Raw genomic sequence first — 72,089 nt, 5'->3', positions numbered from 1 at the left:
TTACATTATCAGCATAATCCGGGATGTAGAAACAACAACTGACCCCGAGCATTTTGCACACACCCCGCTTTTCTCTACGGTGAGCATCTCTAAAACTAACCTACTCTGCAATCCTACTTTCCTACTTCCAAACTGTTCAATTTTGTACTTTACTTACCACCTGGTTCTCTGCCCTTTGTTTTTTCTTCGGCCTTGTTGGTGCTGTTTGCAACTGTCAACAGGGTTGTGACTTTGCAGGGTGACCCTTTAGCCTTTTCCGGTCCTCTAATCTCAGAGGACTGACCTTCCATGCCTGCTCGAGTCGCATACACCACCAACAACTGTCATTCACTCCAACCTCTTTCTTTTCTATTAGTGCCAATGTACATGCCTTATTGCCTTTGCATTGAGATGTTGCCATTCTCGTATCTACCTTCTAGCTCTGCTTCTCGTGACTTTTCCTGCCTGCTCCGGCCTGAAAATTCCATGGCTTTAATTATATCTGAAGCTTCTGACCTGTGTCTTTCCCCTTCGTCCACCACATCCACCAATACTGACCTGCTTAAACCTTCATCACCTGCTCAACCTTCGTCACTTTCCATATTCTTACTCTCATTTGTGGAATTGCTCCCGTTCCCTCATAATTAAAATTTTCTGAGTTAGAGCTAGTCTAAAACCTTTTATTTGGCCGTCCCAGGGGACCTAATGGCCCACATTTTCAAATTTTGTTGCCTTATCCACAACATCACCTGAGGTACACGTACCTCTACACAAATACATATTTGTTCCCCAGTACCTAGCAGAATTAGGGTAACACTATCCCTCCCCATACCATTTTATCAAACTTGAAATATAGTGTTGCACAGAAACAAAATTCTATAATCTCTAATTTCTCGGGGTTCGATGTGTCCCGACTCAAACTGTGGATTCCCTTTGTGAGCACCAGCAGTGTCGCTCCTCCTGTCGCTTGCACGACCATTGCGAAGAGCCATTGTGGATGCCATTTTGATGGCCTACGGTTGGAGTTGCCACTCCTTGGACACCTTTTTGCAGTGGGAGGCAAGTCTTTCCTACGACTTCCTGGAAGCTGTGTAATGATTTGTCAGCTCCATTTGCTACTGCTCTTTTGACCTGCACAGACATTTTGAGAGCAAAAACACATTGCCTTGTAACATCCCCCCTTTTGACGCGTGGTCTAGGCCATGCGTCAAAATTGCAAAAGCAGGGAAAAAATGTTCTGGCAAACGGGTGAAGCACATTTCGGCCCCCCCAAACATTGTCTGTGTATTTACATGAGCACTCCTTCCAGAGTGCACGCTCAGCTGGTTCTGCAAAATGTTTGCATCTCTGCAAGAGAAAGAGTTTTGTTAGTGATTTCTGGAAAAAAATCTGTCTGTCTCTGATGTTGCTTGCTTTGCTGCAAGGTCAGCTTGTCGGCTTCCTGTAGAAATTGTTTCTGATAAAAAAGTGTGTGTGTCACAGTCACACACAACAATGGCCAGAGGCGGACAGAGTACACAGGTTCATTACTTGAGTAAAAGTACAGATACCCCTTGCTAAATTTTACTCAAGTACAAGTAAAAGTACTACAGTCAGATGTGTACTTAAGTAAAAGTACTGAAGTACATGTTTTTAAAAGTACTTGAGTATCAAGAGTACAAGAGTACATTTTCTAAATATTGCATTACTACTGCCACAGTGCTTACATTTATGTACAGAAACGTCCTACATGGAGTTATGAAAAATGTTAATGTTAATACCTTGGAGAATGTTAAAGGAATTTAAAGTAAAATAAAGTAATTTAAATCTTTTTACCATGCTTTATTCTTTTCACCTCTGCTAGAGTTTTAATGGATTTTTTGCACCCACATTTGAACCGAACAGTTTTAAACAACACACTGCATACTCAAGAACATCAAAGCAAATACTCGGTGTAGCGGCTATTCTACGTTGTTAAAAGGCCGCTGAGAGGCTGAAGCAGGAACTCCATGCATTTGCGACGCATATAATAAAGTATCCGTGAGGCAAACAGCTGTTAATAGTCCCATTTATTGCACAGACAGATATTTCTTCGAGTTTGACAGTTGTAAATAGGTGAATATGGTCAACAAAGAATACATCGTCCTGACTCACCCCCTCTCGCTACCAAACTAGGTGAACAGGTGACTAATATTACTATTCCCAGGTGATCCCGTGACCCTCCACCATGATCACGTGACATTTAACTCTTTCATGTCCCTTTCATTCCAGCCCCTAATTATTATCAAGTAATAATTACAACTCCATAATTTAGACATGAAAACAATCAATAATGCGTTTACATCTTATAATGTCCATTTCTTTTTCAAAAGAGAAAAAATCCTGCAAAAAGTCAGGCAGAAAAATTGTTCATGTTTTGAAGTGTTGTCAAAAGTCCAAAAAATGTCAAGCAACAAAATTATCCATCTTCTGCTTCTTGTAAAAGACAGACCTTAGTTATTGGCCTTTCCAGACAGCTGGTTTTAGTTTTAACTTGCACATGACGCACAAATCCTCTTCTATCTGGAAATGTTTGCACTATGCGTCCAATAAGCCATGAGTTTCGAGGTGCTGTATTGTCCACTATAAGCACTATGTCTCCTGGTTTAAAGTTGCGTTTGACTCTTGACCATTTCTGACGTTCTTGAAGTTGTGGTAAGTACTCCAGAACCCATCTCTTCCAGAACAAGTCTGACATGTACTGGACCTGTCTCCAACGTTTACGAGCATAGACATCTTCCTTTTTGAATTCGCCCGGTGGTAACGATGGTAATGTTCTCAAAATCAACAGGTGATTTGGTGTTAATGCTTCCAGATCATTTGGATCAGTGGATGCTTTGGTGATTGGACGACCATTGATAATAGATTCAACTTCGCAAAAAACCGTTTGCAAACTCTCTTCGTCCAAATTTTGCACCTTTAAAATGGAATTCAAAACTTTCCGTACAGATCGAATTAACCTTTCCCAGGTCCCTCCATAATGTGATGCAGTCGGGGGATTAAATGACCATTTAATACCTTTCTGAAGGAGGACATCATTAATTTGACCCTGATTCCATTTCTCTATAGCAACTCTTAGTTCCCGCTCTGCTCCAACAAAGTTCCTTCCATTATCCGATCTGAGTTCTTTGACTTGACCACGTCTTGCAATGAAACGTCGAAGTGCGTTTATGAATGAATCTGTGTCCAAGGATGGTGCCACTTCAATATGTATTGCCCTTATGGCTAAACAGGTAAAAATTACTCCATATCTTTTCACCAAAGTTCTTCTGCTTCTTACCTCGAAAGGTCCAAAATAATCCACCCCAACACGGGTAAATGGTGGCTCATTCGGAGTGACTCTGTCGGATGGTAAATCAGCCATCTGTTGGCATCCTGGAAGTGAATTCAGTCTTCGACATATAACACATTTGGATAGTACACTTCTTATTGCTGTACTTGCACCTGTAATCCAATATTTTTGTCGTAATTTAGACAACATATGATTACGACCACAATGTCCTACTTCTTCATGTATGTGTCTCAGGAGAATATCAGAGATGTGAGAATTCTTTGCTAGAATGACTGGATGCTTGGATTCTTCAGGCATTGATGCCCTACTTAATCTGCCACCAACCCTCAAAACATCATTAAACGTAGGACAAAGTCCATAAATGTGACTACCCTTCTTGACACTTTCCCCTCTTTTTAGACAAGCAAGTTCATCAGGAAACATCTTTTCTTGTGAAAGTCTAATAATTTCCAACTCAGCCGTCTCTAGTTCTTCTGGTGAGAGATGAAATTTTTCGAGTTGACCTTTGAAAATCTCCATTTCCTTTTCCAAATTTTCCTGTTGTCCAGCAGAATGAGCTGAAGCAAGTCTCAGTTGTTTCCTCTTCTGACTAAGAGATAAGAGCAGTTTCTTAAATCTCAAAATCCAAGCCATTGCCCTTTTCAAACGAAACCAAGAAGAGAAGTGATTAAAGAAACGTGCAAGCTTATCATCCTCTTCATGAAGCTGCACAGAGTTAATCTCAATACTTTTCTTGACCTTAAGGTCATCCACTTCAAGTTTTTCAAGGTCCTTCAGGTTGGCAGGCCATTCACTTTCAGGATGAAGAAGAAAGGCAGGACCTGATGTCCATGTCCTGTTTTTGAGAAAGACTTTGGCAGTCGATCCTCTAGAAGCAACATCAGCTGGATTGCTTGCTGTATCTACGTATCTCCACTGTGAAACTTGTGAAGCCTTGAGAATTTCTGTCACCCGATTGGCTACAAAGATTTTGAATCGTGAAGTCTCGTTTTTGATGTATTTGAGGACAGAAGCACTATCTGTCCAAAAAACAGAATCCTGAAGCTGCAGATGTAATTCCTTCTTCCATATAACATCCATACGACTTGCCATTGTAGCAGCAATGAGCTCCATACGTGGGATGGTAACACACTTCATTGGGGCTACTCTTGACTTTCCCATGATAAAAGCACAATGTACTAGAGAATGCATATTGCGTGTTAGCAAGTATGTCACAGTTCCATAGCCATCCTTACTCGCATCTGAAAAATGATGCAACTGTGCAGAGGTGATGTCACCAAAATTTGGAGGTTTTAAACCTCTTATAAGCTCAAAGCTTTTCAGAAGATGAAGTTCTTGAAGCCAGTCTTTCCATTTTTGAACAACTATTTCTGGCAAAACATCATCCCATCCTAAGTTTCCTTTGCAGAGGTCCTGCAATATTTTCTTAGCAGACAATAGTACAGGGCTCACAATTCCCAAAGGATCATACACAGAGCTAATCATGGACAGTATTCCTCTTCGAGTCATAGGTCTGTCTTTGATTACAATCTTGAACTTAAATGTGTCAGACTGAACGCACCACTGCATCCCCAACACTCTCTCGACTAATGGAGATTCCCGATCAATATTCAAGTCTTTTGCTGTCTTTGCTCTTTGATCCTCAGGTATTACTGCCATGACTTCACATCTGTTGCTCATCCATTTTGTTAGCCTGAATCCACCTTTGGCACATATGGATACAAGTTCCTGGCACAATGTCTTTGCTTGTTCAACAGTAGCAACTGAAACAAGGCAATCATCAACATAAAAAGAATGTAGAATTGTATCCACTGTTTCCTTGTTAAACTCTTCCTTATGATCTTCTGCACATTTCCTTAGAGCGAAATTAGCACAGCTAGGAGATGATGTTGCTCCAAATAGATGCACTAACATCCTAAAATCAGTAGGGTCTTGACTTAAATCCCCATCAGGCCACCAAAGAAACCTTAATAAGTCAGCATCCTCAGGTGGTATCCTTACTTGATGGAACATTGACTCGATATCTGCCATAATCACCACAGGTTCTTTTCTAAATCTCGTCACCACTCCAATGAGTGAGCTGGTGAGATCTGGTCCTTGCAAGAGTTGAGCATTAAGTGATGTTCCCTGAAAACTCGCTCCACAATCAAACACCACACGGATTTTCTTCTTTGTGGGATGGTACACACCATGATGCGGGATATACCAAATTTGTTCATCACTACGCATCAAATCCTTTGCAGGTACTTGCTCTGCATAACCTTTGGAAACCATATCCTTCAAAAAATCTTTATAGTCAGTTAGAAAGACTGAATCCTTTTGAAGTCTCTTCTTTAGATGTAAAGCACGTTGTTCCACAATTCTTCGATTGTTTGGCATATGAATTCTCTTCCTCAAAGGTAAGCCGATCTCATAATGCCCATCAACCAGCTTAGCAGAGTTTGTCACCATTTCCATAAATTTCTGATCTTCTCTTGAATAGCTAGTTTGTTCATCTTGGCTACATTCAGGGAAGTCCATTTTAAACTGCTGTTGCCACATGTCTTCTAGATTCAGAACTGAAATTCTATTGACCATGACCTCTGTTTCAGCACAATCCTTTACATTATTAGTATATCCAGATAGTGGTCCATTAACAGTCCATCCTAACATTGTTTTGATTGCATAGGGTCCATCATTCACACTGCGGATGACTTCCAATGGTTCCAAAGCTTTAGGAACATTGGTTCCAATCAGCAGCTCAATCCCTGCCTCAATCTCAGGTAAATGAACACGGTTTAAATGGGGCCATCTTTGCAGGTCACTTTCTTTAGGTATATTCCTCTTGTGAACAGGCATACTTTCTTGGGTGAAAACTCGAGGCAATTCACAAAAGTCATTCTCCTCCAATCCTGCTACCTCCATTTCAGACAGAGCATAGCTACTAGTCACTTTTTCTTGTCCCATAGTTCTTAAAAGTATCCGCACTTTGGTTCCTGTGAGGTTAAGTTTTCTCATTAAACTCTCAGTACAAAACACAGCTGTGCTCCCTTGATCTAAGAAGGCGTAAGTAGTAACAATTGTACTGCCTTTCTTGGCTTTGATCTGTACAGGCACAATTAGTAAAAAATACTAATTGTCGGAGATTTCAATATCCACGTAGATAGCGCTAACGATGCATTAGCTGTGGCGTTTACAGAACTACTACAATCTTTTGGGGTAATACAACACATTAAAGGACCAACTCATCGATTTAATCATACACTAGACCTGATTATATCTCACGGAGCCGATCTAACCAATATAGATATTATGCCTCAAAGCGACGATGTCACCGATCACTATCTTATAACGGGTACTTTGCGCACGTCTGGAATCAGCCCTTTAACACGTTATCGACAGGGTAGAACAATCACCTCTGCTACTAAAGATAGCTTCGCAAAGAGCTTGCCAGATCTGACTCCTTTAATAACCAGACCAATAAATAACGAATCGCTCGACGTCATGACCAGGAAATTGGGCACTATTCTCTCTAATACATTAGAAGCTGTTGCACCTATGAAGTCAAAAAAGATTAATGAGAAAAATATTGCACCCTGGTACAATAGCACCACTCGCGCCCTTAAAAGAGAAACACGCAAACTAGAGCGCAAATGGATAAAATCGCAATTAGAAGTCTTTAAAATGGCATGGAAAGAGAGTGCAAATTGTTATAAAAAGGCACTAAAAGCAGCAAAGGCAGAGCACCTTCGTAACCTCATAGAAACCAACAAAAACAATCCAAGGTTTCTATTTAGCACAGTTGCTAAATTAACAAATAAACAGACACCACCTGACCTTGTTATTCCGCCGCACCTTGGTAGCAATGAATTCATGAAATTTTTTACAGAGAAAATCAAAAACATTCGTGACAAAATTGTAAAAACTCAACCTCCAAATCTGTCCTATGAATTAGCACCAACCATCGCTCCAAAAGAAAGGCTCCAGCGTTTTTCACCTATAAAACAGGAAGATTTAATTCAACTTATCGCAACCTCTAAACCTACAACTTGCTTACTAGACCCCATACCAACTAAATTATTAAAAGAGTTACTACCTGTTGCAATGGAGCCCATCTATAACATTATTAACTCGTCAATTAATCTAGGCCATGTCCCAGGTCCCTTTAAGATGGCCGTCATTAAGCCTCTAATCAAGAAACCAAACTTAGATCCAAATGAACTAGGAAACTATAGACCGATTTCAAATCTCCCATACCTGTCTAAAATTCTAGAAAAAGTAGTGTGCACTCAGTTGTGCTCTTTCTTACAAAATAACGACATGCACGAAAAATTTCAGTCAGGCTTTAGATCTCATCATAGCACTGAAACTGCGCTCGTTAAAATTACAAACGACCTGCTTATAGCATCAGATAAAGGTCACATCTCACTCCTGGTCCTGCTTGACCTTAGTGCTGCGTTTGATACCGTAGACCATAACATACTTCTAGATCGCTTACACAATTATACCGGTATTGAGGGACAGGCACTACAATGGTTTAGATCTTACTTGTCAGACAGACATCAATTTGTCCATCTAAATGGGGAATCATCCTATTTAACGCAAGTAAATTATGGATTACCTCAGGGATCGGTTCTGGGACCCGTGCTGTTCTCCATATACATGCTTCCCCTTGGAAACATTATTAAAAAACATGGAATTAGCTTCCATTGCTATGCAGATGATACTCAGCTATATATCTCATCAAGACCAGATGATTCCTCCCAGCTACCCAAATTGGCAGAGTGCATTGAAGATATAAAACATTGGATGACCTATAATTTCCTTCTTTTAAATTCTAATAAAACAGAAATATTACTTATCGGACCTAAGACACGCAAACCAAATATTTCTGATTATAAACTGCAAGTTGAAGGATGTACTGTTACTCCAACAAATACAGTAAAAGATCTAGGCGTTATATTAGACAGCAACCTGTCATTTCGAAATCACATCTCAAATGTCACAAAAACAGCCTTTTTCCACCTAAGAAATGTTGCCAAGTTACGAAATATTCTGTGTGTTGCTGACGCAGAGAAGCTTATTCATGCATTTATGACCTCAAGACTTGACTACTGTAATGCGCTACTTAGTGGTTGTCCTGCATCATCAATAAACAAACTACAGTTAGTTCAGAATGCAGCTGCCAGAGTTCTAACCAGGACCAGAAAATATGATCACATAACCCCAATTTTATCAACCCTTCACTGGCTACCCATTAAGTATCGTATTGACTTTAAAGTTCTTTTAATCACTTATAAAGCCTTAAAGGGTTTAGCCCCTACGCCTTCTTAGATCAAGGGAGCACAGCTGTGTTTTGTACCTACCTAACAGAGCTTCTATCATACTACAACCCATCACGCTCTCTAAGATCTCAAAACGCAGGACTTTTGATAATACCTAGAATAACTAAATCCACCAAAGGGGGTCGAGCTTTCTCATATGTAGCACCTAAACTCTGGAATAGCCTTCCTGATATTATTCGAGGATCAGACACACTCGCCCAATTTAAATCTAGATTAAAAACGCATCTTTTCAGCCAAGCATTCACTTAATGCAAATATGCTAAATAAACCACCAGGAGATGCTGACATTAGATATTATTTTACTAGAATAATTGGATTTATTATATAAAACACCATGTAGTGTGTTTTACCCTTTCTTGGGTTTTTCGTTTTTCCCCTGTAAAGCTGCTTTGGAACAATGCAAATTGTGAAAGGCGCTATATAAATAAAAATTGAATTGAATTGAATTGAATTGGGAGTTTACAATCATAGTCACCAGCCCCAGTAAGACCACTGGAAATCAAAACATCATTCACTGCCATCTTCGGTTTCTTCTCAGTTGTATCAAGAGTCTTTTCCTTTGGAAAGATATGTAGCAAAGTGGGATGTTTAAGACCACAAACATCACAACAAAAACGTTTTCTGCATTCTTTGCTTATGTGCAACAGCCAAAACAAACTCTATTTGACTTTAAGAAGCTAAACTTCTCATTGTGGGATCTTTTTTTCAACTGAGGACACATACCCAATGTGTGTGCACCTTCACAGAAGAGACATTCTTTCTTATCAGGACCAACCTCTACCTTTCCCGTCTTTTCAGATTCATTTCCTTTGCTTGCAGCAATCACAGTGGTAGCAAAGCTGGTTCGTTTTATTCCAGGACGAGAAAGAAATTTACTTCTCTTCACATCTTTATTCACCCCTACAGGATCATCCTGTATATTTCCAAACACGGGGTCCATTACCACTTTGACTTGATGCTCTATAAAGTTAACAATATCAATGAAGGAAACTCGTCGGTTGCGTCTTTCTTGTATTTCACAAGCCATTGTTCTCCATTTATCCCGAAGTCTGTAAGGGAGTTTCTTTATAATACTCATCATATTGGCTGGCATATCCAATTCACGCATATATTGTACCTCCTCCATGACATTACCACAGCCTCTAAGGAAAAGACTGTATTCCTGTAAAGCATTAACATCTTCAGCTTTAATCTGAGGCCATGACAGAGCTTTATTCATATAAGCAGATGCAATTTTCTGTTCATTTCCAAAATGTTCATGCAACAGATCTTTGGCTCTTATATATCCCCTTTGTGGGTCAATATGCTGACAACTTTGTACTAAATCCCTTGGTGGACCAACAGTATATTGTTCAAGGTAATACATGCGATCACTGTAATTATCAGTCTTACTCTCAACACTGTTCACGAAAGCTCTCATGAATGCATGATACTGAAAAGGGTCACCATCAAACACTTTCAGATCTCTTTTGGGCAAGGATGACAAACATTGCTGTTTTAACAAAAGCGTTGTTATTTCGTTTTGCTTTCTCATTTCACCACAAATGTTGCTCTGCACTTCGTCTTCAACATGCGGACGCAATGCATTTGCTTGTGTCCCTGGCCCCACTGTTTGGTGTCCAGAAGGATGATGCATCCCTATTGGAGGCTGTAAGGGTACTCTGGGTTGTACAACTCCTCCATTAGACCTTACTCCGGATCCTACTTGGTCATGCACTAATCCATTCACATTTACTGACATTGGAGGAACCAATGATTTAGCACTGGCATTAAGACTCTGTGTTTTCCTTCGATCTGACTCCAAATTGGAACGTTTTCCTCCCGAATGTCCAGATTTATCGCTTGACACACTGAGATTTTAAAACATTCAGTTTGGCCATTTGAACTTCAATTTCTTCTTGCAGATTAAGTTGTTCCTTTCTTTTTCTTAGCTGGTCCTCTTGATCCTCCAGTTCATGTTTATCCTTCAACAATTTTTGTCGTGACTTTAATGCAGCCAACTCCGCTTCTGCTTTGAGACGTACAGAAGAAGTAGATGATACACCAGTTCTTCTTCCACTAATTGAGCTCTGATTTTTAGATGATCTGCTCCCCACATTCGAGACACTGTCGTTAGGTTTAATGTCATCTTGTAATTTATCTGATGTAACAATAGATGAAGCTTGGACTGTAGCTTGAGGAATAGTAAACTCTTCCTGTGTTGCACCAGTTTCAGACTGAACAGGAATAACATTCTCCTCTGGCATCTTCAACCACTTTTGAACTGCATCTTTAAATGTATCAGTATATTTCATAATGCTCAAAAACCATTCATTTTGCTTTTCCTGCTCATCTTCAGGAAGTAAGGGCATCACCATATCATGCAGCTTATTGACATTTTCACACAATTCAACAACAGTTTCAAACAGCATTTGCACCTGAGAGGCATTTTCCTTTCTGGTCATCAAATTCTTTATCTTTGGAATCAACCCTTTAATTTTGTTCACCTTTGTTTTTCGTTGCTTTTGCAAACTTTCAATATGGTTTGCCAAGACTTTTACAGTGGGTTTGGGTACTCTTTTTTCACCCTCCATGACGTCATCAGCACTCGCTTCACTCATGTTTGTGTGCTTTCCAACGCATCAACAACAATCACAATTTACTTCAAACTTCTCAAAGCATCACAACGAAACGTAGACATACACCAACTTCCAAAAAACATCGCGACGTTATTTTCCACAACAAACGCATTGAAAACAACCTATTTCAAACACCAGAGCTCTGGACAATAACCAACTAAAGCCAAACAACAAACAAAACAACCGCGCGATCATCCCCAATGGATAAACAACGTACCGAACACTAACAGCTCGCTCTCCAATACAGCACAGCCCGTTAATACATTAGTAAAAGCCCAACAGGCTTACCTATGCGGTAATTGTTTGCGTTCTTCTCTTCGGAGCTTTGTTGGACGTTTCTCTTTGGCGTTTTAGCTTCGCTTTCATCTCGATTGAGCAGAATCCTGTCATCCGTGACGCGATGTTCAATCTTTGCGATGTGTCCGCCAAGAAGTGAAGGTTCTTTGTTGACAAAATGTAGCGGCTATTCTACGTTGTTAAAAGGCCGCTGAGAGGCTGAAGCAGGAACTCCATGCATTTGCGACGCATATAATAAAGTATCCGTGAGGCAAACAGCTGTTAATAGTCCCATTTATTGCACAGACAGATATTTCTTCGAGTTTGACAGTTGTAAATAGGTGAATATGGTCAACAAAGAATACATCGTCCTGACTCACCCCCTCTCGCTACCAAACTAGGTGAACAGGTGACTAATATTACTATTCCCAGGTGATCCCGTGACCCTCCACCATGATCACGTGACATTTAACTCTTTCATGTCCCTTTCATTCGGCTTACATTAATGAGTAATATTCGAAAATACAATTCAGCTAACAATTGTGTGTACATGTGAGTTTCCTGTTTTTTCATCAATCAGTAGTGGCGTTTCATCAAAACCTAGGGTATGGCGAAATTTCCTCAGACCATACAAAAACGAACCACAATGAAACCAAATGATACCACGTATATGTAACCACAAAACTTAAAGTAGTAAAAAATAACCCACAGCCAGATGTTGTCATAACCACCACCAATGACTACGTTAATCGACTATGAGACTAAAATATAAACCAACAATTGATCAGATTCAGCAAACAAGATTAAATATAAAACATGTCTTACCTTGTCGCAGGGTTGTTAAGCCTTGATTCTTTTCATTTTTAAGCTAATCCTGGCATAGCTAGTGGCAAATCGCAAAATACATAATAGCCTAAACTGCGACTGCACTACAAAGTCTTTCCGTACAATATATTTTTTTAATTTTTCACAGATAGCGTTGTACATTATGAATGAAATACAATAACAATAGTGTAAATTATTCGATTTATTAAAATTATTAAATGGATGCCAACTAATTGGGAAAATAAAGACCATCCCCACTACCCATAACCTCACACTTGATTCCAAAACCACTGTTAGGCATTTTGTAGACAGTTTCTTTGTTTTATTGAAAATAAATGCCTGTATATGATCTTAAATGTGGAAAATGCAGACAAACGAGTTTAGCCAAAAAGAGCTTCGAACCAACATTACGATGATGTCACGTCAAAACTACATATCTTCGGTCTTACCGACTATACGTCAATGACGCTATGTGAATTAACGGTGTTTATACATTCTCAAATACACATGCTTCCGACGCCTATGCTACATGTACAGATCAGTGTAAAGTAGTTTAATTATCTATAATGAGTCTCATTATGCACACGTACTTTATTTCAACAATGTTTTCTGAACGCTAGGGCCATACGCAAACGCCGCCCCTGAAATCAATAAACCTAAAACAGCAAAGAAGGCGATATAGCAATGTTCTGACACACCTCTGAACCTGACCGTGTTATACACGCAGCATAGAGCAAAGAAGAGAAAATAATAATGATTAAAGAAAATCAGCTGACCGGTCGCGATGTTTTCAAGTTCATTTCATGTTATATTTAGCATTTTATATGACGCTATTGGCTACTCTTCCCTTACCTTTATTCTTTATTCATATAAAAATACCCCCAAATCGCATGAAAATACACACAAAACACATATTCTTCAATCGTGCATTTATTAGCTTCTTGTTTTGGTGAAGAAATGTCACTTTAGCTTCATCGCGGATGTCCTGAATGAGGAAGTGTACACAGGACGTGTCATGCAGACGTGAGATGATTGACAGCTGTGTACAGCAAATGATAGAGCTCTGAGGTCTGAGTGATTGTTGCTGATAGGCTCGCCCAATAAGTGGCGCCTGCACAATCCAATCACGTTTGAGAGGGAAAAAACAAATTGGTGGTTTCCGAGATTTTTCTTTTTCCTTTTTAGAAGTAACGTGTACTTACGGTTATGGATAGAAATGTAGCGGAGTAAAGAGTACAATATTTGCCTCTCAAATGTACTTGAGTAAAGTCATGAGTACTCCCCAAAAATTATACTCAAGTAAAGTACAGATCCCTCAAAATTGTACTTAAGTACTGTACTCGAGTAAATGTACTCCGTTACTGTCCGGCTCTGACAATGGCAATTGGTAGAAGAATGGCAGATAGCATATCAGCAACCTATGTGTGATTAAGAATGTTTTTACCATCAGCTTTTACAAAGTTTCTGTGTTTACACAGTGTGCCAAAATCATGAGTTACACCAAATGCATATCTACTATCTGTGTGAATGTCTACATTTTTATTCTTTGATAATTTGCATGCGTGTGTGAGTGCAATGAGCTCTGCTGTCTGAGCAGAGAAATGGTCCCTAAAAATGATATCAATTGCTTCTTTGCTTTTGGACTTGCGATGTCTGTAATTGCAGACACGCTTTGCGGACAGCTGTCTGCCGCGGTCAGTAATTTCGTGACCCAAAAACGAACAACTTCTTTTGCCAGCTGGACTTTGGAGACATTTACTTTGTGTTTTTTTTCTCTTATCTTTTAAACTGGAAACAAAGGCCTGCGCACCCGTAAATTTGGGCATGGCACAACTATGCCTTTATTTTTTAATCTTTGTAAAGTCATTAAATATTGGCCTTATGGTTTGAGGCCTCTGTTTTGAGGGGGTATTGCTGTTTGCGTGGATGAAAATTACCCTTGGGCGTTATCACAACAGGCTCACAGTTCCTAATCAACCCAACATAATATTTTCCTGTTACCCAAAGTTGTACGGGCACCTTCCCGAAATTTCTTCATTTATCTTTTTGTGTGTGAAAACACTTCAAGTCCCCTTGTTGCTGACAGACAGGCATGATTCTCACGATGGGCGTTGAATATTGCACGTCATCCCTTTTAACCCATTCTATGGCGTGCGCATATTTGTCAGCAAAACACCCACAGCTCCCCACACCATTGTAATCAACGTCATGAGGCTCTGTGAGGCAAAACTTTCTACATCGTACTTACGTAATTCAATATTACATCGTACAGCTGTACGAGCGCTGCACTCGGGTCGTGTTGGTATCATGCTCAATCTGTCATCATACACATTATGACTCTGTCCAGCAAATGAATCGGGCAGCAGTCAGACATGAGAAACCTGTGTTGAAATTTGACACTCCCCAACTCACATTGCACCCTTTTGACATAAATTATTTTACATTAGAGCCACTAGCATTTAGGGAAAACACAGCTAGTTTAGACTCTGGCAAATTTAAACACTTCTTGTGAATCACAGTAGGCTATTCGTTGCCCCTGAATCTATCAAAAATTCAAGCGGTTTGTTGCACACAAGCATTGTGCATTTTAGCAAAGTTCAGAAAGCAGTTTCATTCATCATGGAATGTGAGCTAAGCAGATCTTCATTGCATACAGTAGGAAAAAGCATTTCTTCATTGCATATGCTAAGGGAAATCATACTCACCACCCTCGGAATGATGCCTCACCTCCTCACTTCCATCTACCTTTTCTTTGACCTCAGTGGTCTCAGAGGCTCAGGATAATCATTTCGCCAGTGCCCCGTTTTTCCACAATTGAAACACTTCTCTGGATCATAATTACTAGAGGGTTTAAAACCTCCTCTCCCTCGCCATCTTCCTATTCTTCCGTGTTCTCCTCCGATATTCATTAGAGCCGTGTGGAGTTCTTTATCTTGTGTGTTTTTCTTCTGAAGCTCTTTCTTGCCTGTTTGTCTTTCGGCGTGTACAGCATGACGGACAATCTCACTCATTCTCGCGCGATCTGGCTCGATGCATGATTTTTCCACTTCTCGTCTCAGCTCTTCTCTGAGGTTCCGCAGAAAAACGGATCTGAGATGTCCTTCGAACGGACCAATGTCTGGTCCGTCTGCATCAGGTTGAAGTCCAGAATGTTCTTTAAATACTTCCTCCAGTCTGGCCAAGAAATCCTCCACTCTTTCATTTGTTTTTTGCACACAAGCAGCAATCTTGTCCAGGTTCAGAGATTTGTGAAACGTAGTTATTAGTCCTTCTAAGAATTCTTCCAGAATTCTCCTGTACTCTGCATTGTCTGCATGCGACCAGTTGACATGTTCCCTTCTATAATCCTCCACAGGCCATTTACCCTGTAACTTTCTTAGGTCAGATGGTTTCAGTTTGACTTTCAACAGTCTCTCTAATTCTTTCATTGAGGGTGAGAATTCTTTGCAAAATGTCAAAAGTTCTTTGTACGTCGGTGCTGGTTGCGCTCTTTCTTTCTTTTGACGCACCATGGGCTGTGGTGGAGACGGCACTGGTGCTGGTGGAGACACTGTTGGGGGCACTGGAGCTGCCTCGATCGGGTTCAGATGTCGGTGAGGAGGGACACAATCATCCTCCGGTTGGTGTTTGTAACAAGTCATAGATGGTGTCATGATTCTGCCTTCTCTTGTCTTGGTTTTCTGGTCTAGAGGCAGAATCATGACGGACCCACGTGTTTTATGTGGAGAGAAACATATTATTGTCAATCAGGACATAATATGCGTTCTCTCCTGTCTCGTCATTTGGCCCCGCCCCTCTCGTTTCTAGTTTAGCTTTCCTCCTGTGTCTCATTACCCACACCTGCCCATCGTTATATCCTTTGTACGTCTCCCTATTTAAATCCCTTGTATTCTCTGTCCTGTGCTCGTTTGTTGTCGTACTTTGTGGTAACTATATGCTCTGTGGATTTGTCCCTACGCTGTGTCCCAACGTTAGCGTCCTGTTGGTTACCCGCCGTGAGTTTCTCGTCCAGTTGTCACTGTCTTTGTTGTCCCCTGTATTTTACCCCCTCGTGGGTTTTTGTTTTCTGTTTTACTTTATTATTTATTAAACCCTGTTTTACCCCGTATTGCTGCCTGCGCTTGGGTTCTTCACTACCTGTTCCGTGACAGAACAAACGAGCCAAGACAGAACCCAGCAGCAGCATGGACACTGGCCGGTCTAGCTTGGCCCGCCGCCTCTGCAGCCTTCGCCAGGGAAGTGAGACTGTGGATGATTATGTGGAGAGGTTCCTGGACATCGCAGGACAGGGCGTCTTCGGGGAGGAGGAGCTGGCGGTGCTGTTTAACACCGGTCTCAGAGAGCCACTCTCTCGATCGGAGATGAGGGCGATGAGGCTGTTGGACTTCGACGCTGTGTGGGATGCCGCCACAGGTCGTTCGTGGTCCACGACCTCATCGAACTCCTTTGACTCATCTCCGCTGGTTGCGATACCAGAGAGTGGTCCTCTGCAGATCAGGAATGTGGGCATCGCCACGCACCACTCCCCAACCTCTGCAGCCTCTCCACAACCGCCCGGTTCTCACTGGCAAGCGAGGGAGACGGGAATCCTGGGGGTCCTCGTTTGAGACCTCCAATCCCGAGCCGCTCATCCCATTCTCTTCATTCCTGCAGCCGGCCTCCAGGCGGGGGGCTCGGCTGAAGAAGAGGCAACGGAGGGCGGCTCGAAGGGCGGCTCGAAGGGTGGTCCCGTCGAGCCCGGTGGTCCCGTCAATCCCGGTGGTCCCGTCAAGTCTGGTGGTCCCGGTGGTCCCGTCAAGTCCGGTGGTCCCGGTGGTCCCGTCAAGTCCGGTGGTCCCGGTGGCCTTTCAGCCGGCGTCTCAGCCTCAGCCTGCCTTCCAGCCGGTGTCTCAGCCGGCCTTCCAACCGGCCTTCCAGCCGGTGTCTCAGCCGGCCTTCCAACCGGCCTTCCAACCGGCCTTCCAGCCGGTGTCTCAGCCGGCCTTCCAACCGGCCTTCCAGCCGGTGTCTCAGTCGGCCGTCCAACCGGCCTTCCAGTCGGTGTCTCAGCCGGCCTTCCACCCGGCCTTCCAGCCGGTGTCTCAGCCGGCCTTCCAACCGGCCTTCCAGCCGGCCTTCCAGCCGGCCTTTCAGCCTCCCTTTCAGCCGGCCTTTCAGCAGGCCTTTCAGCCGGCCTTTCAGCCGGTGTCACAGCAGGGGACTCCTAGAGCCTCTATGACTCCCCCTAAGACTGTTCCACCCAATCCATTCCCTTTTGGACTGCTCCCTAGGCAATCTTGTTTGCCTCCACCCCCCCTCCCATGTTTGTTATTTTTATTGTCTCACCCCAACCCGTTTGTGATTATTTCTTGTATGCCCCTAGTCATGTTTGCAATGTTCTGTTGGGTTATGTCTGTTACCCAGTCTGTCTTGTCTTGTTAGTTACTCCCCTGGTGAACGCCAGGAGTCGTTCATTAAGGGGGGGGATTCTGTCATGATTCTGCCTTCTCTTGTCTTGGTTTTCTGGTCTAGAGGCAGAATCATGACGGACCCACGTGTTTTATGTGGAGAGAAACATATTATTGTCAATCAGGACATAATATGCGTTCTCTCCTGTCTCGTCATTTGGCCCCGCCCCTCTCGTTTCTAGTATAGCTTTCCTCCTGTGTCTCATTACCCACACCTGCCCATCGTTATATCCTTTGTTCGTCTCCCTATTTAAATCCCTTGTATTCTCTGTCCTGTGCTCGTTTGTTGTCGTACTTTGTGGTAACTATATGCTCTGTGGATTTGTCCCTACGCTGTGTCCCAACGTTAGCGTCCTGTTGGTTACCCGCCGTGAGTTTCTCGTCCAGTTGTCACTGTCTTTGTTGTCCCCTGTATTTTACCCCCTCGTGGGTTTTTGTTTTCTGTTTTACTTTATTATTTATTAAACCCTGTTTTACCCCGTATTGCTGCCTGCGCTTGGGTTCTTCACTACCTGTTCCGTGACAGATCGGGGTAAAGAAGACAGAGGGGTTAAATCAACATACTCAGGCAAAACAGGGTACAATGGAGTTTTCGGTGGTGGCAGTTCTTCCAATGCAATTTCTTTTAAAAACATAGTCACGTCTATTAGCTTCCCTCTCCCATAACTCTAAACATTTATACGCTTCATCATATTTTTCCGTTTCTTTTTTGGACATTTTAAATATGTCTTTTTTCCCCATGTGTTCTCTTATTTTCTCTAATTTTGTGGTACTAAATGTACCCTTTTCTGGAAAGTTAGCTTTTTCTTTTAAATAGGGTACACCTTGTAAACTTCCCGTTCCCCACCTTTTCCTCATTTCTCTGTATGTTGGTTTATCCATAATTCTGAATAGTCTCCCAGACTGTTTAGAATCTATCTCGATTCTGAGTAGTCTACCCTCTTTAACTGTCTTAAGCAGTCCTCCAGACTGTTTAGAATCTATCTTGATTCTGAGTAGTCTCCTCTCTTTAACCAGACTGTTTAGCGCTAAGTAGTCTCCCCTTTTTCCTTCAGACTGTTCAGAATATTTTCAACTCACCGTTTTTCACTTTTGTGCCTTGCACTGAGTTCTTTTGGGATCACGTCAGCTTGGAGTCCGGAGTAGAGTTCTCTCATCCCTGTATGGGGTTAGAGATGGATTTGCTATGTCCAGGATGATCAGTCAACTCTAGTCTGTTCTCCGTCAGCCTTGTGATCCCATACCTCGTCGCCAAATTGTTGTGGAATTTTCTTATTCCTTAATCAAGGTGAGTCAATTTTGACAAACGCAAAAAGACATATGCAGAGTGAAGGCCCCTCCCTGCTCATTTACAGGGGCTTTTATATGATCCTAACATGACACCCCTTCTTCTCCCCTCCCTTGAGCAAGAACGTATCTTTGGTAACACAAATGTGTCGCCATCCCTTATCTTTACCAGAACCTCTTGGTCTTTGCTCAAGGGCAAAGGAGCTGAGTGGTCTGCCACGTAGCAAAACATTTCTCAGGAATTTAAGAACAACAAGATAGACAGTCTTGAAATAATTTTTACAGAGATTAGCATGAAGAAACCCACGTCATGAAAATTTCCATCACAAAACATAGGACGTTTAAAACATTAAAGAATTAAGGAATTCAAACTTGCCATAACTCAGAGCTCAGAGAAGTCTACATCTGTGGTTCCCAAAGTGGGTGCCTGGCTAGGGTAGCTGCCGAATTTAAATCCCAGTATCATTTAATAATCTTTCACATCATATATTTTAAAATACACTGCTCAAAACAAATTATGGGAACACCTAAATCACACTACATTAGATCTCAATAAACAAAATATCCAGGTTAAATCTCTTCACTTACATACTTTGCGAGAACAAAGTAATGTGACAATTGTCAATGAAAGCCAAAATTATAAACATATTCAGGGCAGGAATTACAGTAAAATCACTGTAAAAAAATTGAAATATTGGCTCATTCGAAATTTAAGGTTTTACCACAGTAACTCATAATGTTAATCAGTAATGTGCATGGCCCCACGTGCCCGTATGAACTCCCCGCAATGCCTGGGCGTACTCCTGATGTGAGCTCCTGGAGAGTCTATGGTGCTACTTAATGGTTTTGGATACATGAGATCCAGAGGTTCTCAACTGGATTTAGGTTTGGGGAACGCGAGGGGCCAGTCAATGGCATCAATGCCTTCATCATCCAGAAACAGCCTATAGACTCTGGCCACATAAGGTCAGGTATTATGCACCAGGAGGGCTCTGCACTGCACCAGCATGAGATCTGACAATAGAGTTGAGGATTTCATCCCAATACTTCATAGCACGTGGAGGTCTGTAAGACCCTCTGAGAATGGTCCTCCCCAGACCACCCTTGTTGTTGCCTCTCCAGTGTACCTGTTGTCACTTTTATTTGCAAGTGAAAATGGTTCACTTCACATTCACTTATGCTTACTTAACGGGTAGATGGATAGTCCTGAGGGTTCACTGACTTGGTGTTGAGCTGTGATGATCAGGTGTTCCCTTTATTTTTTTGAGCAGTGTATATCAAAACACCAAGATATAAGCATGTCCATACGAAAATGAATACACGTTAGTTCGATTTTCGATTTTTGAGGGGTCCGAATCACGAATAGTTTACGTAAATTTTGCCCGATAACTTTAACCGATAATTCTTTAACATTAGAAGCGATAATCGATATGTTGCCCAATATACAGCATCTCTATATTAATATCACATTTATCTGAGACTGAAACAAAAGGCAGAACTGCTTTTATTTGAAAACATTGACTGCAGAAAAAAGGTTTCTGCAGCCTACTTTACACTAGTTAAAGATTCTTTATCTTTTACAATTTTTCTGCTATAAATTATAGATGTTTTCAACAGCCACGAGTCTCAAATAATTTAGACAGGAGTCTACAAACAATATGCTTTTGTTCCTATAATTCACAAATTCATAAATATACTGTACGTACATCATCAATGTTATGCTAATAACACCAAGTGGTGAATGATCGTGAGAGTACTTGACTGGATTTTATCTGTGAGCAGAATGCACATGAAGTGGTTTAACCAGAGGAAATTATTTATAATGAATCGGCCGGATTTTATTATAGATAGCGGTCGATAACCGATCATTTATTCTGCATCTCTAGTTCATACAAATTCAAAAAATAATATAATACATTTTCTGATATTGAATATTTGAGAATAGGTCTGAATGTGAATAGGCTATAAAAACATTAATTCTTTCTCAAACACAAAAGCTTGAGCTGCAGAGAATTTCCACAGAAATTCATGATAAAGATGAGCATCTTGAAGCTTTCATAATCTATTTCTTAATTTCTGTTCCTCTTTCTTATCTACCAAGAAATCCAGAACCAAGTGAAGTGCAGAATTATGCCAATATTACAAGGAATTTTATAATTAAAGTTGCTGACGATAGAAAATGATCTGAATTGTCTTGGACACCATGTTTGTAACACTTGACAACGTGTCAAAGATGAACACTAAATGCAAGTAACAATGGTCTTTGGGGATAATTAAAATGGCTGGTTCCTTGTTCAATGCAAACAGAGCTCTTCAAAGCTTAATGTGGACAATGTCTTTTGTCTCTGAGCATCTTCTTCCCTCACAACAACTGTGCTCAAGATAACAGCTTCTTCAACTTAAATATACTGTATAACAATGTATGTTAGCAAATATCCCATATGTGTATAGTGCTTTACTTTATTTGATCTACTGTATATTTTAGTAATATTAATCGCTTAAAAATTAAAATCTGTGATTAATCGCAAAGAATTGCACATAACATTAATGTTTGTTAATATACTTTTACATTCTAATGATTACATATTTCTCCTCCAAATGAATATAGAAACAACAGATTTCATTAACAGCCTCATTTTATGAATGAAAGCCAACATTTTGATATTAGTACTGCCATTGATGTCTCTAGTAAATTGATTAGCTTTTGATTTATGTTAACATCACCTCAATATTCCTGTTTCCATTATGATGCAATAACATTCAAGCTGTGAAGTAGGTTGGGCAGACTTGTAAACCAGAAACCCCCAAACCCTCCCAGTTTCCAATAGCATCATTACATTAACACCCCCATCAGTCTAGGGTATATGTTAGTGTGTAACTGTTCAAACACACGGTGGATTCCTTCATGTGTGGATCACAAGTCAAAGTTCAGATATGAAGACGTCTCATGTTCTAATGTTTGTTTCTGTTTGTCTGTTTGTTGTGTTGCAGATGTCCAGTCAAACAGGTATGATGCATTACATTTATTTCTAATGTTTCCATGAGCAGGTAACAATGTTTTTGTGAATTAAAGCTGACTTGTCATTCAAATATTTGTAAATATCCAGTATAAGTTTGAATGGTATTAATTTTTGATTTCAATACTTCATCTAAAAAGAGTAAGGGGCATTTTATTTTTTAAAACTAGGCATTTGTTCATGAACCAAAGTTGGCAAAAACCCTCACAATCCTGGTTTCAAAGACAAGGCTTAGTTTCAGCCAGGACTAGGCCTTAGATAAATTAGTATATTTAAGTCGCTTTTATACCTTTAAGCCTTTTCTGTGAAACCGAGCCTTAGATTTTTTCCTGACATTTAAATGACAATGTTTGCATCCCAGCTTACAATTAACCAGTTTTGACAAATCTTACCATTTGAGAATGTGTGCATTTGATATTAAAACTTAACAAAACTTTTTTTGCAAATACTGTATGTCAAAAACATCTTTGCAAAAAATAACTTACAAAATAAGGAGTGCAAAATGTACATTTACTAATTGTAAATGCAGATGTTTCTTAAGTCTCACTTTATGTATTTTAAGATGAATGTTATTGTAATAAAGTTCAATAGAAGGGAAGGAAGGAGGCGGGAACCGGAGAACATTTTAATCAAACTTTAATCAAATAAAACAAACAATAAACACGTAATTATAAAAGACCGGCACCCACCCCACGGTCGACTGCCGGCCCCCAAACATAAACACTAATCCGGGCCCTGTCCTCTCTCACTGACAGTCCGATCGCTCGTCCTTTTATGATCATCCGTGATACGAGAGCGGTGTGCGTACTGCTGACGCTCGTCATCACTCATCGGCCTCGAATCCCGGCTCTCGTCCCGCCTAACTCGCTACAGTTATATTTATGCTTATGATTTCTGTAGAATTTCAGTCACTTCATCATGTAATATCATGTATCATGTAATACACCCGCACACTGGTTGCTTTTAGCAAACTCAGATCTTAAGGTCATAAACTTAGGCCCCATTTACACTGCAGGTATTGATGCTCAATTCTGATTTGTGACACATATCCGATTTACGTGCTTACACTTGCCAACGTGGATTCTTGCACCAAGATTACTCACTAGCCATGATGGACGAACGTGAAATGTGCTTGATGTCAGCTCTGCGATATGACAAGTTCGCCAAACAATACATTTATTTGAGGTGGAAGAGGAGCAAAAGAGCCGTCATTGCAGCCGAAATATCCTCGAAAACTGATTTGTTTCTGTATGTGCCTTTAATCCAAATTGTCGCCTTTTTAATGACGTACAGAACGGAATGCCTCAGAAAATCTGTTTACATGACACATATCTGATTTATATCTGATTTATTTCCACATATGAATAAGGCCTGAAACTGATCTCGAAATATCTGAATGCATGCGTTTTTATCCTGTTAACATTATGGTGGGTCATATCTGATCTGTGTCACATTGGAATTGGAAAAAGTCGGAATTGGGTAAAATGTGTTCAAGTTGATATGCAAATTGTTGCTGTTTGTCCAGCCTGCTATCGTTGTTTCCATTGTGTGATTAATGTGTCCACCCCGTTGTGTAATATTTTGTGTTTTTTACCAATTTTGGTGTACATTGATAAACAGTGTACGGTTTTGAAATAAACTAAAAACTGAAAATGGAAATGTGTGGTAAATTTACGATGAATATCATTCACAATGTGTGCTATATTTTTGTGTAGACTCCGGCTCTTTTCTGATGTACAACAAGGATCACAACAGATGTGTGAATGTGGTGAATGCCAATGTGGTGCAGGCGTCAGCGTGTGATGTCTCTTCTGACGCTCAGCGCTTCCGATGGGTTTCATCTTCAAGAATCATCAGCGTCTCTCTTAAACTCTGTTTGGGAGCTCAAGACATCAAAGACTGGGTGAAAATTATTCTTCTGCCCTGTAAAGACAACAGTCCTCTACAGACCTGGGAATGTAAGAACGAGACCTTGTTTGGATTAAAAGATCAACCCTTACACATGAACTACGGTAATCGAGAAGAGTCGAATGTGATGCTGTTTAGTGGAAGTGGCGGTTGGAGTCGCTGGCAGATTTATGGGAGTGAAGAAGATCTGTGTTCTCATGGATATCAAGGTATAAGCAGACATTATTAACAATACACATCTGATGCAGTTATGAGTCAGAATCCATCAATATTTATCTCTGCTTCCTGTAATTCTTGTGTCTTGTAGAGATGTATTCTCTGGGTGGGAATTCATTTGGAAAGCCATGTCAGTTCCCCTTTAAGTTTAATGACAAGTGGTACACCGAGTGTATCGTGGAGGGAAAATCAGACGGCCGACTGTGGTGTTCAACTGAGACAGATTATGACACAGACAAGAAATGGGGCTTCTGCCCAACCAAAGGTAAGAACATGTTTTGTTTCGTTCATAAAATACACTAAAACACATTAAATTAGAATATACAATGTGTATTTAAATGTTGTTCTGTATGTGTTTCAGGCGTGTCAGGGTGGGACAGTGATCCAGTAAGTGGTGTTTTGTACCAGAGGAACACACAGTCAGTATTGAGCTGGCATCAAGCTCGAACCAGCTGCCAACAGCAAGATGCAGATCTTCTCAGTATATCAGAACTCCACGAGCAGTCTTATATAGCAGGTACATTCACATCTTCTGCTCTTTACACACACAGATTCTACTATCAAGCTAAACTAAAATGATATTTCAGGTTTGACAGATCACATGGGTTCTGCTCTATGGATCGGACTGAGCAGTCTTGACTTTGAGAGCGGCTGGCAATGGAGTAATGGAAACCCATTCAGATATCTCAACTGGGCTCCTGGTACGTCACGTGTATGTAGAAAAAGCATCTGAATGGTGTGTAGATGATGTCAATGTTGGTATTGTTTGACTGTAGGTCACCCGTCTTTGGAGCCGGGTCTGAACTGTGCTGCATTAAACGCTGATAAAGCCTCAAAGTGGGAAAGTTTGTCGTGCAGTAAGAAGTTGGGCTACATCTGCCGCAAGGGCAATTCAACAGAGATCACACCTTCAATAGGTACAACACGCACACGCACAGCACAGCACATACTGTATTCCAGTGTCAGTGTTAAATGTTTATCTGTGTGTGTGTCAGGTAAAGATCAGCCGTTCTTCTGTCCAGCGGCGTGGGTGCCGTACGCCGGTCACTGTTATTATCTGCAGCGCTCTCAGAAGATGTGGAGCGACGCTTTGGCAGCGTGTCATAAAGAAGGATCAGATCTGGCCAGCATACACAACATAGAGGAGCACAGTTTCATCATATCACAGAGTGGATACTGTACGTCTGCTGCAATAAAACACAAACACAAAACGGTTTGTTCTGCTTGGTCAGTAGCTGTGTTATATTCACGATAAAGCACAACTATGACCGCTGCAACTAACACTTCTGTGTTCATTCTATTTTCTAGTCATTTCTCTTTGTCTAAATTAGTTTTAGTAATTCCTTTATTATCTTTATGTATCTAATGGCTCACAGGTGTGAGACTAAACGTTTATTTCAGTGAATCCCGATCAATTTGAGACGTCTAAATAAACAGACAATGTTTTTGATGTTGATGTTCATCTAAAAGTAGGAGGTACAGTACGCCTACAGTTACATATATATCGCCATGCTTCAGTTTGCACTTTGTTTAAAAGAAAGCATTTGGGATGCAAATCAATATAAGAAGAATGATCCTCTTTCAAAAAGTTTTTTATTTAAAAACCCGTTTATTTGATTTCAGTTGAAGATAAAATCAGTTTATATAATATATTAGTTGGTACGTCTAAAGTGTTTGTGTTGTGTAGTGTCCAGTGATGAGCTGTGGATTGGTCTCAATGATCAGAAGATTCAGAATCTGTTTGAGTGGTCGGATAGAAAACACGTCACCTTCACCAGATGGATTGTTGGAGAACCTTCACACATCACCAATCGCATGGAGGATTGTGTGCTTATGAAGGGAAAGGTGGGGACTTTTGATATTGTGTTTTTATGGTCATCATAACATTTGACACGGTGATGTTTGTGAGTTTGTTCTGGTGGTTTTGTGTGTATTAGGAGGGAAAGTGGGCAGATGAAGCGTGTGGAACAGCTCATGGTTACATCTGTAAGAAGAAAGCTTCCATTAAACCTGAAGGATCCACACACATGATCAGTCCTGGATGTCCTGCTGTGAGTCGAAAAAATCATACGTGAAGCTGCTTTTTATTTGATATATTGTGTTTTATTATTGTTTGAAGGGACGGTTTGGTGACGGTGTGAATGTCTCCACAGGGTTGGTTCAGGTTTGGCTATTACTGTTATAATGTTGCCATGGAAACCCAAACTTTTGCTGATGCCAAACTGACATGTGAGCAGAGCGCAGCGAGTCTGGTTGATGTTTCCAGCAGGTGAAGTTCACCTGAAATATTTGATCATGTTTTAGATGTTTTGACACTGAATGACAGTGAGAGTAAAACAGTGTTGTATGTTCGCTCATCAGGTATGAGAATGCGTTTCTCATCAGTCTGGTTGGTCTTCGGCCTGAGAAATATTTCTGGATCGGTCTGTCTAATGCTCAGCAGGTGGCGCTCTTCCAGTGGAGTAATGGTGTTGAAGTCAAGTTCACACACTTTAATGTCGGCATGCCAGGTGTGTTGAGGAGTTTCATGCAGGTGTGCAGCTTCACTCATGAATGTCATATCTCTCTTCTCATGTCGTTGTTTTGTGATGTTCAGGTAGGCACCAGGGTTGCGTGGCGATGTTAACAGGATCTTCAGCAGGATTATGGGATGTTCTGGCCTGTAACACTAAACAGAAATACATCTGTAAGAAAACGGCAGAAGGAATCGCTACAACCACAGAGCCTCCGATCACACAACCTCCAAACTGCCCACAAGACTGGATTAAAAAAGATCCACACAACTGCATTCAGGTAAATATAAACACACAACATTCCCCTGAAACGCTGAGCCTGTGCAACAGCTCCAACCAAAGACTGTACTAACAAACTATTAAAAACATTTCATTTGTTAAAGTTCATTTTCCTTTTGTAATGAGGCAGAGGCCTCACTGTTAGACTTTTCATTGTATTTTTGTGGTAAGTCACTGCCAGTGCCATTGCCAGTTACAGCAGTTTAACTGTATATGTACCTTACAGTAATATGACAGTATACTATAATAATAAATAATATAAATACAGCAGCATAAATCTGAGACTTCAGATTGTGCTAGTGATATGGAACTGTAATAATCATAAATTATATCTTATTTTATTATATGTAGCAGCAGATTACCAATAAAGTGCATAAACATTAGTCGATTAGCCGCTATGCTAGTGGAGTCCTACACACACAAGCCCTGATATAACAAGTAACAATGCCTAAATGTATTTTTTTAAAGACACAATCTTTATTAACCAAATGCAGATTTTTATTTAAAATCATATATTCTCGCATAAAAATGCCTTAAAACTACATTTTTTGATAAAATAACAGTAATATTTCAAACTTTTGGCAGTTTTACTGCTCCACTTTTGCTGCTGCGCCCAGTGGATGTTAAACTTGGGAAATATTTCTTCTCAGCAGGTAATGTTTCATTGAAAATTGAACTAAACGTACCCGACTTATTAACGTTTCGCTAGATATTCTACAGAAAACACTTTTTGTAGCAGTTCTTACCTTCAGCAGCTCAATCCCAGAGGTGTAGCGCTCAGGCCGGGGTTGCCAGCTCTGCTGTTATTACTCTAAAATGCGTTTTCACAGTAGTCAATTCAAATTTGGCTTCACGCTCGCATGCTTTAGTTTTCCTTGTCCAGTTTCTTAAACATTTTCCAATTACACTTTAAAATTTTTCTATGTGAAATTTTAAGTGACATTTTTTATATCTTCACTGATAAAAATCAGTCTTCAAATACAGTAGCACTACTGCTGTTGTGTCAACAGTAGATTACTGTAAATTCCCAAAATACAATTACGTCATAAAAATACCCATAATGCAATGTAAATAACAATAATTAACAGTAAAAAAAGATTATAGTATTTTGCTGGGCATTTTGTATTAAGTAACTCAAAGCAAAGTCTGACAGTGCATGTTTGACTTTTAAAAAATTCTCTAGATATGTAATTTTGCCATGATCCAAATGTACTTTTCCTGTGAGCTCGACATAGTAAAATGTATTCTTGTGATTATGACATAAGTGTCTTGCAGTCTCAACATAAATGAGTAATTATACTTTTAGTGCCATTAGTGTCAAAATAAATGAAACATGTTTTAGATGTCTAGCATAACTTTCTCCTTTAAATTCCGCTCAGGACAGTCACTCGATTTGTTTTGTATCTATTAGGTCTACAGACAGAATAAGTACGAGCAGAAGACTTGGTTTGAGGCTCATGATTTCTGTCGAGTTCTTGGTGGTGATTTAGCAAGCTTCCACTCAGATACAGAAATGAAGACGATACCGTAAGTGCTTTTTATCACAAAATGTCGTAATGCTTTGTTGAGTATTGCCAAGAAGATTGTGTAAAATTTTAAATCTGCCTCCTTCAGTTTACGACTTTGATTTGATTTCAGTTGACCTACAGGACATTTAATTAAAATGACAGGAAGAGGAATTGACAGATTTTACCGGCATTTATTTGATATCACTTAAGTTAATAATGTCAAAACAAGTAACACTGTCAACATATCTTCGGAATTGTTATTGAAAATACAAAATTCTCTAAATATCATCTATTTAAATAGTTTTTCATTATCTGTTATGAATTTTAAATTTAATTTCATTATATATCCATAAATTAGGGAATTGTAAATTAGAATAATAAAAGCCTGCTACTCGCTGGTGGTCTGAACGGGGCTTGAGAAAGTCTATTTTGCTGGAGTCTCGCGAATCCCTTTATTCTACCGCGATCCGTACACACGAGTGTCTTTACCGCCCACACCCATCAAATCTTGTTGCAAAGCATTCCTTCTCTTGTTTCATTTATTAGTGATGTCATCGACTAGTCAATGGCGACTCTGCTTTTATCACATAAGTGTCGACTTCAAATAATCTGAGGTTGTTCCCTGCAGACCAGTGCAGCAAGTAAAGAATTTTAGTTGTCACATGACCTTTTTGCAGGTATTTTAGTGGACGCCCGGCATGGATCGGCTTAACTTCATTGGACAGTAATTCTGGCTATGTGTGGTCAGATCAGACTCCTGTAAGTGATTTCTTACGACTCTCTCTCTGTCTGATTGTATTGTTTCCTTCCAAACGTTGAGCGCTTTTCCACCATTGCTCTGAATTGTTCTAAGCACGCTCTGAAACAGCTTAGTTATGTTTAAGTTAAGTTAGCCTGATTCGGCCCGGCACAATTCCAATCCGTTCTCTGGCCAGAGTTTGTAGCACAGTTGTCTAGAACGGGTATTGGAACGTCACTACTCAGGATTGGTCGCTTGTCTACATAACCCTTAGGTTTCTGTCGATCTCTCGACGTTGTGTCGAGACTGACAGAATGGGCTTTGAGTTGAGAACCTATCATCTCCGATTCTACTTTGAAAAGGCCAATGAACTTGGCGAATGGGACGGCATGCCCCTTTATTCACCTTTTTGTTCTTTGGAACCTGCCAGGCTTATGCTGAGTGATCTTCGATTCTTCCTACTGGATCTACGACGCAGAGCAGCGGAACTCGTCCTGGTATTTGCGATTCCCCTGGGCATTTCAGTAGCTGGTCGGAGGTGTCTTCAAAGAACATATTTCTAAAAGAGCAAATTTCTCCTGCAGCGTGCTCATGTCACCAGGTATGTCTCGCCGCTGTAGTCTTGGATGCGACCGCACCATCCTCAAGCCAGACACCCACGATACCTAAGTCACATGTCCGGGTCTCCGGCATGCTAAAGTAGCGTTTGTGGTAAGCGGCTTAAAAGCCGGCTGCGGCAGTGAGCGGCGGGGGTGATATGGGAGTTATGTTGGCGTAACTCCGTCGCAGCGTTGCCGCAGACCGCCCAGGCCCCGTAATGTTCACCAAACCTGTCTCCTATGGGCGTCACCCATAGCGGCATGGGGTGGTGATTTCCTGACATCAGACGCTGAGGACTCCCTGCAGCTCAAGGCTACGGCCAGTCGAGCCCTAGACTGACCCCACCTCTGGAGCAGTGGGGGGCCATTCATATCCTGCACCATCTCGTTCAGACAGCCAACGCGCTCTCTCGACAGGTCGCTCTGTGGAAGTTGCCGACTCCATCCCTGTTGTCCAGCTCATTGGGAGTAGTGTGGGCAGGCACAGATGATCCTTTTCGCCCCCCGGCACACTTCCCATTGCCCGCTTGGGTACTCCCTAACCGAGACCTCCTCGGTACGGATGCCTTAGCGCACAGCTGGCTGCGGGACAAGCGGGAGTACATCTTCCCACCCAGTGAGGCTCCCCGGCAGAGCCAGGGTAGAAGAGCATCTTAAGTCTGTTAGTTGTGCCCGATTGGCCCAATCAGACTTGGCTCTCAGAGCACACGCTCTGACGGCCGCTACCCCTTGGCGAGAAGGCTCGGTCTGGCACACGAGACCAGACCTCTGGAACCCCATTACTGGACCCTGGACGGGACGAGGAGATCTGAAGTGACCTGTCTCCCACTCTCGTGAGCATGGTCACTCGGGCAAGAGCACCACCACTAGGCGACTGCCGCTATAAGTGGCGCCTCTTCTCGCCATGGTGCGCTTCCTGCAGCACAGAGGGTCCGGATGTTAGGCAGCACGACCCGATCAGCAGATTCGGCTTATCTCCCCTTGTCCGCTATCCGCACCCTCCTGGGACCGTAACATGGTCCTGGTGGGCCTGCGTAAGGCCCCTGGAGAACCCAATCTTTCTGTAATGATGAAGACACTTCTCCTGCCGGCCCTCCATCAGGAGGGAAAGGGATCAACATGCACTCTCCGTGTCCAGCGGGTGCCTAGAGCTGCGGGTTGGGCTCTGTCCAGCCTTTTTCACCGGGCATCGAACCTGTGTCTGACCGGGTCTTGGGTGAGACTGATGGTGGCTGGGTGCACTCCCTTCTTCAGGCAAGGCGCTATTCCAGCCTCCCTATTTCCTCCACACGAAGTATAGGCATTCCATCCATCACTAAGCACTTGAGAATTACGAGCCTGGCAGAGCAGCACAGTGTAGGTGTTCCACATATTTTCTCCCTTCGGCAGATGTGGTCTCCCTCAGGTGAGGGGGTAGCACTTCCCAGTGCTCCTTACGGTGTCGGGCGACCTACTCACCTCTACAGTAGCATGGCCACCGCCTGTACCGCCGGTAGTAAGAACCTCTCGTCGTGGTCACACGATTTGATTCGCGAGGATGCTCATTTGTGACTCACCTAGGCCGGTCAGTGTTGTTCCGCTGGAAATCGTCTCGGTTACGTATGTGTCCTCGGTTCCCTGATGGAGGGAACGAGACATTGTCCATAATGCCACAGGCACTGCACCAGCCCGCTGAAGTGAACGAGAGTGCCTCAAGTTCCGCAGCCCAAAAAGGTGAATGAACGGGCATGCCGTCTCATGCCGTTCATTGGCCTTTTCAAAATAGAATCATTGGCCTTTTCAAAATAGAATCAGAGATGATAGGTTCTCAAGTCAAACCCCATTCTGTCAGTCTCGACACAGTGTCTCGTTCCCACCATCAGGGAACCGAGGTTACATACGTAACCGAGACGTTTCTCTCTGTAGCCACAGAATGGAACGTTTCCACAATGGTGGAAAAGTGCTCAACTTTTTCCTTATGTTACTTAAATAGATTTTTTTAACATTCACATGATTTGTATCAAGTGCTCGGTAATTGTGTGTGTTTTGTGTATTTCAGTTGGATTATGAAAATTGGGCGCCCGATGAGCCAAACAACTACAACAATAATGAGAACTGTGCAGAATACGGCTATTCGAGGAACCGCAAGTGGAACGATCGAGATTGTAAATCGTCTATTGACTGGATCTGTCAGATTCCAATAGGTACAAATGCAGAATATACACACATAAAGGGACACATTTCACAAGTGAGACACTGTGTTTTTGAATGCTGGTTTTGATGTGTATTAAGAATGAACAAATCTGATGCACGTGCTGGAAATATCTCAGAAATGCCACTTTTGAATTCTGTTCTTTCAACAGGCATCACTCCAAAATCCTCACTGACGTCTGTAATTCAAGGTACTTAGAGAATGTGTTTACATATACAGTATACTGCACATTGAACAAAAGTCTAACAAAAACATTTGCAGCAATACATCACATGATCATGGTTAAAACCTAATGTATATTCTGTTGTTTTTATCTTTCAAAAGAATATAACAAGACTTCTGATGGCTGGATCGTGTTCAATGGCAGTCAATACTTTATTAATAATGATCAACTCTCTATGGAAGAAGCTCGAGCGTTCTGTAAGAAGAATCACGCTGATCTTGCCGTTGTGACAAGTCAAACCGAGAGGAAATTTTTATGGAAGCAGGTAAATGAAATGTCTTAATTTCTTGTCACAGAGGACTAGAGTAAGTAACAACAGTAAAGCTAGACCTTAGTCACTTGTTGAACATACATTAAAGCACTAGGAATGGTTAGGATTTGACCATGTAATATGCTGTCCATTGGGGCAAATTAAGCCTGACTTCTGTAAAACAGAAAGGTTCTTTGGGTGTTAACGGGTCTTAATGGAACCATTTAGACAAAAAAGGTTGCTCTTTGGCATCTTGAAGCACCTTTATTTCCTTAAAAAAAACTTTAATCTCTTTCTTACCTTTTTATAATCTGAAGAGGTTCTTCAGATGTTAAAGAACCTTTGACTGAATGGTTCTTTGTGGAACCAAAGGGGTTCTTCGTTTGCAACGCTGTGAATAACCTTAAAGCACCTTTATTTTTAAGATTGTATGCTGTTGATGGGTCCATATCTAGCCATACATTTTTGGCACTTGGACCATGTTAGCGGCCTTTGCTGAATCGCCAATTGATTGAGCCTATTGATGTGTTTGATTTCAATAATTAATTTCACTATGATTTCAATCTTTGACATGCTCTTACTCAGTCACTATTAAACATATCGATGTTGTATTTGTACAGAATGTTCTTTTCACAAGTTTGCCTATGCAGATAATAACGATAGAGCAAGGGTAGAATATGGTATGTGTATTTGGCATGCTGTCTATCTGGTATCTTTTTATCTGGTATCTTACAGATATCTAGTGAATCAGAAGATTACTACTTCATCGGGATGATTGTAGAGTTGGATAAATCATTTAGGTGAGTGTAAAAGACTATGGGCCCAATCGTACACCTGGCGCAAGGTTTGAAGTATGACCTGTGAATTTCTATTTCTATTTTTGTCAAAACCTTATACAAAATCGACCATGTTCTTCTCCAAATTGACATTAAGAACAGCTTAAAAAATGTCTTTCAGTTCAGATTCTTTGTCTTAATACAAAATTTGAGAGATGATACATCAGTAAGCTACTTTTACAGACTGATGTTCTTTCATGTTATTTTTTTGCTAAAACGTAAATTTAGGACAATGACGTGTTCCATTAACTTGCGCTTCGTTCCTCACTCATAGATCATTAAAAAAATAAAAGTGTACATCAATCATACTTCTAATAAATGTTTAGCTTTTTTGGTCTGTTTGTAGTTGGGTGGACGGTTCACCTGTTGTTTACACTGCCTGGGATCACAATCAACCCAATTTTGGCAACAATGACGAGAACTGTGTGAGCATTTACAAGGAAACGGGTAATAACCACATTAGAGCTGTTCTTGGATGATATTAATGTGTCAATAAAACCCAAAAAAATTAACAACTAGGGGTATAACGATTTAAAGATTGTTCTTTTCAGTTGATCCATCACAAATCATCCCATTTTAAATGGATTCTTACATTGCATCGATTTGATTGCATAGAATTTACAATAAATTTCTTATTTCATAAAATGCCACAACCTGTAGCCCCCCCAAGATCTATCTTGGGCCCCTCAGTTTAAAACCACTGCATGAGTGTGGAGAAACAGCATCGCAACTTTGTTGTCAATTTTGCAATCCTATTGCTCTACATTATCTCTGTGTGATTTATAAGTGGATTGCTAGAACTAGCAAGCAGAGACTGACGCAATTTTCCATGCCCTTAATTCCTTTAAAATCACAGCTAGCCATAGATTATCCCTTACATGTCATCCTAAACACGCTCATGTTTTTTAGGGTTCTGGCATGATATCACCTGTGGCATGTGGTTACCCTCGGTCTGTAAAAGAAGTTCAGATTTTGTCAACACCACAACGTCTCCGTCTACTGTAGCGGCGGGCGGCTGTGATCCTGAATGGACGCGCTTCCGAGGAAAAGTGAGAATCATTAAAGCCCAAAAACAACATCTGCTTAATATTTCGATCTTCACAATTCTGCAAATTCTAGAAGTGATTTATCTCTTAATTTGCCAAACACATCATGTTCTCTCTGCGATTCCTTTACAACGACCCTTTGTTATGAAACGCTACCCACTATAATTCTGAGCGTTTGTGTTTCCAAACAGTGTTATAAGTTTTCTGATAATAAGATGACGTGGCATAAAGCGCGAGATCACTGCATTTCACATGGAGGTAACCTGGTGTCCATTCAGAGTCACACAGAGCAATGTGAGTATTACACTGATATCTGTTCTTCACATTTAAACATGATGTTTATGTTTAAGATGTCAAATGAAACCTGAGGATCTGTTCTCAAGAATAATCTGTTCTCTTATCTTTTCTTTAGGGTTTCTCACAACACTTGTGCTCAGTTCTGCTGATGATGTGTGGACCGGATTGAATGACGTCAACTGGGACACAAAGTTTGTGTGGACTGATGGTAAAGGCGTCCGATACACAAACTGGATGAAAGGTCAACCCGCGTCACAGCCAGAGTCAAGAGTCCTCTCTGCTGAACAGGTAAGTGTGCATGAAGTCAGTTAAAAAGGGCCTTTTTTGAGCTGCTTTAAGGGCATCAGTGTAGAGCTCATCTTAAAGCATTGACTGTTAATTGTCAGACGGCTCATAATTTAAGAACCATTCATAAGTAAAGTGTCATCATCAATCTTCACTGGGCTTTTGTCTTTAGAAGTCATCTTATAATGAACGATTATATATAATCCTCCGTTAAGACTAGTCAGTTGCATAGAATCTTAGATCAGTCTTAAGATAAAAAAGTAAGACTTGAGGACCCCTGGCTAACTTTTCATTATGATCTTTGTTGTCATGAAAACCAATAAACTGTCAATTTCTCTAGTTTCAAAAAGCAGCCTGCTATAGCGAATTGTCTTTAGAAATGGACAAAAAAAGGGAGAAGAGTTTTTTTACAGTGTCTTGTAAAAAAGAAATGCTTTTCTCAACTTTATGGAGAAATATTTTTCTTTGCAGCATATTTTGTGCATATCTTTGATGGTTTGTGAAACTGACCTACTTACACTATTCATTTTCTCAGCAAATAATAATAAAAACAATGCTTGGACTACAGTTACTCTGTAACTGCTAAATTGATTCAGTTAAATTGTCTTTGAAGCACTGTACATTTTTTGGCAAAGAAACACTGGGGTTAGCATCTACTTTGGGACATTTTTTGGTTTTAAGTAGTTCAGTGTCTTCCGCAAAGCTGTGTGATTTACTAAAAACAACCCTGAGCTCATTTTGTGCAACAGTCTTTCTTCACTGACTTGAACTAGTCAGACTTATTCTTAGAAACTATCTTAAAACTATGGCCATGTTTATAAGGGTAGCTAATCATTTGACTATGGATATTTAATGTAAGGATAAGCAGTTTAGATGTTGCTTTTCTGGTTTTTTGTTTGTTTTAGGAAGTCATGCGGCATATGTTTTCTCCCCATCGATTCGTACACCGGATTGAAAATCAGGTGGGTTTCCTGTCCAAAGAACACGTGGGCATTTCTTCAACTATCTGTGTGGCAGCGACTTACAAGTACAAATGTTTTGGAATTTGATTAAGCGTTTAGCCTTACACTATTAATCTGAACTCTTTCCCATGTAGAATTATGACTGTGTTGTCATAGTTAGAAATCCACAGAAGATCACCGGTGTGTGGAAAGTTGAAGTGTGTACAAATGAGAGACGTTTCATCTGCAAGAGGAACACAGGTCAATACCAAACTACATAAAACATATATTATATAAAGATATAATCACATGTCATCACTATAGGGATGTGACGATTCACTGTGAGCCGCTTGAAAACGATTATAATTAGGGCTGTCAATCGATTAATCGCGATTAATCAAATCCAGAATAAAAGTCTGTGTTTACACAATGGATGTCTGTGTACTGTGCATATTCATTTTGTATTTATAAACACACATGTACACAAACATGTTTATATTTAGAAAACATAAATAAAGCATATGTTTTTATAAATACACAATAAAAATGAACAGAAATCAGACATACATTATGTAATACCCCGACTTTTATTCTGGATGCAATTAATCGTGATTAATCATTTGACAGCCCTAATAATATTATGTGACAATTCAAGCCGGTGATATTTGAATCGCACTAAATGTTTTGAAAAGCAGGGGCCACTGTGTTCACTGCAAACTTGGAGAACGTGGATATGCTGAAAGATCATTATCGGGAATCGCATCGTGAGCTGAATGAATTGTTACATCCCTATTCCTCACATATATGTACTCATCATCAGTCTCATAAGCTGCGACTCTGTCGCTTTGAGTTTCCAGTTTCTACTTTGAGGTTGTTAGGTGTTCCTACTGTAGCTTTGGTTGCTCTAGTAACATTTATAAACAAACCCTGCGGTAACAGGCGAGAGAGATGACATGAGCTAAACTTCTATTGGTAGTCGCTCATCATTTGCTTAAAGTTGATTGAATCTCAACTTTATCATGTCACTAGACACGCCCATTTCCTGTCGCCAAAGGTCACTTTGCCAGATGTCACTAAACTACCATTGAAACGAATGAGATAATGTCGCTGCCAGACGCTGATGGTGTGAACTGTACATGAGCTGTGTTAGATGTGTAAGTGTGTTTGTGTGTGTCGTAGACTCTCAGCTGGCTGCTCCCGTGACCACAGCAGGTCCGCAGAAATTCTTCAGTCTGGGCAAAGATCTATACAAGGTGCAGCAGGTGAAGATGAGCTGGGATGAAGCCAGAAGAGAGTGTAAAGCCGATGATGCTGATCTTGCTAGTGTGCTGGACTCCATCAGTCAGGCGTACAACAGCCTCAGAGTCGACACCATCAGAGAACCTTTGTGGATCGGCCTCAACAGCAACCTGGTACTCAATTCATCTCACGGTGCGGTACGCTTGATTTGATCTTCCGTTTAGAAATATTCAATCTGTTTGGTCCAGACAGGTGGACGGTATCGCTGGGTGGATAACTGGCTTCTAAGCTACAGTAAATGGGCCGCAGGAGAACCCAGAAACAATTTAGCTTGTGTTTACATCGACACGGATGGCGACTGGAAAACTGCAGCGTGCACCAACACATATTATTCCCTCTGCAAACGATCCAAAGGTAAATCTTTCTACATTCTACAGATGATAATTAGATTTTCCCCAATTCATTTTTCCATAAGGATTTCAAGTAAGTCCTATTAGAGTCTTGAAGTAAATCAGTTATATTGTCTATTAAAGTTCTCCTGACCCGAAGTTCTGATCGTTTTAAATCCGTATTCTGACACATTTCCGAGTGAAAAGGAACATCAAAGGAGAAAATTAGTGGGCGTAGCTTGCGTTTTTGAATGTGGATGAAAAATCTGTTCACATTGGAAGGATAAAAACAGCCGTTGCATTTTGAAATGAAACTAGCAGCAGACTGACTGTTGAAGGGGAGGAGTTAACAGATGCCCGGTCAAGCCGTCTGGTTTACTTCATTTGAGATGGATGGTCATTTCAGGATAGAAGTGCATTTTCAGATTTTAACTGAAGATTATGAGGTACATGAACTAAAAATAGACAATTTCCCAAATTGATAAGCCATTTACCACAAACGTTGCAATATTTCATGAAAAAATCACTGGGACTTTAAGCATGATTCATAAAAGCCAATCTTATGTTAATATTGAGTACCTGTAGAGTAGTACTGCATTTTTCAAATCCAGAGTAAAACTGGGACTTGTTTGAGAAACAATCATCTTTGAAATGATGTCACAAACAAACACATATGGCGTGCGCACCGATTTTAGAGGAACCACCGACCTCTGAGCCCTCTCCACTGGACACCATCTGTAGTTATTATATGCGAGGCGAACTCGTGAACCGAAACAGGTGGACAGTATCGCGCACAGAAATACTACGTCATGCGTCCCATTATTTTTTAACAAGTTGACCATGTTAAGATTGAGGACCCAGCACGTTTAACAGTATAAAGAAGGCACAATGGATGTAATAGCATGTTACCTCACCTTTAAACGTAGTAAAGTAACCTTGACCATAAAAGCTTTATACCGTGTCAAGTCAGCTTTATTTACAGCGGGGAAAATAAGAATTTGACACACTCAGCATTTTTATCAGTAAGGGGATTTCTAAGTGGGCAATTAACACAATTCCCACCAGATGTAGCCATCAAGCCAAATATTGAATTCATACAAAGAAATCTGAACCTTTAAGTATACAAGTTGAGTCATTCCCTGTGTCATTTCACTTTATTTATTATAAGTATTGAACACACTTTATTTAATACTTTGTAAAAAAGCCTTTGTTGGTGATTCTGGCCCATTCTTCCACACAGATGGTCTTTAAATCTTGGAGGTTGCTTGGGCTTCTTTTATGAACTTTGATCTTCAGTTCTCTCCATAGATTTTCTATGGGATTTAGGTCAGGTGATTGACTGGGCCATTCAAGCAGCTTGATTTTCTTTCTTTGAAACCACTCCATTGTGTCCTTAGCCTTGTGTTTGGGATCATTGTCTTGCTGAAATGTCCACCCTCTTTTCATTTTAAGCTTTCTGGTAGATGGCAGCAGATTTTCATCCAGAATGTCCCGGTACATTTCTCCATTCATCCCGCCTTCAATAATATGAAGTCTGCCAGTACCCCTTGCTGAAAAGCAGCCCCAAACCATGATGCTTCTACCCCCAAACTTAACTGTTGGTATGGTGTTCTTGGGGTGGTGGGCAGTGCCATTTCTTCTCCAAACATGGTGTGTAGAATGACTGCCAAAAAGTTCAATTTTGCTTTCATCTGACCACACTATAGTCTCTCAATAATTCACAGGCTTCTCCAAATGCTCGTTCGCAAACTTGAACCGAGCCTCAACATGCTTTTTGTTCAGCAATGGAGTCTTGTGTGGTGAGCGTGCATGGATGCCATGGCTGTTCAGTGCATTGCTTGTGGATTTCTTTGAAACAACAGTACTTGCTGAGGCAAGGTCTTCCTGAAGTTCTGCCCGAGTGGTTCTTGGCTCTTGGAGAACTCTCCTGATTATTCTTTGGGCTCCTCAGACAGGGATCTTACGTGGAGCACCTGATTGTGGCCGGTTTATGGTGAACTGATGCTCTTTCCATTTCCGGATAATGGCCCCCACAGTGCTCACAGGAACATTCAGCATTCTAGAAAATGCGCCTATAACGATTCCTATCAAAATGCTTTTCAACGATAAGATTACGAAGATCTACAGCGAGTTCTTTGCTTTTACCCATCATGAAGTCTTTCCTGTGTGCCTCCTAGGTAATGAGAACCCTTTATAGGCCATCAATTAGGCTAAAGCAGCTGATATCAATTAGAACTGATAGGGGCAGGGGTTCTCTCTCAATACTGACAGATTTCAGGGGATCTCCTGGCTTTCTATGCCATATTTCACCTTGCTATCTTCATGTGTTCAATACTTATTCCCTGTGTCATTTCACTATATTTATTATGACTCAACTTGTATACTTAAATGTTCTGATTTCTTTGTATGAACTCAATATTTGGCTTGATGGCTACATCTGGTGGAAATTGTGTCAATAGCCCACCTAGAAATCCCCTTACTGATAAAAATGCTGATGTGTCAAATACTTATTTCCCCCGCTGTATATAGCACTTTTCATTGTTAGTTGTCAGTACATTTCTCTTTATAAAAACATTCGAATGCTGAGGCTCTAACATTTAAATCAGCATTTGTCTTAGTGATTGGGCACCAATATATTCAAACACATCCTGTCAGTTTCTCATATTATTGTTATAATTGTCAATTTAACTCCTCTCGCCGCCCCACAGTTGTGGCCCCCGCAGATCCCCCTCAGCTGCCGGGTAACTGCCCCGAATCAGATCAGCGAATAGGTTGGATCCCATTTAGAGGACACTGCTATACATTCATGACCTCTCAGAGAGAAAATTGGGATGATGCCACAGTGGAATGCATGAGAATAGGTGAGTCAATACTTTGTCCTCCCAATTAGATCATTAAATATCACGTGAATCCTATTTTACAGAGTCCTTGAAAAAACATGGGACAGGAGTGATATTCATCGAAGCACAGATAGACAAAGACAGCATCAACAGTGAGTTTTCTGTGATTTCAGGTGCATCTTTGGTAAATATTGAGGAGCCAATAGAATCAAAGTTTATCCGTCAGAATGTGGAGATCCTTCAAGATGAAGTCGACTCATTCTGGATCGGAATGCACCGCGGTCATTCAGGTCAGAACACAACATGTGTTAAACTAAACCATATCTTAATCCATGTTGAAGAAGATAAAGAAAATGCGATGTTTGTGTGTCACAGGTGAATGGATGTGGATTGATAACACGGTTGTGGATTACACAAACTGGAAACCGCGGATGCCCAATAACGCCGGTGACTGTGTGGAAGTTCAGTCAAACACTGGAATGTGGAGTAACAACAACTGTAATAATCGCAGAGCTTATATCTGCAAGACTGCTAAAGGTCCGTCAAACAAACAACACAACATACAGTATGCATTCATATTACATCATCTAATATAATAATCTACATGTGTGTTTCTCTTTCAGTCATACCACCAACAGAGAAGCCGTCAGTGTCAGGTGTGTAGAACTACTGTAGATCTAGACACTTTCTTTCAGCTATTATCTATGAAATCATGCTTTATTGTTGCATTGCAGCATTGGCAGAGCGTCATGTAGAAGAGACGTCTCACGGTTCGGCTGGCATCGCTGTCGGGGTGATGTTGATCATCATCGCTGTTGCAGGTTTTGTCGGCTTTCTGTTCAATAAGAGAATTTGGAGGCCTTTGAATGGACAGCGTACGTTTGACAACGGAATCTATAACAACTCTGATCTTTCAGAGCCTCTTGCCACTTTTAATAGTAAAAGTATCGCTGGCAACAATGAACAAAATGAGCAGTACTAACACATAAACACTCATGGTATTAATTTTGAATGTAATGCACTGAAGCCGTATTGAAACATGTACATTAGATACGCTGAGAATACAGACCAAACAGCAGACAGCTGGTCTGTGATAAATCTTTCATAATAATTTAGTGGAAAGATGAATTTGCTTGTTTTTACTAGAGGCTACACCCCAGAAACAGAGGAAACACGTTTGCGATGTGACTATATTATGCAGAAAATCATTCCATTGCCAGCGAGTTATCAAGCTCAGATGCTTTTTATGTATGTTGAACTGTTTTTGTTCTAACACTGTACAGTGACGTTCTATTTGTTTCCTGAGTAAACATGTATTTCAACATTTATTAATTCATACACTTGTATTTGTTAATACTTAAACAAGCAAATGTATTGATACTAACATAGACAAATATTAAAGGTGCTTTAAAAATATGTTGCTACTCGTTATAATGTTAGCAAATGCATTAGTGAACAACACATTACACTTCCATTTGCAGTACTTGATTCAGACTTGGTCTGTGGTCTCCGAATAACAACTGCTAAAACGAATTTATTCACAAAACATATTTTTGAAATATATAAACAATCTGTATAAAATGCCAGAATAGGATTTGATATGAAAATATGTGGCTACAATAGAGATAAATACAACTTAATCCAAATGAAATCAAAATGTATTTTTTGGATTTCTATATGAAATCACATTTACCACTTGTGAAGACAAGACCAAAGTTGCTAAGTTTGGTTTGGCACCATATATTAAGAAAATAACTTATGATGAGGTCAACAGATGCCGTCCTTTTGGGATCATGTTTGACAAAACCCTGAACCAGATGAATACCAGACGACAGACTCAGTTGCGGGAAATAATCGGATGCTTATTAAAGGAAAAAACTGAAATAACAGTCGCAGGCGACACCACCAGATGCCCAGAGATCGGCAGAGAGAGGCTCGACCTGCCGAACAGTAGACAGCTTCAATGGGAGAGGACAGGAACCACAGGAATCCTGGTGCGGGGAGTGCACTCGACCCGACGACAAAGTGAGAGATCTAAGAGTCCGTCCTCATCTGGAGACTATTCTGTGTCTGGAGGGTGTATCCTGGTGTATCAAACTGACTGCCTGTGGCTGTGGATTGCCGATTATAACGTTGCAAAAAACATACGTTTTCTGGACAGACCGATCAAATCGTTTTATAAGACGTCAATATTGTTACGAATATTACTATTGTATTGACTGCAGCAACGTTTTGTAGTTCAAAGATGTGGTGTCTCAGGGCGTGCATTTCTTAAAGCACACCGCTCTTAAAAGTCTCTCCACTTATTTGAAATGTGAAGGCCACCAGTTGACTAGCCCTGGTGCAAAACGAAAAGGCTTGACTTATGTTCTTATGATGTTAAGAATTGTGTATTAAGGACACTTTTGGTCATATTAACATAAAGATAAGTTCTTGTTGTGAACGGATTGAAAATTATCAGCGCTGTCTAAAGTAATCAACAGATAAAATATTGCAGGTTCTGAACTCCTCTGTGGTTAATTCCGTTGTAAACGTCTAAAAACATCAAATTGTTCGTCCTCAGGCTCAATAAATCTGTCACAGCAAACAGCGAATCGTAGTAATGCGTTTTAGATGTGTATTCTGGTGCGCTTCAGTAACGTGGGGTGGTCCGATACCCTGGATCGGCATCGCATCGATACAGACATTTTTTGCATGTGCTGAATAATATGATCAAGCTTAAAGAAGGATGAGCAATAAGGTAACCGCTGTAAGAGTTTTCATTCGCTAAACTTTTATATTTTCTTATGTCATGCGATAGCTTTATGTGAGGAGAAAACAAAAGATGATAAGCTTCACGAAAATTCATCTGTCACTCATTCAGCATCCTCTAGTCTTGTGTTCAGTGACAGTCAGGACGCTAACATTACTCTTTCCAATATATTCCAATGTTTTCATTATTCTGCAAAATCACTAGATAATAGGTGTCTTAGATTAAAGCATTGGAAGCGGTGTGAGTAAAACCATATTAACCGTTGTGGTTAATATGGCTCAAACAGCACTCACAGAAACGGTGATCACTTTTGCTTTTTTCAGGGCTCATTTACTCATTAACCTGCTTTGACCGACTGTGATCTCAGTACTATGTGTTTTAAATGTGACTTGTGCCATATCATCACCATTAATACCTATGCAAGGAATTATTAAATTACTGCTAGTGAACAATGTTACTAGAGATCAAATTTAAATTTTAAAACCAAGATTTTAGCTTAATCTTCTTTACTGTTTCACAGAAGAAACAACGTCAACTATATATCCCGAGGGTTAGTAAAAGAACACAAAGCACAAGATTGCTTTATATATTTCCATCATATTCCACATGTGGTTTCTCTGTGAAGTTTCTGATCCTGTTGCAGTATTTTTATTTTTACCAAGCATTTCATCACCACAGTTCTAGTTTATTTTTGGAAAGACTTGCTGACCTAACAACTTCCAAAGTTTCTGAAAGTTGCATTTGATCTCAGAAAATAACTTCAAATAAAACATATAAAGCTCATATACTGTATTTGCGGTATAACATTTACAGTTCACAACATATAAATAAGCCGTCTCGTTACGTTACGAATTCCTGTGAGATCAGGTTGGTAAGACTGTCTAATATAAATACATGCAAGTGAACAAGGGAGCTGTCGTTTTTTTGTTGTCAGTTACATTTATTAACCGATTTTAATCTAAGTGGAGCTCCATTCACACGTGAATGACAATACTAAAATTATGAACAATAAATGATTGATTGTCAAACAATTGTGAAAACTCTTGCATGGATTTGTTTTTTGTCTTTGACAAATGAAGTAATTAAAGGGGAAATTACAGTATTTTGTGGATCTATGCACTGTTAAACTTTGCACTAGGTTTACATTTACGCATTTGGGAGACACTTTTATTTGAAGTGACTTACATTGCATTATACCATACAGTATACACTCACCTAAAGGATTATTAGGAACACCTGTTCAATTTCTCATTAATGCAATTATCTAATCAACCAATTACATGGCAGTTGCTTCAATGCATTAAGGGGTGTGGTCCTGGTCAAGACAATCTCTTGAAATCCGAACTGAATGTCAGAATGGGAAAGAAAGGTGATTTAAGCAATTTTGAGCGTGGCATGGTTGTTGGTGCAAGAACGGGCCGGTCTGAGTATTTCACAATCTGCTCAGTTACTGGGATTTTCACGCACAACCATTTCTAGGGTTTACAAAGAATGGTGTGAAAAGGGAAAAACATCCAGTATGCGGCAGTCCTGTGGGCGAAAATGACTTGTTGATGCTAGAGGTCAGAGGAGAATGAGCCGACTGATTCAAGCTGATAGAAGAGCAACTTTGACTGAAATATCGTTACAACCGAGGTATGCAGCAAAGCATTTGTGAAGCCACAACACGCAAAACCTTGAGGCGGATGGGCTACAACAGCAGAAGACCCCACCGGGTACCACTCATCTCCACTACAAATAGGATAAAGAGGCTAAAATTTGCAAGAGCTCACCAAAATTGGACAGTTAAAGACTGGAAAAATGTTGCCTGGTCTGATGAGTCTCGATTTCTGTTGAGACATTCAGATGGTAGAGTCAGAATTTGACGTAAACAGAATGAGAACATGGATCCATCATGCCTTGTTACCACTGTGCAGGCTGGTGGTGGTGTAATGGTGTGAGGGAGGTTTTCTTGGCACACTTTAGGCCCCTTAGTGCCAATCTTAGTGCAAACCACGGCCTACCTGAGCATTGTTTCTGACCACGTCCATCCCTTTATGACCACCATGTACCCATCCTCTGATGGCTACTTCCAGCAGGATAATGCACCATGTCACAAAGCTCGAATCATTTCAAATTGGTTTCTAGAACATGACAATGAGTTCACTGTAGTAAAATGGCCCCCACAGTCACCAGATCTCAACCCAATAGAGCATCTTTGGGATGTGGTGGAACAGGAGCTACGTGCCCTGGATGTGTATCCCACAAATCTCCATCAACTGCAAGATGCTATCCTATCAATATGGGCCAACATTTCTAAAGAATGCTTTCAGCACCTTGTTGAATCAATGCCACGTAGAATTAAGGCAGTTCTGAAGGCCAAGGGGGTCAAACACAGTATTAGTACCTGCCGCAAAACTACATCAAAGTTTTACTGTTTATTTATTAATGGTTTGCATACATGTTTATGGCACTTCTTTCATCTTGTGGACATTAAATATCATGTGTGGTTATTTACATAATGCATATTGTTCTAAAGCAGCTTTACAAGGAGACGTATCTACAAGCCTTTCTTTGAAAAAACTAACGAAAAACTCCCTAAGATTTTGAAATGGAGGAACTTGATCTTCTTCTCCTTTTACTCACAGATAACTCAACAAGTTCATAGAAAAACACACAAACACTATCAGATTATGAGACTTTGAAAGCTAATCATCTCAGAAGTCACTTTTGGACAACAGATGTAGTGTTTGTGTCCATGTGATAGAGTGCTTTTATTTGATCTTTCTATAGTGGGATTCATTTCTTGGATAGTTAAAAAAAAACAGAACCTTTATACAGAACAGACTATATCAGGTTGCCCCCCCCCCCCTCGAGCACATGACAGGATAGAAGTGTTAAAGTGTCAAGTGTGAATATAAATGTGTTAGTCTTCAAACACACGCTGGACTCTTACATGTGACAGTTCAGATATGAAGACGTCTCGTGTTCTGCTGTTCATTTTTATTTGTTTGTATGTTGTGTTACAGCCGTCCATTCAAACAGGTACGATACATATAACATCTATTCGTTTTCAGCATTTATTTTCATCTAAACTAGACGTCTACTACATATCTTTCATTTGTATTCACTTTTCACTACGGTAACATGTAGAAATGAATATCATTGTGATACAGAAGGTTTACATCACAACTGTCATTACGATGATATGTGTGTCTACTCCATCAGGTACCTTAGACAATTAGGATATTTAATTTGTTTTTAAAAATGTACTTTACAAAAAAGCATTCCTGATGTGCAACACAGTCACCGGGGCCGTGCAAAGAACTTTTCGATGTGTTGAGACTGAAAAAGTGCACCCTCCCTCCTTTAATGGTCACATCTTCATGCCAAATTAAATCAAACAGAATAATAGTCTCAAAAAGATTAGATTTATTCTCTATTGATAACATGTTGGGTTATACAGAAATTAAACAGTGTTCTCTAAGGCCTAAGCGCATGATCACTATTCGACATTTAAGCAGCAGCAACAGGTTTAAGAATGCGGCCCCTTTAAGAGCTGATGCTCTGCACAGATCTGAACAATCGAAACAATACGAAAATACTAAATCAAATGTACTTTAAGGCACAATGTATTATTTGTTTTTATTCATTCAGGCATGAAAGTGAACCTAATGCGCTGTCTGACATTCTCAGAGTGATGCAGCCCCAGACGGGACGGCTGTAGCGTTACGCAGCATAGAGATGTCAAAGCAACCATTTAAAATCTAACTAAACTAAAAAGTTGAAATGGCATTTTCATGAATAAGAGAGTCATTGTATAAGACTATAGACAAAGGATGACTGAGAATTTGCGTTGAATATTTTTAACGTGTTATTTTAAAAAGTGGTGCCATCTGGGATACCAACACGTGGTGAAATTATACATATTACAGGTTTTGGTATCATATGAAAGCTGGTTTCAAGCCCTTTCCAAATCCAATATTTTAACAGCGTGAACAGGAATTAACCATTGCTTCGTAAATGAAGCGTATCAATTAAATACACTTAAAATAAAAAAGACATTTCTTAGATATATTTTACTAAGGTGACGAGGATCACAATCGCATTGTGTCAAACTCAGATGCAGTTAAAGTTAACCTTAGGAAGAATGTGTGCAAATGTGCATTTTGCCCATCATCATTAAAACAGGGTTTTATTCGACAGGTTACAACGTTGTTGTAGCTTTAGACTATTAAGTTCAGGCAAATGCTAGCCCGCTCTCTCAGGTCCCAAATGTCTCAGATACCTCAAATACCTAAAAAGTTGTAAGTTGAAAGTTTCTTGCGTAAAGAAAATGTTGTACGAGTTCAAACAACAAGATCTGTATTTAACGACAACGTTACCCTTGCAAGAAAGAACTGCAGTAACAGTTCAATCCAGACAGAGGGGGTGGAGCCATAAGGTTTTATTGACAGCGTATCCAACACTATTGAGTCAAAAGCTCTTTTTAACCTTTCATTGGCTAAAGATTTGTTGAAACTTATTGCTCCCTGAACTCTTTGTAAGTCGCTTTGGATAAAAGCATCTGTTAAATGACTAAATGTAAATGTAAACAAGCAGGCAGACGTAAAGGGTCACCAATAGCACTGATTTAATGAAAGAAACATCAGCAGGGCACTTCAGAGTGTAGGGGCAAAAAGGGTCATGTGCTCTTCACAGGTTAAGCCCTATATGTCACGTGCATGACAGTCGCAATGATTTGTTTTAAGAGATGTCAATGCAATTTTTTTTCGATCAAGACACTTCTAACATTTAGTTAGACTGGAACTAGGCTGAAGCCCTGTCCAGGAAACTGCCCCTTAAAGTCATAAGAACGTAATTGAAAGTCCTTATTTTCGTATTCAATTGTCCTCAATCTGAGCCTGAAGCTCTGAGGAGTTTACAGATTTTACTTTATCTACACACCTCTAGGTTTAGATACAGAATGAATATCTTCCTTCAAATATCTGATTTCACACAAATATCTGAATTATTTTTGTGTAGACTCCGGCTCTTTTCTGATGTACAACAAGGATCACAACAGATGTGTGAATGTGGTGAATGCCAATGTGGTGCAGGCGTCAGCGTGTGATGTCTCTTCTGACGCTCAGCGCTTCCGATGGGTTTCATCTTCAAGAATCATCAGCGTCTCTCTTAAACTCTGTTTGGGAGCTCAAGACATCAAAGACTGGGTGAAAATTATTCTTCTGCCCTGTAAAGACAACAGTCCTCTACAGACCTGGGAATGTAAGAACGAGACCTTGTTTGGATTAAAAGATAAACCGTTACACATGAACTACAATCGAGAAGAGTCAAATATGATGCTGTTTAGTGGAAATGGCGGTTGGAGGCGCTGGCAGATTTATGGGAGTGAAGACGATCTGTGTTCTCATGGATATCAAGGTATAAGCAGACATTATTAACAATACACATCTGATGCAGTTATGAGTCAGAATCCATCAATATTTATCTCTGCTTCCTGTAATTCTTGTGTCTTGTAGAGATGTATTCTCTGGGTGGGAATTCATTTGGAAAGCCATGTCAGTTCCCCTTTTAGTTTAATGACAAGTGGTACACCGAGTGTATCGTGGAGGGAAGATCAGACGGCCGACTGTGGTGTTCAACTGAGACAGATTATGACACAGACAAGAAATGGGGCTTCTGCCCAACCAAAGGTAAGAACGTGTTTTGTTTCGTTCATAAAATACACTAAAACAAATTCAATTAGAATATACAATGTGTATTTAAATGTTGTTCTGTATGTGTTTCAGGCGTGTCAGGGTGGGACAGTGATCCAGTAAGTGGTGTTTTGTACCAGAGGAACACACAGTCAGTATTGAGCTGGCATCAAGCTCGAACCAGCTGCCAACAGCAAGATGCAGATCTTCTCAGTATATCAGAACTCCACGAGCAGTCTTATATAGCAGGTACATTCACATCTTCTGCTCTTTACACACACACAGATTCTACTATCAAGCTAAACTAAAATGATATTTCAGGTTTGACAGATCGCATGGGTTCTGCTCTATGGATCGGACTGAGCAGTCTTGACTTTGAGAGCGGCTGGCAATGGAGTAATGGAAACCCATTCAGATATCTCAACTGGGCTCCTGGTACGTCAGGTGTATGTAGAAAAAGCATCTGAATGGTGTGTAGATGATGTCAATGTTGGTATTGTTTGACTGTAGGTCACCCGTCTCTGGAGCCGGGTCTGAACTGTGCTGCATTAAACGCTGATAAAGCCTCAAAGTGGGAAAGTTTGTCGTGCAGTAAGAAGTTGGGCTACATCTGCCGCAAGGGCAATTCAACAGAGATCACACCTTCAATAGGTACAACACGCACACGCACAGCACAGCACATACTGTATTCCAGTGTCAGTGTTAAATGTTTATCTGTGTGTGTGTCAGGTAAAGATCAGCCGTTCTTCTGTCCAGCGGCGTGGGTGCCGTACGCCGGTCACTGTTATTATCTGCAGCGCTCTCAGAAGATGTGGAGCGACGCTTTGGCAGCGTGTCATAAAGAAGGATCAGATCTGGCCAGCATACACAACATAGAGGAGCACAGTTTCATCATATCACAGAGTGGATACTGTACGTCTGCTGCAATAACACACAAACACAAAACGGTTTGTTCTGCTTGGTCAGTAGCTGTGTTATATTCACGATAAAGCACAACTATGACCGCTGCACTTAACACTTCTGTGTTCATTCTATTTTCTAGTCATTTCTCTTTGTCTAACTATCTGGTATTAGTTTTAGCAATTCCTTTATTATCTTTATGTATCTAATGGCTCACAGGTGTGCGACTAAGCGTTTATTTCAGTGAATCCCGATCAATTTGAGACGTCTAAATAAACAGACAATGTTTTTGATGTTGATGTTCATCTAAAAGTAGGAGGTACAGTACGCCTACAGTACATATATATCGCCAGGCTTCAGTTTGCACTTTGTTTAAAAGAAAGCATTTGGGATGCAAATCAATATAAGAAGAATGATCCTCTTTCAAAAAGTTTTTTATTTGAAAACCCGTTTATTTGATTTCAGTTGAAGATAAAATGGATTTTCAGTTTATATAATATATTAGGTTGTACGTCTAAAGTGTTTGTGTTGTGTAGTGTCCAGTGATGAGCTGTGGATTGGTCTTAATGATCAGAAGATTCAGAATCTGTTTGAGTGGTCGGATAGAAAACACGTCACCTTCACCAGATGGATTGTTGGAGAACCTTCACACATCACCAATCGCATGGAGGATTGTGTGCTTATGAAGGGAAAGGTGGGGACTTTTGATATTGTGTTTTTATGGTCATCATAACATTTGACACGGTGATGTTTGTGAGTTTGTGTTGTGTAGTGTCCAGTGATGAGCTGTGGATTGGTCTCAATGATCAGAAGATTCAGAATCTGTTTGAGTGGTCGGATAGAAAACACGTCACATTCACCAGATGGATTGTTGGAGAACCTTCACACATCACCAATCGCATGGAGGATTGTGTGCTTATGAAGGGAAAGGTGGGGACTTTTGATATTGTGTTTTTATGGTGATCATAACATTTGACACGGTGATGTTTGTGAGTTTGTTCTGGTGGTTTTGTGTGTATTAGGAGGGAAAGTGGGCAGATGAAGCGTGTGGAAAAGCTCATGGTTACATCTGTAAGAAGAAAGCTTCCATTAAACCTGAAGGATCCACACACATGATCAGTCCTGGATGTCTTGCTGTGAGTCGAAAAAATCATACGTGAAGCTGCTTTTTATTTGATATATTGTGTTTTATTATTGTTTGAAGGGACGGTTTGGTGATGGTATGAATGTCTCCACAGGGTTGTTGCCATGGAAACCCGAACTTTTGCTGATGCCAAACTGACATGTGAGCAGAGCGCAGCGAGTCTGGTTGATGTTTCCAGCAGGTGAAGTTCACCTGAAATATTTGATCATGTTTTAGATGTTTTGACACTGAATGACAGTGAGAGTAAAACAGTGTTGTATGTTCGCTCATCAGGTAACAGAATGCGTTTCTCATCAGTCTGGTTGGTCTTCGGCCTGAGAAATATTTCTGGATCGGTCTGTCTAATGCTCAGCAGGTGGCGCTCTTCCAGTGGAGTAATGGTGTTAAAGTCAGGTTCACACACTTTAATGTCGGCATGCCAGGTGTGTTGAGGAGTTTCATGCAGGTGTGCAGCTTCACTCATGAATGTCATATCTCTCTTCTCATGTCGTTGTTTTGTGATGTTCAGGTAGGCACCAGGGTTGCGTGGCGATGTTAACAAGATCTTCAGCAGGGATGTTCTGGCCTGTAACACTAAACAGAAATACATCTGTAAGAAAACGGCAGAAGGAATCGCTACAACCACAGAGCCTATCACACAACCTCCAAACTGCCCACAAGACTGGATTAAAAAAGATCCACACAACTGCATTCAGGTAAACGCACATCAAAGAAGTGTAATATTATAATGGTCTTTGTTCTGAGCAGAATTTAAATTATGTTTTATAAACTAAGTTTGGGAGGAGCAGATAATTAACTCGGCTTGTCCACTATCAGCAATCACAGCACCTGACCTATCAGTTCAAGAGAGAGAGAGAGAGCCTCAAAAAATAGTCAAGCCGTTTTACCTTCATTCTCTCTTCAGCCTTTAAGCATTGGTATACCCAAATTGCAGGACTTTATAACCCTCACCAGCTCATACCGCGACAAGCTCAGATTGTGGATAAAATTCCTCAATCAATGGAACGGTTTGCACTCTCTCCCCGTCGGCATTCAATTGTTTACCGACGCCGCCCCTGCATCGGTTTCGGAGGATATTACCAAGGATGCTGGTTCGCCTCCACGTGCCCCCCAAACTCCTAGAATTAACCCAGCCACTCTCTCCCTCAGCCTTATTTGAGCTGTATCCTCTGGTAGTCGAGGCATTTTTGTGGGAGAAAGGAGTGATCCGCTTCCAGCATTTCTGTCCATTGCGACAACGAAGTGACAGTGCACTGCATCTATATCTCGCCTAGAGGCCAGCATTGCAGCAGCGACCACCCCCACAGGGACCCGTGCCTCCGTCAACGTTCTGCAGCAGCAGCAGGTTAGAGGCAAACATCGCAGCACCGACCGTCCCCTCAGCAGTGCCCACTTCAGTAACAAATAGACTCTTCTTCAGACTCCGCAACAATGTCTTTAGTGCCAAGCAAGTGCCAGTTCGTCATCAGCCCATGCCAGCCTCGTTTTGGGGGTTGCATGCAAATATCTTCAAAAGCTGTCCTGAACTAGTTGCAGCTCTTGGGGGAGCGTTCCAGGTTCGGGCTAATGCCGGATTTGGAGCCCTTTCCCCGTACAGGGCTGAGCTCAGAAGAACGACCGAGCTCGGAGCCCTCTCCCCCTCCCCGGACAGCACGCCAAATACGCTTACCCTCAAATCTACACCATTATCTGCATAGGTGAACTGCACATTCTAACCTCATTCACAGAGTCACGCTATTCATTTTTATTTCTTAGCTCTATAAACGGCAGATGGACGGAAAGAAGACTTGGTTTGAGGCTCGTGATTTCTGTCGATCCATTGGTGGTGATTTAGCAAGCTTCCACTCAGAAGAAGAAACAGGAATGATACCGTGAGTGCTTGTGTTTCTTTTCTTAAATTTAAATGACAGGATGTGAAATTTACCGAACTTCAATCTCATAAAAGTCATATACTGATGAGTAGTTTCCTGTCTTCTGACAAAAATTGTATTGTATCTGCGACTAAAGTTTAACGCTGTCATACAAAACTATTTGCAGGTATTTAGTCTCGGACCCGGCGTGGATCGGCTTCACTTCACTGGACAGTAATTCTGGTTTTGTGTGGACAGATCAAACTCCTGTGAGTGATTTCTTATGACCCTCATTCTGTCTGATTGTTTTCTTCCTAATTTTGTTTTCAAACCGTATTGTTCACATGCTCTTCTGTCTGTGCTTGTGTGTTTGTATTTGTTTTAGTCCGATTATGAAAACTGGGGCTTCGGAGAACCAAACAACCATAATGATCAGGAACACTGTGCAGAATCCGGCGCTTATTATGGACGCAGGTGGAATGATCGAGCATGTGAAACTTATAGCGACTGGATCTGTCAGATTCCAATAGGTACACAGACAGACACATTCAGCATTTACAGAAGTGGTTCCCAAAGTCTGGGTAATAAGGTAGTTATTAAAAGGGGTTGCTCCAAAGCTGAGGTCACGCTAGCATGACATGACATGACAAACAGCAGCAAACCGACATTATCGGACATGACGGTTGCCATGACGATGAGGCAAAGCATCCCTGACAACTGATATTCTATATTCAGCTAAAGTGGCAGGTCAAAATAAGTTTTTCGTTTCAAATAAAAAATGCGTTAGCATTTATTAGAGTGTCTTTATGCAGGTGGTTTCTCTGAAAAAATAAAGGCTCTGGCGGAAAACATTTGGGAACGTCTGACTTACTTGAAGACGTGCACTTTTTCTAAACCAAAGACATTGATTTAAGCAAGTTTTTCAAGTGGATGTACGAAATCATATCTATTGTGTATCATTTATAAACCTAAGAAAGTTATACAGTATTTGTTTTGATTCTGTTCTTTTAACAGGAATCACTCCCAAATCTCCATCGATCACAGTAATTCAAGGTAAAGAGCACTAGAGATTTTCACACAATCCATCAGTTCATAAACATAAAGAAAAAGCATTTGTACAGTTCCTGATATGTACATCTGTATATCACAATCAAACTATGCATGACTCATAGCTCATGATTCAGAATGAGGTTTCCCCTGTAAATCACACAACCTGGATAAAGACCAATTTTCTGTTGTTTTCGTTTGTCAATAGAATATAACAAGACTTCTGATGGCTGGATCGTGTTCAATGGCAGTCAGTACTTTATTAATAATGATCAGCTTCCTATGGAAGAAGCTCGAGCGTTCTGTAAGAAGAATCACGCTGATCTCACCGTCATTACCGGTCAAAGTGAGAGGAAGTTTTTATGGAAGCAGGTAAATGACTGTCAATGGTATCAATGTTTTCCACTTTGTCTGAGAGCAGCCTACGCTGCCACAGGGAGGAAAAAAGTGTTTTATATTCATTTAATATCGCTCTCGTGTGATCTAGTCGTGTGATGGTGCTCTATATCAGCATGGCGGTGATTAGGCCAGAGGCACGAGGCCACAGGCCACGCACAGGAGACAATCACAGCCGCTAATTTAGAGCCCTATCATACGACTACGAGAGCGATATTGCATTTATACAACGGTTCGACGCACAATGGTGTAGATAAATCAGAAACCATAGATATATACTGTATAAAACTGCATGCCGCATTCAAGCGATCCAGGCACGTAGAAGTGTCTGCCATCTTGGAATGGTCCACTGACGTAACTCACAGACTAGAATGCCACAGCACTGCGTTGCGCAGCCATGGCTGTAAAAACCACAGGGATTCAAATTTCCAAAAAAGTTATCACGTGTTAGTGTAGCAGATATAATATGTTTGAGTTTATACAAAAATAAATATGTTTTCATAATCATACACAGTCAGCTTGATTTGGATTGTTAAAGGACAAGCTTGCAAAGTTCCAACATGGCAGATGACCTCCATATAGAGGCCCATAGAAACAGATTCTAATGCGCTGTCTAGTTATTTATATCTATGTCAAACCCTCTGGTTTAGCTCAGGGGTGGAGCGATTCCCGTGATGATACTGGTGGAAAAGTCTCATGGCTCTCAACCAATCAGAATCGACAACCGGAAAGAACTGTTTAATATAGTATTCAAAAACACTTTCAAACATTTCAGTACGACCAAACTGGTTGATTTTTGTTCTGCAGATATCTAGAGGATCAGAAAGTCAATACTACGTCGGCATGATTGTAGAGTTGGACAAATCATTTAGGTGAGTATGAAAGACTTGAACGCAGGATGGATGTCAAACTGGGAAAAATAAGTAAAAATACGACGCTGTCAAAAAAAAACAAAAAATACAAGTAACAAAATAATTTTTTTATCGATCTTCAATTTAAAGAAACAATATTGCGTGTCTCAGAGAATAATAAATGTAGAATTTTGAAATCAGTTTTATTCCTTTGCATGTTACAAGTTAGTCATGAATTTCAAGTTGTTTGTGATTCCGCTGATGCACATTCACGATGTTTTTATTTTTAACCGTAACGCTTTGCTTACTCAAAGTAAAAAGTAATTCAAAACAATTGTGTGGGCTCTGCTATTAATGTGAGTTTGTATTTCATTCATTTAGCTGAGTAGAGGGTTTCAGTTACCAGCCTATATATTTAAATTTGGATTCCATGTCTGCAAAACTAACATTTTAAATAAAATACAGACATAATCGTAACCGTATTTGACTGTTAAAGTAAATCTTGATGAGTTTTATACAAATTCTACTGTTCCAATTTCAACATTTTCGAACCTTTTACTTGACAAAACATATTTTACATTATAATGCAGTAAAATTAAATGTAATATCTATTATATGTTAACTGTTTTCACAGTTTATCGGAAGCTTAAACCACAATAAAATTGTACTTTTGTGTCTTGCATTTTATCTGATAAAATAATGTCATCACAGTGTAGCTGTTCTGCAACAGTGACGTTCTATTGCATTTGCAGTGCAATGAGTTCATAAAAATAATCCTGTAATTAAATGACTAAACTTAAAAAAGTTCTTGTCTGTTTGTAGTTGGGTGGACGGTTCACCTGTTGTTTACACTGCATGGGATCACAATGAACCAAATTTTGCCAACAATGACGAGAACTGTGTGACCATTTACAAAAACATGGGTAAGAACTTCTCATCCGTGCTGTTCATGTATAATGTCAGTGTGAAACAGCCACTAATGTTTCTTTTTAAATTGCCAATCGCCACAGTAGAAATTCATAACCAAGGTTAACCTTTCTTGTTTAATCCCTCAATGAATCAATCAATCTGTCTAGTCTAATCTCTGTTTTCATTTTGTTTATCAACTGTCGTTTAATCTTATTTTTTAGGATTTTGGAATGATATCAACTGTGGCCTGTCAATGCCCTCTATCTGTAAAAGAAGTTCAGATTTTGTCAACACCACAATGTCTCCGTCTACCGTAGCAGCGGGCGGCTGTGCTCCTGAATGGACGCGCTTCCGAGGAAAAGTGAGAATCATTATAGTTTACACTAGAAATCTGCGCAGGACATGCAAATGTTATTGCAGATCTGGGCCTGATTTTTTTTACCAACAATTAAATAATAAATATCTAAGTTTTCCGAACATATTAAACACATGGTGTTTTCCATGAAAGAGAAGACCGCCTAGTTCAATTCTGAACTTTTGTGTTTCCAAACAGTGTTATACATTTTTTGATAATAAGATGTCGTGGCATAACGCGCGAGATCACTGCATTTCACATGGAGGTAACCTGGTGTCCATTCAGAGTCACACAGAGCAATGTGAGTATTACACTGATATCTGTTCTTCATTTCAAAATTCTGAGAATGAACGAAACGCATTATAAATGTTAGAAATGTATTGCTGAAACACATTACAATGACTCTGAAGTGTGGCGTTAAACTTTTAAACAGTTTTTGGGCTAGTTAAAACAGTGGCTGGATGGTGCAATGGAGCATCCAAGCATGCATGCCCCCTCCCCTGACACTAGAGAGCATTAGCATGAGTGGCCAGTGTGCATGTGCCAACCATCACAAACCCGCTTTGAGGCTCTCTCACACTACCGCTCTGGCCAACTAAATAAATTGCAGGCCAGATAACAAGCGAGCGGTCACGCATGTGCAAACCAAGCACCTCAGAGATTACGTATTTAATGCCGTGTACACGTTTGGTCTACCAAGATAATCTTTACAAATCAAGACCACATTTGTACTTTTGAAGTAAAAGATAACACGATGGCATAAAAAGACTACACTTAGGTTGCTGGATATCAACGTAACCACCACCAAGCCTCCGACAACTCTTTCAAACTTTATTTAAAATGTTTTCCCTGGTAGGTGAGAATGAATCCACATCTACGTTGTAAGAGATTTGTGTCACTGTTGTATTATCTGTGAGCTTTATACTGTATGCCCGCCAAAGGAAATAGTCACTTTTAGCAACTTGTTAGCAACCGCCGTTTTTAGGACACAATAAGGCTTTAAAAATCACAAGCAGGTTATAATTGGTGTTATGTCATAGAATACAACGTTTCTCAGGCGATTTCACAAAAAAACATTCAACAAACCCATAGACTTTGGAGTGATGGAACTGGAAACTCGCTTCCCTGTTTTGCATACAAAAATACATCATCTCTCTATGGACGGAGGGGACCATCACAAACAGTGAATGGAAGGGAGGGGATGTGTGATGCGCTTCAGTGATTCTCTTTTGATGAATATCACTCGTGTGTTTGAGTTCAAATTGTCCTGTACTGGGGACTCAGGTTTAGATATGCGAGTGGGTGTGACTTCAGCACCAACAGCGGACACGCCACAAGCGCTCGAGAGCAGAGTGCTGCTCCTTTTTCAAGAAACTTATTTTATCATTAAAATATGGTTGATTTGGATAATAACACATTTTAAATAGTGTGACACACTCAAAACACATATTCAATATGATATAAGTAATAGTAAATGGAACATTATGATATATTTTTGTCTGTGCTGTGTTTTTAGAACTCGATTACTAACATGTATTCTCTAGTAAGACTAGATTGCATTTTTTGCACTAAAAAAGACAGTTTTTGATATGTGAGACAGCAACTGCTTTTACTGGATTGTGAGTGATGGGTAAATTTAATGCCAAAATGCCCCAGTTGTTGAAAGAATCCTTGAATCTTTTCTGTAGCGTTTCTCACAACTCTGATGCTCAGTTCTGCTGATGACGTGTGGACCGGATTGAATGACGTCAACTGGGAGATGCACTTTATGTGGACTGACGGAAGAAGCGTCAGATACACAAACTGGATGAAAGGTCAACCCGTGTCATGGCCCGAGTCAAGGCACTATTTCAAAAGGGAAACAAGTCTGCAAAAAGTTAGTACAAAGAATAATGTAAAGCAATCATCAAAGCTTCACGCTAGTGTAGTTGTGTGAAATATAAGCATATGTGTATTTTCTTCCAGCAATGAGTAGCCGAAATATCCGCTGATTTAAATGTGAATATAGATTCCCATAACAGCTAAACTATTGATCATCTGTGCTGGTGTTCTCTGTTTTAGGACGCCTTTTGGGAGGGATTAATCGAACGTTCGCATATGTTTGAGCAGCAGGTAGGTTTTTCTTTCAACATGCTTAATCAAATAGTGCAACAAGATAAGGGGTCAAGTACTAAGGGTTTACACGCACCTACTACATCTATCGATTTTATATCATTTCATGATCATTTTGATTAATCAGGAGGCAACACACACATACACTATACTGGGTCGTTCTGTTCTCCCTAGACATCTAGTGCTCTTAAAGTCACAATATGGAAGACATTTGTTATGAAATATCCAAAAATCACTTGCACTGTTTTATATATTTCATGCAGTTGTGTAATTTCATTATCCCAAATGTTCCCAACAATGTGCAAATCCAGAGAAATTCCTTTATTAAAATAATGGCCCGTCCCTTGTCTCTCTTGTATTTGTCGCATATCAGTGATAAATTAGATTATTAATGATAATCTTAAATAAATAAATATTTTTAATACATAATTAATAAATAAATTTAAATTTTGTGGCTTTAACAGTTAAAATCTTTACATACTCTGATTTCTTTCCCATGTAGAATTATGACTGTGTTGCCATGGTTAGAAGTCCAGAGAAGCTGACCGGTTTGTGGAAAGTTGAAGCGTGTACAGATGAGAGAGGTTTCATCTGCAAGAGGAACACAGGTGAACACAAACTCTGTCACGAAATGGTCTGGATGCAGGCAGACGAAGGTTAACAATAAATGTTTATTAAATAAAACACCCGCAATGGGGAAAACCAGCACAAAGAAAACACTTCCAAAACAAACACTAGAAAACAAAGTCTCTAGAAAAGTGAAAATAATAAGTTTACAAACTGTAAACAGGAACAACAGGTTATCCAATAGCGTGAGCGCAAAACATTTAGTGCTACAACTGACAAAAGACATAAGACAATAGATAGTAGATAGTAGATAAAGACAATGCACCAACACTGTGACAGAGAGAAACTGAGACCATATAAAGGGAGACACTAACGAGGAGTGATCACATGGGGAGAGTGGTGACAGCTGATGGGAATGAAACCCTAACGAGGTGAATTACAAAACAGACGATGGGAATGAAACCCTAATGAAATTACAGGAGATAGGAGGGTGGGGCTGAGAGACATAACAGGAAGACACGTGGCATTAAGTAACAACATAAAGCCACATGTCTCCACACATAACACAACAGAAACCCGAAAGACGTGGCAATGTCATGACTCTGCCCAGGGAGCTAGAAAGCTCGAGACAGGAAGGACAGAGTCCTAACATTACCCCCGCCCCCAGAAACGCCCCATGGCGTCTCAAGGGAGAAACTTCAGCGGGCCAAAACACAAAAGCACAAAGACAAACACCACAAGCACAACACAGAACAAACTAAAGGGAACATAAGGGAGGCTATGAAGGGGTTCAGGTGGGTCAACAAAAACAACAAACATGGGAGGGGGGGTGGGGGAATGGGAGGCCAAACCTTTGGGACACCAGAAAAGGGTGGGACAGGTTGAGGAGACTTGAAGCAACCGGACGAGACCGGCGGGGACTTGAAGCAACCGGACGAGACCGGCGGGGACTTGAAGCAACCGGACGAGACCTGCGGGGACTTGAAGCAACCGGACGAGACCGGCGGGGACTTGAAGCAACCGGACGAGACCGGCGGGGACTTGAAGGGGCTAGGGAGAGGTGTGTGTCCTAGGGGGAAAAAATCTTGAGGTGATGCCGGCTGGAGAACTGGCTGAGGCACCGGCTGGAAGGCCGCCTGCGGAAGGGCAGGTCCGGCCGCCTGCGGAAGGGCAGGTCCGGCCGCCTGCGGAGGGACAGGTCCGGCCGCCTGCGGAAGGGCAGGTCCTGACGCCTGCGGAAGGGCAGGTCCTGACGCCTGCGGAAGGGCAGGTCCTGACGCCTGCGGAAGGGCAGGTCCTGACGCCTGCGGAAGGGCAGGTCCTGACGCCTGCGGAGAGGCAGGTCCTGACGCCTGCGGAGAGGCAGGTCCTGACGCCTGCGGAGAGGCAGGTCCTGACGCCTGCTGAGAGGCAGGTCCTGACGCCTGCTGAGAGGCAGGTCCTGACGCCTGCTGAGAGGCAGGTCCTGACGCCTGCTGAGAGGCAGGTCCTGACGCCTGCTGAGAGGCAGGTCCTGACGCCTGCTGAGAGGCAGGTCCTGACGCCTGCTGAGAGGCAGGTCCTGACGCCTGCTGAGAGGCAGGTCCTGACGCCTGCTGAGAGGCAGGTCCTGACGCCTGCTGAGAGGCAGGTCCTGACGCCTGCGGAGAGGCAGGTCCTGACGCCTGCGGAAAGGCAGGTCCTGACGCCTGCGGAGAGGCAGGTCCTGACGCCTGCGGAGAGGCAGGTCCTGAAGCCTGCGGAGAGGCAGGTCCTGACGCCTGCGGAGAGGCAGGTCCTGACGCCTGCGGAGAGGCAGGTCCTGACGCCTGCGGAGAGACAGGTCCTGACGCCTGCGGAGAGGCAGGTCCTGACGCCTGCGGAGAGGCAGGTCTGGAGACCTGCGGAGAGGCAGGTCTGGACGCCTGCTGGATCGCTGGCTGTGAACCCGGCTGGAGAACCGGCAGGAGCGCCGGCTGGGCTGGGTTACGTACCCCCCTCCGTTGCCTCTTCCTCTTCTGCCGAGCCAATCTCCTGGTAGTCTGCTGGAGGAAGGAGGTGAAGGACGGGGCTGGCTCCGCGTTGGAGGCCTCCGAAGAGGATCCCCAGGACTCTCTCCTTCCACGCTTGCCCTGAAGACTGGTAGGTGGTGAAGAGGTTGCAGGGTCCGAGGCTGATGGTGCGGTGGTGGTCACCACCCGAAGCTCCAGGGTGTGATCCTCTGGGATGGGGCCCAACGGAGAAGACAACCTCGGACAGACGGAGACACTGGGCTCCGGTCGGCTCATGGCGAACTGGAGCACACCCTCGAAGCCAAGCGGTCTCAGCCTCCTCATCTCCGCAGGCGATAGGGGGACCCTGAGGCCGCTGTTGAACGCCACAGTCACCTCTTCCTCCCCGAAGAGCTCCTCCACTGCGGCTTCCAGGAACCTGTCCAGGTAATCATCCCGGTCCAAGTTCCCCTGGCGAATGCTGCAGAGGGAACCAGGCTGGCGAGACCTTGCAGGGAAAATCGCCGCCTGCTGGGTTCTTACTGGTTGGTGCATTCTGTCACGAAATGGTCTGGACAGAACCCAGATGCAGGCAGACGAAGGTTTAACAATAAATGTTTATTAAATAAAACACCCGCAATGGGAAAACCAGCACAAAGAAAACACTTCCAAAACAAACACTAGAAAACAAAGTCTCTAGAAAAGTGAAAATAATAAGTTTACAAACTGTAAACAGGAACAACAGGTTATCCAATAGCGTGAGCGCAAAACATCTAGTGCTACAACTGACAATAGACATAAGACAATAGATAGTAGATAAAGACAATGCACCAACACTGAACAGAGAGAAACTGAGACCATATAAAGGGAGACACTAACGAGGAGTGATCACATGGGGAGAGTGGTGTCAGCTGATGGGAATGAAACCCTAACGAGGTGAATTACAAAACAGAGGATGGGAATGAAACCCTAATGAAATTACAGGAGATAGGAGGGTGGGGCTGAGAGACATAACAGGAAGACACGTGGCATTAAGTAACAACATAAAGCCACATGTCTCCACACATAACACAACAGAAACACGAAAGACGTGGCAATGTCACGACTCTGCCCAGGGAGCTAGAAAGCTCGAGACAGGAAGGACAGAGTCCTAACAAACTCAATATCATCACACATGAATCTCTTACTGTACGTGAGTTGTGTTAGATGTGTAAGTGTGTTTGTGTGTGTCGTAGACTCTCAGCTGGCTGCTCCCGTGACCACAGCAGTGCCACAGAAATTCTTCAGTCTGGGCAAAGATCTATACAAGGTGCAGCAGGTGAAGATGAGCTGGGATGAAGCCAGAAGAGAGTGTAAAGCCGATGATGCTGATCTTGCTAGTGTGCTGGACTCCATCAGTCAGGCGTACAACAGCCTCAGAGTCGACACCATCAGAGAACCTTTGTGGATCGGCCTCAACAGCAACCTGGTACTCGATTCATCTCACGGTGCGGTACGCTTGATTTGATCTTCTGTTTAGAAATATTCAATCTGTTTGGTCCAGACAGGTGGACGGTATCGCTGGGTGGATAACTGGCTTCTAAGCTACAGTAAATGGGCCGCAGGAGAACCCAGAAACAATTTAGCTTGTGTTTACATCGACACGGATGGCGACTGGAAAACTGCAGCGTGCAACAACACATATTATTCCCTCTGCAAACGATCCAAAGGTAAATCTTTCTTACTATCATCTAAACTATCCATTCGATCTCTGATTGTTGGATCTGTTGAGGATTATGGGTAAAGAAATTCTTATTCAGATATGAATTATATGTGATTTACTTATGGCTGAATTCTTTCAACTGTTCATTAAAATGAATCTGTTCACAGAGGCATTGGTTATAGTTTGTGAGTTGTACATTACTGATTAGGGGGTGTGTTTACCATGCCAGTGATGTCATCTTTTTTTAAAGGTGTTTTTTCGGATTTGTGTCGGTCAGGCATGAGATTTCGCTGTATCCCAGCAAGCAATTTAACTTCTTCTAGCCTAGGTTAACAAGGCTAAGTTTGGGTTGTCAGTGAAAATCGAATAGACATCTAACTATAGACGAAGAATAGACTAGTCATCAATTAGACGGCTATTGAACGATTATATGTATACATCTAATAGACGGTGAATATGGGTCTAGACTAAAACGAGACTGAATCTGGACTGTCTGTACAAATCTTGTAGATTTTTAACAATAACCTAAAAATAGACCAGCCATCAATTAGACAGCTAATAAACCACTAATTTATATCTAATACAAAACAATTGCTAAAAAAAGTTTTTTTCATTAATCAAAACAACAGCTTTGATTAAGAAAAATATAATTTAACATCTCAGAAATATACAAAACAAAAACATGAAAGAGACAAAATAAATATTACAAATACAATAGTTAAATCGACCAATCACTACGCACTGGTTAACTGGCCAATCATAGCACACCTCGCTTTTCAGATCGATTGAAGAGGGAGGGCAAACATGCATCGTATGTGGAAAATACAGCGTTTTTGAACCTAAAATCATGTATACACACTGCATTCCATGTAAAACAAACCCTAATATTCGTTTTAGCAGTGTCATGTGACCCCTTTAATAACACTAATTAAAACTAGAGTCGTTCTCTTTTGCTTGGAGGCACACTAGGGCTGAGCAACATATATTATTTTTAAATGTTCTTATTATATTGTCTTTTTATAATGCCATAAATTGCGTTATGTTTTATACAAAGCATTTAGATCGTCTCGTCGTTAAAACTTAACTTGCCAAATCAAAGCTCATATTTTCATACCATAATGAACTAAACAAAATATAATGATGGCTTTCAAATTCAAATTGTAATATGTTGCAGATTTAGAATTCAGATCATTTGAGTTTAGGGCACACGGAAACACTTTTAATTTAGTAACATGTTTAAGCTAAAAACAACATGGCTCTATACTGTTAGCCGCTAAATGTTAGGGTTCTTACACACATGCAGGGCCGTAATTTCCACTGGGGACGAATCCCATTTGTGTCCCCCCGCTTTCAAATTAGTTAATTGTGATTTTAACTGCACGCCATTATGTGTATCACCACAGTGCTTAAACGTATAAATGCAGGAAATGGGATTCAAATCAAAAACAAAAAAAGTGATCCCTACTAACTTTCAAGTCTCGCGTTGCGAGAAGTCCCAGTAGGGCAACAGTTGCCATTTAGCGGTCAATAATTATAATTGCATTTTAATTTAACTTGTTAAAATGGTAGAATTTGTTTTTTCGTAGAATGTTTATATAACAACACATATAATATAAATGATGTATAATTCAAAGTTTTAAATGTTTACTTGTGACGTTGATGTTACTTGATGCTATAATAAAATTTTGGGCTACACTCATCGCTGGTCTACATCAGGGCTAAAGCCAAACCATTGAAATTAAACTATGAATTGCCTCGATTTTCGCCAGGTGGACGAAAAGCAGACTGCACATAGCCCATCCATTTCAGAGCGATATCGTGACTACAGATCGTCCATGTAATAAAATGATACATATTGCTGATATTATTTACAGATTAAATATGATGAGATATATCAACAATTTCTGCGCTGACTGGCCAAAAGAAACGACAATGAACCGGTCTTGACTTTATATGGGCTACAAATAGCCGATATGAACACGTGCTTAATCGTGCCTACACATAGAACATGATAGAGAGAAAAAAGACATGTAACCGAATTTAAGATTATTTTGGCTAGAAGTGGGTTAATAATAGCCAGACTTTATCTCATCTATAGTACCGAGACGGTGAATTGACGGCTATTGTCTGTGGGGTGTTTAGACCTGGGCCAGCGCAGCATCTACACTAAAGGAAATATTCTCAATCCATTTGATGTTTTCAGTTTCTGTAAAGTACAGTGTGTAGGACATGCTGATAAAATCGATACACTGTGCGTGTATATATATATATATATATATATATATATATATATGCTGTATATATAAGCGGGTATTTACAATACGTGTATATGGATCAGTGGTGTGCGGTGGACTTAAAAAATGAGGAGGCAGATTTCTACCCATGTAATTTTTGTTCATCTCTGTACTATTAACAAGTGCGTTTGTCAGTCATTTCAGTGTTTATGTGTGAAAAATTCCTTTTAATTACTACAAGTTCATTACAGTATGTACTTCTGATTTTTGTAGTTTTATATTTTCCCTGCTTTGGGAAAAGGTACATCAACACCACCTTCATCTTCCTCTGGTACTATATTTCCTATATAAGAATTACATCATTACCAGGGCCAGACGGAATCTGCAGACTTTTTTTGTTAATTCTGCGCAGAATTTTTTTCTTAATCTGCCGAATAGTTTTTATATTGTTTGAAATATGTTATAAGTTGAAAAAAGGTTTTAAAATAAATTTGTTAAAAGATTTGAGAGAATGGGCCTTTAAACTTTATAAAATAAAAGCATTTACAAATCAGCTGTCAAAATTGCAATTAAACCTAAATAAAAACGTTATCAACATGTTTTATAAACACCATTATTGAATATAGACCTACTTGTTTATTTATAATATACATTTAACATGCAGAATGACATATTTTTATAATGATGATCATACATGTAAATGCTGTTCACAGCTTTAAACTATGACGATCTCAGTCGTGTTTTTGACTACTTTAATGGATCTTTCAGTGTTACTGTCTCAGCACATGAGATGAAGAAGAAATGAATTAATGTGGAAAAAAACATAAGCGCTTTAACAAACTTGTTCGCTCATTGCATTATTGTGTGTGAGTTTGCTGCGTCTGATTACGCAGCGCTTCTTAAACCCAAGTTTTATGTGTAGGCTAAGCTTGCTTTTATCAACAAAAACATGTGATGCAATACGAACACGACAACCATATCGTGTGGACATTTATATAGACAGGCTGCTTCATTAGTGGTTTTTACATTTGCTTTGCCTGAGGTAATATTCGTTTGTTCTGTAGCCTATTTTAGAAACGATTACGATCTATTAGATTCGCTTGAGAAGTAAACTGTGGATGTCTGTGGAATCGATCACGCCATAAAATCATCAGATTGAAACACTAAACAGCAGAGTAGGCTACTTGATGCGAACTCTTTCGCGGAAATATCCACGGGTACCCGCGGTCCGCGGACGCGCATTCCGTCTGGCCCTGATCATTACCAATACCATCAATTTAATTATTAACAGTCCCAGAAATACTCAAAGCATTTAAGAGATCAAATCAAATAGATGTGACTTACTTTAAACTTGCTCTTATCCTGAGCAAGCCTGATCACAAGCAAACGTTTTTGAACAAATCTGAACCACATAATATTCTGTCAACAATCCATAACTCCTCTGCCTCCGCCATCTCCGACACGAATCCTAAACTCTGATTAATACAACTAATAAAACAATTTAATTAACGTTCAATCTAATTTAGCGCCCGCAGTTTAAGATGAATGACGAAGACGAGCAGGAAGGCGGGATCTCGCTGATGAGTTAATCCAATCATAGCCCGTTGGAGGCATTGCCTCCTCTCACGTGACTTTTCTCCATTCTTTTCAATTACCCCCACTCAAACTCACGGCACGCTTTAGGGGGTATATGTAAAGTCAATGAGCTTAGAGGAGGCAAGAGAAACGCTGTCTCCCTTTGGAGCAGGGTCGCTGTTTCACACTGTTTTATACGCTGATTGATCTCATATTTCGCTTAATACATTCTATCCGCTGTCCTATTTTATTTCTGAACTGTTAACAATATTCTCATTCGATTATTTTCGAGGGGGAGGGGAGGCACCGCCTCCCTTGCCTCCTCGGAGGAAACGCCCCTGATATGGATACTGTATAGATTTATATTGAACCACTCCTTTTAAAGAGAAATGTACTAACCTCTTACACCACTCCACAGTTATTGCCCCCACAGATCCCCCTCAGCTGCCGGGTAACTGCCCCGAATCAAAGAAGCGCAAAAGTTGGATCCCATTTAGAGGACACTGCTATACATTCATGACCTCCATAAGAGAAAGCTGGGCTCATGCCACAGTGGAATGTATGAGAATGGGTGAGACACTTTCTTCACTTTCTGGCCCTGAACACTACTTTTATTTGACAGTTGAACCATTAATCCTATAATCCTATTGATTATCTTTCTTTGCTTAGTGAGTACTTGTTTCAAAATGGCTTTATAAACACGTATGCATGAATATCCGGTCAGTATCAACAGTGAGTTTTCTGTGATTTCAGGTGCATCTTTAGTGAGTATTGAGGACCCAGTTGAGTCAGAGTTTATCCGTCAGAATCTGGAGATCCTTCATGATAAAATCGACTCATTCTGGATTGGAATGCACCGCAGTCATACGGGTCAGAACATGATGCACTAGTTTCACAGACAAAGCTTGAGACTATTCCCAGACTAAGATTTATTTTGAGCTGTCTCAACTGAAAGAACTTGCCCTGACAGACCTTAAAATATGTCAGTTCCATTGTTTCTTCTCAAGATGCAGATCAGTAAGGTTTTTTTCTAAGATGTTGAAGTAACCACGTTGGTCTTTCTTGTCAAGACACAATGAAGATGCCCATTTCTTTCATCGGAGGATTTATTTGTCTGTGTGTGGTTTCTACAAACAATGTAAAGAAAATATTAGTACTTTAATTCACATGTGCTTAAATTCTCGAACTTGAACTCGCACCTGCAGTGTCAATGACGTCATTCACAAATTTGCGCTTCACAAGAATGACTTATGCCATTTCAACATTGGATTCGGCCTACTTGTGATATCTTTACAATGCTTGTTTATAATATTGCTTAATAAGTTAAACTTAAGCTTGATTTATTAAATGAATCAACCAAATAACCATCTCAAACACCGTAGAATTTGCTTTAACAGCTCAATAAGAGCCCCATTGGCAGCGTTAGATCTACAGCTTCATGTTAGATCTAAAGCTTCATCTTACAAGTTATTTAGAAATACAAACCCCTAAACCCATAAATACAAAGAATATTTATACATGGAACGTAGAAACATACTTTTTTTTACACGCACAAACACATTTAAATGATAAATAATCTCTTTGCATGGCCGCAAACTCTTTCGCATTCTGCACACCGTTTTTCTGCCACCAACTAACAGATATTTCCATTGCAGTCCTTTCCAGAGTTATCTCATACCTGAACAAAATGGGGCGCTAAGAACTCATATTTATTAAATAAATGAGCTATCTGAAAGAAACTATGTATTATAATGTGCTGCTGCTGTCCTTTATAACATAAGGCATTTCAATAAAAATGTAAATAGCCTAATTTAACTAAGTCCGGGCCAGCATGAGTTAATCTAAACCAAGGGTTGTCAACCTTTTTGATTCCAAGGCCCCCCATTGTGTGCAACAATATTTTAAGCCCCCCCTACCCAATTTCTACCTAAGAAATATATATATATTTTTTAATTCTAATTTTAACAAATTTTTAAATATTGTTTTTCGATATCTGTTGAGAACCACTGATGTAAAATATAAAATTTGAATCTATATAGAAGATAACGAAAATGCGATGTTTGTGTGTCACAGGTGAATGGATGTGGATCGATAACACGGTTGTGGATTACACAAACTGGAAACCGCGGATGCCCAGCGATGCCGGTGACTGTGTGGAAGTTCAGTCAAACACTGGAATGTGGAGTAACAACAACTGTAATAATCGCAAAGCTTATATCTGCAAGACTGCTAAAGGTCCGTCAAACAAACAAACAACACAACATACAGTATGCATTCATATTACATCATCTAATATAATAATCTACATGTGTGTTTCTCTTTCAGTCATACCACCAACAGAGAAGCCGTCAGTGTCAGGTGTGTAGAACTACTGTAGATCTACATTTCACTGCATTTCATTTTTTCCATCAATGTTCATGTATTCTTGTATTCTAGAGCATCATGTAGAAGAGACGTCTCACGGTTCGGCTGGCATCGCTGTAGGGGTGGTGTTGATCATCATCGCTGTTGCAGGTGTTGTCAGGTTTCTGTTCTTTAAGAGAATTCCCAGACGTGTGATTGGACAGCGTACGTTTGACAACAGACTCTATAACAACTCCGATCTCTCACGACCGCCTACAACTATTGATACTAAAGGACTCGTCGCCAACATTGAACAAAATGAACACGCTTAACACAAACACACATATACAGCATAGCTCGCATTGTAAATGTAGCCAGTTAAAGAATTTGGCAACAAGTCAACAGTTCAGTAGGTTGAGTGTTGTATATCTGGAATGAGATATGCTTATAAAGCTTGCTTTGTATTGTAAATGGTATTTTATGTTTTATTGCTTAAAACAGCCAACAATAATTGAGTTTAACACTCTCAGTGACTGAAGATGGTTATAATTTTTCTCAGAAACAAGCTCGCTGTCTTTCTCTGGTGGCGTTTTAGCACTTACGTTCATTTAAAGCTTTTCTGAGTTATATGTCATTTATTTGTAGCAGTAAACTGAAATTTTAAGTGAAATGCGTACAAGATTTCCAACAGAAATGATGCACATGTTTCATAAAAACTAGAAAAGTTTTCTGTAAAAGCATTTTTGGTGGGATTTGTGGTAATGTGAATTAAAGTGTTTGAGTAGATGGGTCTCAATGTCAGAGATATTTTGGTTGAGAAAGTTTTGCCTATTGTGGCTGTATTGTTTTGATGTGTAGATCTGTGCACTGGTTTAGCTGAGGATTAGTCATTGAGAATGTGGCAAGGGGACGGAATTACAAGGTTTGTTAAGGCCGGAAAGAGAGGCTTATGAAATCAATTTGTTCGACTACGCCACCCGGTACATGCTGGGAAAACAACAATAAGCACACAGGTTCGTGATCGTAGTGGAGTGAGCAAGTAATGAATAAAGAGAATTTAAATAGAAAAATATAATAATTTATTACAATAAACACCAATAAATTACTCCAGGTCTAAAAATCAAACCACCAATGAAACAAACATTACATAAGATCGGGCTGGAGAGAGAATGCCAGCAGGGGCCGCTAGTTCTTCACACCCCACTCAATACACACCTCTCGTAGACCACGGCAATATTTCACACAACGTGATTAGGGAACATTCACCACCGGCCAGCGTCTCTCCACACCGATACAGATTAACTCAATTATAATAAACAAAATACAACTCAACTTACAGAAAGACATCAAAGAAATAAAAAGACACAAACCAGTAACCACAAGATATTTCTGCAAGCAAGGTAGTTTAGACAAAAGTGTATTTGTAACAATGAGATTTCCGCACTCCTTATAAATTACCAAACTTCGGGCAATCCGCGCTTTCGTTGGCAAACCCACGGAAGGAGTGTAACTAGGGCATGCAGACATAAACCAAAGAATACAGATGTATACAACCAGAAAATAAATACACATCAATAATTAAACAAAAAAAAGGAAAATGACAACAGGCAATAAGCCACGCTGCTGAAAACAGCGAACTTGCTCTCGGTTGCAGACTTCCCGAGCGAGGGAACGAGACAGGCATGAAATGCGTAGCAAGCGTCTTTTAAATAAACATGTTCAAATCGTCAAAATGAAGCCTGGGCAAAGCAGCAGTATAATCATTTCAACAGGTTTTCACGTCTCCAGCAACAGAACTCCAAGTGCTGAAACCCTTGGACCGTGAACAAGTCACCGAGTCATCCTAAATAACGTCACTCGTCCCGGGAGGTCATAATTACATACGAGTACCACTGTTAGCAGCCCAGCAACACACAGCAGCCCGAACATCAATCCGTTAAACCTATCCACTCATTCACAACAGTGTTGCCCTGCAAAAAGGGGCGGTCCCCGTAAATGACGCTTTCCCGATACTACAACACCAGTCTTTTAAACGCGGTGACCAGTGCTCTGATTGGTTCACCGATCCACAAGACCTCGGCCAATGAGCCACCAGGGCCCTGCGTCACCCTGCTACAAGTCCATTTAAACATTTTATTGACATTTTACAGCCAATAAACTAAGAACATTTTGACTTTGTTCTTTAATCTGTATCTCATAACTGTGTGTTTCACTCTAGGATTGGTGTGTGTGTGTTTTAATGGTGTTGATGATGTGCTGAACAGAGGATAATGTTATATTAGATCTTACTAAATAAAATGATCTGTTCTGCTGAAGAAAGTCACCTATATCTTGGATGACCTGAGGGTGAGTAAATGAACACAAAGTGCATTAATACAAGCATTAATTCTTTATGGTCCGGTTTCACAGACAAGGCTTAGCTTAAGCCAGGATTTACTTAAATGAAGTCACTTTTATTAAAATGCTTTATAAAAATCATTACTGGTGTGCATACTGAGACAAAACAATGGCACTGATATATTTTAGGATTTCAGTTTAGACGGCTCAAACATTCATTTTAGTCTATGACTAGCTTTGAGCCCTGTCTGTGAAACTGGGCCTTTAAATGTTATTCGTTCATATTCTATGTTTCATGTCTTGGACAATTTTTAGTTTCTGTTCCTTCTATGGAATCATGTCATTTTTCCCAAGAAATTCTTCAGCCAAATATATAATTGTTTATTTTTAGAAAAACTTGCTGACATATCGAAATATTTACAGAAGTTATGCATGTAACTGCATTTGAACAAAAACTTCTGCACAAATTAAAGCAACTTTAGTCAAAATTGTTGCTTAATGTCAAGACTTTAGAACTGGGATTCATTTTTATTCCAGGAACCAGACCAACACCAGAGAGAGAGAGAGAGAGAGAGTCGCATCAACTCTGTTCTCTGATGTACAGGAACCGTTTGTTTTCACAAAAATGGTGATCCATGGAGTCTCTCAGCAGTTCCCAGAAGTTACTACACTCTTTTTATCATGGGGGAACCCCTTTAAATGATTATATAAATCAAGACATTTAAAGACATAGGACGTTTAAAACTTTAAAGAATTAAGGAATTCAAACTTGCCATAACTCAGAGCTCAGAGAAGTCTACATCTGTGGTTCCCAAAGTGGGTGCCTGGCTAGGGTAGCTGCCGAATTTAAATCCCAGTATCATTTAATAATCTTTCACATCATATATTTTAAAATACACTGCTCAAAACAAATTATGGGAACACCTAAATCACACTACATTAGATCTCAATGAACAAAATATCCTGGTTAAATCTCTTCACTTAC

At 40.6% G+C, this 72,089-nt stretch overlaps 1 protein-coding gene and 1 pseudogene across 2 annotated transcripts; both read left to right on the top strand.

Moving 5' to 3' along the window:
* The first annotated feature begins 21,970 nt into the window (after nucleotides 1-21,970).
* On the top strand, nucleotides 21,971-41,791 carry LOC306892095 (macrophage mannose receptor 1-like). The gene is made up of 31 exons (XM_079452900.1): nucleotides 21,971-22,073; nucleotides 23,799-24,200; nucleotides 24,299-24,472; nucleotides 24,569-24,724; nucleotides 24,795-24,908; nucleotides 24,984-25,124; nucleotides 25,203-25,385; nucleotides 25,895-26,052; nucleotides 26,145-26,258; nucleotides 26,361-26,476; nucleotides 26,569-26,717; nucleotides 26,804-27,000; nucleotides 28,411-28,526; nucleotides 29,185-29,266; nucleotides 31,884-32,028; nucleotides 32,188-32,226; nucleotides 32,361-32,524; nucleotides 33,245-33,309; nucleotides 33,692-33,792; nucleotides 34,255-34,394; nucleotides 34,583-34,685; nucleotides 34,804-34,976; nucleotides 35,879-35,935; nucleotides 36,070-36,175; nucleotides 37,094-37,326; nucleotides 37,402-37,567; nucleotides 40,251-40,403; nucleotides 40,556-40,672; nucleotides 40,758-40,919; nucleotides 41,006-41,038; nucleotides 41,117-41,791. The coding sequence occupies exons 1-31, from the start codon at nucleotides 22,001-22,003 to the stop codon at nucleotides 41,362-41,364; spliced, it is 4,380 nt and encodes a 1,459-aa protein (XP_079309026.1). The 5' UTR covers nucleotides 21,971-22,000; the 3' UTR covers nucleotides 41,365-41,791.
* Nucleotides 41,792-42,175: 384 nt separating this feature from the next.
* LOC306897928 (macrophage mannose receptor 1-like) lies at nucleotides 42,176-71,044 on the top strand (annotated as a pseudogene). The gene is made up of 32 exons (XR_013788345.1): nucleotides 42,176-42,407; nucleotides 48,139-48,537; nucleotides 48,636-48,809; nucleotides 48,906-49,061; nucleotides 49,134-49,247; nucleotides 49,323-49,463; nucleotides 49,542-49,724; nucleotides 50,485-50,642; nucleotides 50,735-50,868; nucleotides 50,951-51,037; nucleotides 51,130-51,278; nucleotides 51,365-51,551; nucleotides 52,612-52,727; nucleotides 52,894-52,975; nucleotides 53,092-53,236; nucleotides 53,721-53,759; nucleotides 53,962-54,125; nucleotides 54,957-55,021; nucleotides 55,823-55,923; nucleotides 56,131-56,270; nucleotides 56,463-56,565; nucleotides 57,953-58,140; nucleotides 58,326-58,376; nucleotides 58,879-58,984; nucleotides 62,149-62,381; nucleotides 62,457-62,622; nucleotides 66,843-66,995; nucleotides 67,178-67,294; nucleotides 68,498-68,659; nucleotides 68,750-68,782; nucleotides 68,861-69,665; nucleotides 70,887-71,044. The product of XR_013788345.1 is annotated as a macrophage mannose receptor 1-like (transcript).
* Nucleotides 71,045-72,089: the final 1,045 nt, after the last annotated feature.

Source organism: Barbatula barbatula (genome assembly GCF_947034865.1).
Source record: "Barbatula barbatula genome assembly, chromosome: 1".
In the NCBI taxonomy this organism is placed as follows: Eukaryota; Metazoa; Chordata; class Actinopteri; order Cypriniformes; family Nemacheilidae; genus Barbatula; species Barbatula barbatula.
The sequence above is the reverse complement of the archived record's forward strand: the minus strand, read 5'-3'. Positions and strand labels throughout refer to the sequence as shown.

Coding starts and splice junctions, on each gene's coding strand:
- LOC306892095 (XM_079452900.1), top strand. CDS start 22,001: ATGAAGACGTCTCATGTTCTAATGTTTGTTTCTGTTTGTCTGTTTGTT. Junction 33,793..34,254: donor GAGCATTTACAAGGAAACGG/GTAATAACCACA, acceptor CATGTTTTTTAG/GGTTCTGGCATGATATCACC. Junction 34,686..34,803: donor TCAGAGTCACACAGAGCAAT/GTGAGTATTACA, acceptor TCTTTTCTTTAG/GGTTTCTCACAACACTTGTG.